At 50.0% G+C, this 71,228-nt stretch overlaps 1 protein-coding gene across 1 annotated transcript; it reads right to left on the reverse strand.

Annotated features, from left to right (window-relative positions):
* Window positions 1–2,385: 2,385 nt before the first annotated feature.
* LOC144266325 (integrin alpha-D-like) lies at window positions 2,386–29,026 on the reverse strand. Its single transcript, XM_077819775.1, has 28 exons — window positions 28,990–29,026; window positions 22,413–22,527; window positions 22,174–22,277; window positions 21,834–21,898; window positions 21,023–21,065; window positions 20,442–20,572; window positions 20,046–20,191; window positions 19,519–19,672; window positions 17,751–17,901; window positions 15,482–15,630; window positions 13,689–13,829; window positions 13,183–13,389; window positions 12,919–13,049; window positions 10,338–10,495; window positions 10,012–10,166; window positions 9,714–9,845; window positions 9,022–9,095; window positions 8,620–8,761; window positions 8,104–8,217; window positions 7,476–7,555; window positions 7,233–7,316; window positions 6,876–6,954; window positions 6,520–6,627; window positions 6,194–6,277; window positions 5,932–6,045; window positions 5,624–5,716; window positions 5,344–5,454; window positions 2,386–2,532 (listed from the first exon to the last, which is right to left on the reverse strand). The coding sequence occupies exons 1-28, from the start codon at window positions 29,024–29,026 to the stop codon at window positions 2,386–2,388; spliced, it is 3,249 nt and encodes a 1,082-aa protein (XP_077675901.1).
* Window positions 29,027–71,228: the final 42,202 nt, after the last annotated feature.

The raw sequence follows: 71,228 nt of genomic DNA on the forward strand, positions 1-71,228 counted from the left end.
CACGACTCCCTCTGAAGCCTAGATTTTTAAAACTCATGTGTGCCTGAAACACACCCTTTCCGAGACTGGTTTGTACTGCAATTTGAAAATGGATCGGCTGTGTGTGTAATGGTAACAGTGCCTCCCAGTGGACAGTCTGGTTAATTTCATATTAGATATTCCTATAGAAACAGCTCACACGTTAGACTGATGTTTTCCCTGCCACATTTTCTATACTTATCTGTAAAGAGGGAGCTGGCCTTCCCTCTACCAAGAAGGCACACATCACTTTATCAATACCTTCCTTGCAACGGGGAGCACAGGGCAAGCTCCATGCCGCTCATGCAGGTGCCAGAATGCTGTAGAGACAAAGCAAGATATCCCTGGCTTTATTATAATCTGTTGAATTATGACAAAATCCACGTGACAGATTAGTTCTGGAGAAGGTTAAAAGAATGAAGAGACTGAACAGCAATTTAGAACTATCTTAGCATAGAGAATTCAGGACACTAAGGCCAGATTCAGTTATGAAGGACAAGATTAAGATGTAGCCATGACTTGTGAGAGTGTTCGGAGGGTGGGGAGGGGTGAGCATTACAGGAGTGCATGTCAGTTAGATAAGGGAATGGTGGTTGTGATTACAACCTGAATACATTTCATTCAGACTGTAAAAGGAAACCCTGGGCTGAATAGGAAGTGAATAAAGACCAGGAGCTGAGAACATTGAAGGATTTTTCAGTGATGGTCATTTTCCCAAGGGGAATCAAATTTGTCCTCCTGCCCTGCCCCAACACACAATCATCTGGCTAGGCTGAAAGCATGAGAGCAGTTTGGGTGCTCTAAAGCCCATCCCATTGTCCTTTTGTACACTAAGTATTCCCTAAAATGTATCCCAAAAACCTCCAGCCCCAGACAGAACTTTGACTTAGGAAACTCATAAGGCTCTGTACTAGATGCACAAGGGAAGACTCATCAGCAGGTTGGGAAATGGGGGAGAGGGGCAGTTTCTAACACCCTTCTTGGGCTTCCTTTTTCAATCTACTAGTTCTAGAAAGAGAAGTCAAGAACAATCCCCTTGGACTAATACTAATGACCATTTACTATATGGAGCACTTTACGAATGCTTGTCACTGCCCTCCAAGGTCTTTGTTATGGTGCAAGGAGACCAGAGGCCAAGTGACCAGCTCAGCTTTACAGAGGGGGAAGCAGGGGTGTCGAGTGCGGCTGGAAGACTTGCTATTTAAAGAAACAAGAGCTGCTTTGAAAAAAATGTCTTGATATTTTATCATTAAGGAGGCACAAAATGAACCCACCAGCCCTCTAACAAGAGGATGGATGGGAATTTAGGAACTTTAATGAGATTAACTGGGAAACACACTTCTCTAGGACCTGAAAGCCCATAGTAGGCTTGAGGAATGACTGTGGGTGAGCATACACCATGGGCTGCTTAGATTAATTATGTCACGGCAGCGATGACATAGGCCTTATAGCACTGAAGTGCCTGAACTTCTTGTCTTTCCTGAGTGGCACAGACATTATGTCACACTGCTTAGTGGACACAGCATTCTGACAGCGGTCATGCCAGTGCCAAACACTGAGAGAATAGAACCCCTTTACTCCCACGTGAGAGTCCTGTTTACACATCTCTGGCATGCCAGGGTACAATCCAGGCTAATGAGCAGCTCTGTCACCCCCCAGCCCTGCAGCCTTGAGTGCCTTACAAAGTCTCGCCAAAATAATTCCCACCTGGGCCACTCACAAACAGCCTGAGAGCATGCAAGCCAGCCCTGAGTGTCAGTGTGTAACTGCAGCCTGCCAACCACACCTGGGTTACACTCTGGCTCTCACCAGCCTGGGTTATACAGCAGGGTGACCCCAACACACACCCAGTCTTAGATTTTCTCCCAGAAATCTATGTCCTGTACTGCCCAGCCCTCTCCTGGACACTACAAATTATATTAAGTCCATTATACCTGTAAGATTATTCCTGTGCACACTATTTACCACCCCAAAAGAGAGTTACCCAGATACTTCAATTCAAACACACTAGACTAGATAAAACAATAAAACAAGTTTATTAACTACAATGAGAGATTTTAAGTGAATCCAACTAATGAGGAATAAAAGTCAGAAATGGTTACAAAGAAAATAAAGATGAAACGTTTACTAGTGCCTAACTTAAATTATATCCTCTTCAAGCAAAGTTTCTCACCACATGCTTTCAGCTGCCTTCCAGATCAAACTGTGTACATCAGACCCTCTTCCTCAGCATCCAGTGAATACTTCCTTTCTCTCTTCAGGTGTAGTGAATGCCATGGGCAGGAAAGGAGGGGTTGTCCCTCCTTTTTATAGTTTCAGTCCCACTCTTGAAAAACATTTCCAGCTGCGGACTAGGACACACAGAGTTTATGTGGAAGCTGGCTCTTCCTCACACCTTTGAGCTTCCTTTGTTTCCCTTCTTCTTGAAGACGATTTACTGATTAAATGCAAATTCAGGGAGGCACATTCCTTTCTCGAGACCACACCTGGTTGCCATCTTCTGCGTGAGCAAGGCTGTGGAGTTGGGAACACGGGTCAGTAATATCATACAGGGAAATCTTATAAAACTTTACATACAATGTTGAGACACATATCTTATTAGGACAATCAACAACTTGTGAGTTTTCGAATTATACCTCACAAGGCATACTTTGTACAAAGATTATTACAATAGTACGTAGGGTGTGAATACAGGAACGTATTTGGTGCCAGCCTCATTACTACATGTGGCAGGGAGTTCCTCAGGCTAAACCTGCAGGACAGAGACATTTATTTTTTCCTTTTAAATCAGTTTTAAAAGTGATTTCATTTCCTTGTGTGGTGTGGAAGCTTGGACAGCACAGCCCCTTTCACTCCCACAAACACACAGTATTGAGAGATTGTTTGAAGTGACCTGAGACTTCAGACAAGGCAGGTGAATGACTCTGAGAGCTTGGTTTTATTGGAAGTAACCCAGTAGCACCTCAAGGCCCCGCTGAGATCAGGGCCCCCGTTGTGCCGAGCGTGGCTCAGATGCCAGCCGAGAGTGGGCCTCCTGCCCTAACCCACTAGACCCCACTCCCTTCCACAGCTCCTGGGATAGAATCCAGGAGTCCGGGCTCCCAGCCCTGCCAGGGATGCTCTGGGTGGGAGGTTTCAAGTTCAGCAAGGGGCATCAGGATATGGATCTGGAGCGTCCCACATAGTGTTGCCTCCTGCATGATTTTTAATTGGCCTGCCCGGTTTTTGTCCTGCCTTGCCTGTTGCCAGTGAAAAAAATTATCATATGGGGGTTTGATGTCCCTCTGCCAGACGTGAGTATGGACAGCCACCCGTGCAGTGAATTTGTATCTACCATGCAAGACATGTGGCTGGGAGCGCAGCTGGCCCTACTCAGCCTGCCGAACCATGGCAGCTCCCCTCAGTGCCAGGTAGTGAGCTTCACTCACAGCTCACCAACAGGGAGGGGTAGGTGCAGGGTGGGAGAGGCAGGGTCTTCTGGGAGGGGATGCTGGGGGGAAGGCTCCCTCCCGGGCTGTAGCTCCTGTGAGGCGCCGGGTATGGGGGCTCATGATGGGCAAGGCAAGGGCTCCCTGAGTTACGTGGCAGAAAGAACAGCTGTAGTCACAGCTGTGGGGAAAAGGGCCAGAGCCTTACCCCTGTTCACCACTGAACATCTCTTCTATTCCCCAAAGGGAAGCGCCGTTCATCCTTTATGTGTTTGTTAGTATCTCACCAGGGCAGGAGAATGCCACTCTGAGGATCTGTCATTCCCTAAGAGAGCATAGGAAAACCTATATAGAGGTTTGGGGGTTTTGGGGGTCATTTTTGTTGCCCGCTTACTCCACGTTTTAGCTTGGGACAATGAGATTTTTAGTGGTAATAGTCAGCAAATATCAGTTTTACCGCGCACCCCCCGAAACCAAGGGAGAAGGTTTCCGTCGATCACAATCAAAACATGCAGCTAGACAAAGAAAGAAAACTGTTCCTGGAGAACTTTCTAGTGTCCCACCTTATTGTGTAGAAAATGTGTGGCCATGTGGGTGTCACTGGGGCTGCTTTCAGGATAATTACATTGTACAATTTGACATGTGATGTTGACAATTTGTGTTTTTAAATGTTATAAATAGGCTTGGCAGAATTCTTTTTTAAAATAATTTCCATGGACAGTCCTGTTTATTTCTGAGCAATTTTTTTTAATTTTTATTCATTTAAATTTTTAGTTGTGGAAAATTACTGGGGGCGGGGGGGAATCAAACCCAAATTCTGTAAAGACAACAAATGTTGATTTTAAAAGGTCACATTTTATAACTATTCAAACACAAAATATTAACATCTTGTGTCAAAATATATAGCCTTAAATCAAACTCTGATATGTTCTCAAGTGGAAATTTTTGATTATTCGTGATAGAAATATTTTGTCAGCAGTTTGCCTGTGTGTGATGAATTCAACATTTACAAATAAAAATCCAGTCCTTTCAAGCATCGATATAAAGCTTTACCTTTCTGAATCTCAACCTCTACTGACATTAAATAACAGTCTGACCATCACATATGGCCTGACCCCCGACACACACAAATTCCCACAACCGGGATCATTTAAATTGATAAAAATGGGGGTGGGAAGCTTAAACCCACAATTTTCCACATCAAAATGTAAATCAATAGAATTCTAAAAAAAATGCCTGTGAACGTATCCTCAGTGTGCGCCACTAAAATGATAAAAAGGTTTATAGAATTCTGCTCAGCCTAATTTGAGTTACAATTAGCTCGAGTTGGCACTCGGACCTCTTTTGTTGGTTGGGGATGGGCAGTGGCCGGTCTTTCTGCGTCTTGGAGGTGGCAAACATAAGGGGGCGGGGTTGGGTCTGGAGCAACCCAGAGGGAGGCAAAGCTTGGGGGGGGGTGCTAACATTGGCAACTCTTGCCTGTGGGGGAGGGGGACAAGGAGGGGGGCAGAGTGAGGGTGCCCAGCTTCAGCAATTAAAATTTGGGGGTTCTGTGACCCACCTAGGGGAGCGCATGGGGGTCTATTGTTTTGGGGCATCGGAAGCAGGGGGGTTGCCAGCGGTTGCAATCTGGGTCAGGCGAGGCCCCTCGCCCTCCACAGCGTCCTCCATCATCTGCTTGTACTGGCGCTTGAAGAAGCCGAACTGGAAGGAGACAGCCGGGGGAAATGGTGAGAGCCAGACAGACACAGACCCATGGTCGAGGAGGAGGAGGGACAGGCTGTGGGAACCTCTGAAGGAAAGACCCTTGCCCCTTCTCCACCAGCTGGGAGAACCACAGGCCCCACCCCCAGGGTGATGGGCGGTGGGGGAGGGATCCAAACCCTGCCCCCCTCACCTTGTAGAGGGCTGCGGTGATGAGAGCCAGCAGGACCAGGCCCCCCACGCTGCTGCCCACAATGATGGGCAGGTAGTTATAGACCTCGGAGCGCTCCACCAACGTCTGCACCTGGGGGAGAGGAGGTGTGAGATGGGGTCCCAGGAGTCCTGGCATCATCACCCGCCCCTGCTCTAAATCCCCAGACCTCACTTCCTCCCAGAGCAGGGACAGGACCCAGGAGTCCTGGCTCCCCCACTAGCCGATGCTCTCTCTATCCCGGGTGAGGTCACTCTGGTACCTGGCGCTGGACGAATCCCTCCTTCTGGGTGTATTTCTTCTCCTCGTATTCAATCTGGGCCTCACTCACCAGACTCACTTTCTGCTGCTGAGTCTGGAACAGAGAAATTCACCGTCCCTGACCAGAAATGGCAGAAACCAGCCCGGAGCATTGTCCCAGGGGGACCCAGAGCAATTTACAGGCTGTTCACATCGGAGCAATCACTTGCCCGGCACAGAGATGCAGCCAGCTCTGGGGAGGGGCTCAGGGGCTGTTCACATGGGGGGGATCCCTCGCCTGTTGCTGAGAGGCAGAGGCACCTCTCGTACCTGGGAGACCCACTGGAAGCTGACGTTCCCTTTGATCATAAACTCCAGCGGTTGCCGCATTTCCAGGGAGGCGATTCTGCACCGGATCTTCTTACAGGTGGCCACGGAGCAGTCCTGGGGGCGGAAGGATATCGCCGGGTAGGGCAGGGCGTGTGCAGGGGCTCAGCATAGCCATGCGGGTCTGGGTCTATCTATAGCACTTGCTGTCTGAGCTAGTGCAGAGGGAGAAGAGTGGCTGGGATCCGCACCGGTCCATACTCACCAGCAGGGGGCGCTCGCTCATCTGCTTCACAAAGTCCTTCGAACCCGGCATTTCAGCCTCACTGGTGCACTGAGCCAGCTCGGGCTGGGGAGGGAGAGAGACACGGTGTTAATGGGGGTGGGAATGGGACATGGGGCCTTTCCCCTCTAGGGGGCACCAGCACCAATCTGGCACAAGGGCACAGGACTGGCTGGCTCAGGGGCTGGGGAAGACCCTGGGGAAGGTCGTTCTCCCCGAGGCAGCCTGTCCCAGCAGGGGACGCTGTAGGGCCGAGCAGGTGTCACTGGGCCCATCTCACACACACAAGGGCAGGGAGAGGCAGGTACCTTGGAGGGGACGACCTCAGAGGCGTCCCACACCCGGACCCCGCTCAGCTCCACGGGGAACTGGAACGTGACCGAGATGGGGACGCTTCGCTGCCGCAGGTTCTTGACCTGAAAGAAACAGACTCGCTACAGGGCACTGCAGGAAGAGAACCCAGGAGATCTGATCCCCAGCCCCCGCTCTGATCCTCAGACCCCACTCCCCTGCCAGAGCTGGGGGTAGAACCCAGGAGTCCTGGCTCCCTGCCCACCCCCACCTTCATCTCTCTGTGCTCTAAGCCACTAAATCTGACTCAGGCAGTTCCACTCCCTCCCTCTTGCCCCATCTCCCTCCTCGCACTCTGTGCCACTGGCCTCACCTCGTACCCATGTGTCACTGGCACACTTGTCCCTGCGTCCTCGACAGAGAAGTTGACGTACTTGGTCGACTCCTCGAGGCTGGGGGAGGAAAAGGACGGAAGGAAGGAGAGAGACGGGAGTGTGCTGGATGGGGCTGGAGAGTGGCGGTGGGGTGTCATGTCCAGAAGGGGGTGCTGTGCTGCAAGAAAGGACTCAGTAGGGGGCGCTCTCCCCTTGCAGTCAGCGCTGGCACCTATGACCCCGTGCGGCGCTAGGGACGCTGTGCTTCAGGGACGAGCTCAACAGGGGGCTCTGTGCTGCAGGGAACAGGGGGCCCAGCAGGGGGCGCTCTCCCCTCTGTCTCCGCACGGACCTACCTGGTGAGGATGATGAAGATGCCGTACTTGACCGGCAGCTCCGCCCGGTGAATCATGCGCTCGGTGATGGGGCCGCCATTGTCACTGTGGGGAGGGGAGGGCAAAGGGGAGAGATGTGAGGAGATGGAGCCAGTTAACTGTGCAGGGAGGCTGCACCACAGGCCTCTGCATCGTCCTGCTCCATGCACGGCCCATTCCCACTGCCCCCCCACCCCACCCCTGGCCCTGCACGGCCCCCCTCACCTGCTGGCAGTGGCCGTGATCTGCAGCCTGTCCCCCAGGTCGGCCTCAGAGGAGACAGCGAAAGTGGCGACAAAGATGGCCTGGAAAACACACCGGGGTGGGGAGGTGAGAGAGCCAGTGGACTCAGGGCCTGGGGAACTGCCAGAGACTGCGGGGGCGGGGCAGGCACGGAGGACGGTGGGGGGCTTTTGTATGAACTTAGAACAAATGGCCCCAGAGCAGCAAATGGTGTTAACATGACCCTGTCCCTGTCGAACATTAAACAACGTTAACCTGGTTTGGGGTCCAGAGATCTCAGCCGGCTCCATGCCATGGCAACACCCCATTCACCATCATTTTAAAGACCCCAAATGAGGAAGGCAACAGCCCCTCCATTTGTTTTTTTCTCCACCAGTGAAGCCTGATTTCCAGCCCCCCAAGTCTGGCCCTTGGCTTCCAGCCCCGGCAGGGCCGGACCCCAGCCCCGGAGTGATTTCAGGGCTCTATTTGCACTGATTCTCTGGGCTCCCCGGGGCACTTTCCCCAGCACATCGCTTGTCACGGGCTGGGCTGACTCCTGGGAACTGCCCCTCTCTGCTCCCAGCTGGGCTCACTCCTGGGGAGTCCACAGGCCAGGGCCCGTCCCTACCTCGGCCCCGCTCCAGAAGATGGGGAGGTTGATGTGGCAGGTGCTGTTCCTTTGAGATTGTTCCTCTGAGCCCTCTGCCAAGCTGCACTTAATGGCCAGGGCCCTCCTGTTAGACTGAGCACAGAGGACCAGCCAGTGAGACAGGGGGCCACAGACCCCTGTTGAGTCCCCCATCTCCTCCCTGGAGCACAGAACCCCGTGCTGAGCCCCCTACCCGCTCCCTGCGGCACAGCGCCCCCTGCTGACCCCCTGACCACTCCCTGCAGCACAGCGCCCGCTGCTGAGCCCCTTGCCCTCTCCTTGCATCACGACACCACCTGCCAAGCCCTCACCCACTCCCTGCAGCACGACACTCCAGACTGAGTTCCCAGCCCACTCCCTCCTGCACGGTGCCCCCTGCGGAGCCCCCCACCTGCTCCCTGCAGAGCAGCATCCCCTGCCAAGTCCCCTGCCCACTCTCTGCAGCACGGCTCCCCACTGCAGAGCCTGCCCCTCATGCCTGGTGTGTTGGGGTACCTGGAGCAGCAGGACCCGGCGGTAGGACAGCGCGGCCGGTTGGAGGAACCGCACCGTGGTGCTGTAGGAATTCTCCCCACGGTTCTCGATGGAGACGGTGATGTTGAGTTCAGGGCTGATGCCCACCACCAGGGTGCTCAAGCTAAGGGGGAGACAAAGGGGTGAGCTTCCTCAGGGCAGTGCCCTGGCTGCTCTGTGAACTTCCTCTAGCAGTGCCCAGCCAGGGACCCCAGTGCTGCGAGCTTCCTGAAACAGTGCCCAGCTAGGGACCCCAGTGCTGCAATCTTCGCCACAGCAGTGCCCCCCACCCAGGATCCATCAGCACTGGAAATCCAAACTGTGATCAAGCTGGACGGGTCCCCCCATGGCGGGTGTTTTTGTGGGGAGGATTCGGTGACTTACCCAGAGAAATTGAAGGAGACTCCTAACTGGTCATCACAGCGGCCATCCGTGCCGCAGTCTTTCTGAAACAGGAGCTGGGGGGAGGCCAGGAGGGCAGGGGTCAATGGGGAGAGGTCTGCAGCACCATCTGCCAGAGCGACACTGCAGGGACCCAGGGGCCCTCCAGTTACCCCAGCATCTCCCATTCCCCTGCACAGGGGACAGCTGAACCCATCATCAGCCCTGCCCTTGCCACCCACCCACTCACCCAAACCCCTCCTCCCCCTTCCCCTCCCGGCTCTGGCCAGAAAAAGTATCACAGTTCTAGGGGTGCCAGGGCAGGGGGCCTGCCTGGCTCATGGGGGGATGGGGAACAGAGCGTGGGGCCTTTCCCCTCTAAGGGGCTCTGGCCAAAATAAGTTTTGAAAAATTTTCAGCAAAAATCATGTTTTTAGCCAAAAATATTTTGGTTTTTGGACAGAAATTTTGGGAACTTTGAGGAGAAGTTGGAATGTTCCCACCCAGCGGAGACAGGTCTGTAGCCAAGGCAAACTCGGCCTCCGTCTCTGTCGCCCCCCAGTGCCTGCACTCTGGAAGGGGTTTAGGAAGCTGCTGCTGGCTCTGAACTTTGCAGTCTCTCGCTTTGGAATGCCAACGTCACTGGTTCGATCCCTGCAGCAGACCCACCGCGGGGCCCGGCTCTGGCACCTTACCAAGCCTGCAGACACCAGTGCAGAGTCCTCGCTCAGGATGGGTCTGAGGCGGCTGGCAGCAGTGATGGGATCCCCCTTCAGGGTGTAGTTGAGACGCAGGGTGATGGGGGTCAGGGTGTCCTCTGGGCAGAGCTGGGGAGACAGAGAGACATGTCGGGCCCCTGAAGGGTAATGGGGGGCTGGGCGCTGGGTGGGACCCGGAGAGAGGTTTGTTCTCTGGGTGATTTGGATGCGAGGGGCAGAGTTGGAGGGGCAGACACAGCGGGAGGGGAAGAAATTAGGACTCCCCCACACTCACAGGAAACATTATCCGGTACGTCTCACATCTCGTCTCGATGCCGAGCTGCAGCTCCCTGCTCAGGACAGGGCTGGTGAAGTCGAAGGTGACTCGGATATTAGTCCGCCCGGGGTCCAGGGCCAGGCTGTACTGGATGGTGCTGGAGATCCTGTCTCCTACGGGGGAGGGGAAATGAGGGACAGAGAGAGACAGAGTGGGAACCTAAAGGGGAAATGGGACACGGGGCCTTTCCCCTCTACGGGGCACTAGCTCCAGTCCAGTTCCAGGGCAGGGAACTGGCTGGCTCAGAGTGCAAGGGAACGGGGGGTGGGGGGGTATGGCCTGACCTAGGCTGTCCATGGTGCTCTTAGTGATGGTGAAGCAGACCTCTGCCCTGCTGGCCTCTGTGTTGAGCTGCTCCTGCCCCTGGCAGTCGAAGGCCGAGGTTGGGATCATGGGGGGCTGGAAGCTGATGGAGACCCTGACTCTGAGCACCGGCCGGGACCTGCCATGGGGGGAACAGAACCATCACCCAGCTGCTCTCTGCAATGGGGCCAGGACCCCTCCCTCTCCTGAGCCTCCCACCCAGCCTGGAGGTGCTCACAGCACCCCATGGAGACAAGTTATGGATATAGAGCTCTACTAGAGGAGATGCTGGGGGTCAGAGAAGGGAGCAGCCAAGCAGGGGCAGCAGGTTTGTATAATTTTTGGTGGTGCCCAGAACAGGTCCAAGTCCTGTCCTCCCCCACCCCCACCCCGCCACACACACGTACCTGCCTAAGGCTCTGGAAGGGAGTTTAGGTGCTGGGTGTGGGCTCTGGGCTGGGGCAGAGCGTATGGGTTCAGGAGGGGGTGCCAGTTCTGGGAGGGAGTTTGGGAGTAGGAGGGGGTTTGGGGTGCCTCACAGCCCCCCACCACCACACTCCCCGGACACGTGATGTCCGGCACCCTCATGCACAAATCCACAGTGCCCTGAACACCACCACCCCTGCACCAGCACTCCCCTGCCCTCAGCCCCACCTCAGCCACGAGGAGCAAGGGCGGGGGAGGAACCGGGGAGGTGTGTGGGGCCAGCGGTGGAACTCGGACCCAAACTTTAGTGGAGCCAGGCCCCCAGGCCCGGAATATTCCTGGAGCTCGAGCACCACAGGCTCATGCAACTCTCTGGCCCTGCAGCAAAGCGATCATTGTGCCTTTCTCCAGTACAGAGACACACACACACACACACACACACACACACAATGTATTGCTACTGTGTGCATCCTGGTCTACACTACAGATAACTGAGCCTAATGAAGCGTGGCAGATTACTGGTTCTCATTCTCAAAATGTTGCCTCAAAGCCTCCCTGTTTCGAATAGCCCTCATTGTGCCCCTCCAATAGCCATGGTATCTGGCTGCTCAAAATCAGCCGCCAGGTGATCTGGCTCAGCACTCCACCCCAGGCAAGCTTTTCACCCTTAGCCCCACAGGCAGCTCTGACCATTGGAATGGTTTTCCTCACTAAGATCTAACCTTTCCTGTAGGCATCGCCAGCCTGCTTTTAGTGTGCCAAAGGCACATTCCACAGTCATTCTGCATCTACTCAGTCTGCTGTTGAAGAGCTCCTTGCTGCGGTCCAGGTTTCCCATTTAAGGCTCCATGAGCCATGGGAGTAAGGGATACGTTGGGTCTAGCAGGATCACGATGGGCATTTCAACATCCCCCACTGGAATCTTTTGGTCTGGAAAGAAAGTCCCTGCTTGCAGCTTTCTGTGCAGGCCGGTGCTCCTGAAGATGCGCACGTCATGCACCTTCCCAGACCACTCCATATTGATGTCAGCAAAACACTCACAGTGATCTACAAGTGCCTGAAATAACATGGAGAAGTGCCCCTTTCTGTTGATGTATTCCATCACAAGATGGTCCAGGGCCAAAATTGGAATATGCGTTCCATCTATTACCCTTCTGCAGTTATGGAATCCCATTTCTACAAAGCCATTCACTATTTCACGTACATTGCCAAGAGTCGTGGTCCTTCATAGCAAGATTCAATTATGGCCCTGCGTACTTGCATTAACGCAGCCCCTGCAATCGACTTCACGACTTCAAACTGATTCACAGCCAACTGGTAGCAGTCCAGGGTCACCAGCTTCCACACTGCCATTGCCATGCACTTCTCCACCAAGAGGGCAGCTCTCACTTTGGTGTCCTTGCACTGCAGGGCTGGGGTGAGCTCCGTACACAGTCCCAGGAAGGTGGTTTTCTGCCTCCGAAAGTTCTGCACCCACTGCTCGTCATCTCAGAGCTGCATAACAAAGTGATCCCACCAATCAGTGCTTGTTTCCCAAGCTCAAAAGCGACAGTCCACTGTGTTCAGCTGCTCCATGAATGCCAAAAGTAATCTGTGTTGTTTCTTTCCATGGCACACAGCATGTCAGGCATCTCTAGTTCCTGTTCAGATTGGGAGCTCATGATATACTGCATGACCATCCACGATTTGTTTGCAGTAGTTATCACAACAGTACAGATCAGTGCAGGATCCATCTTTTCAGACGGAGATGGCAGGCTCACAGTAAACAAGAACCATTGAAAAATGCCACAGAATGCAGTCAAAAGCCCATAGACTGCTGTGACAGAAAGAACTGCATCATGGGACACTGATTCCATACCCATGATGCACTGCGATCCACTCCACCATCACACAACACCCAGCTGTGGCATGTGGCGAGTCGCACACTGAGATAGGTACCCGCAGTGCGCTGCTCTCACTCTCAGTGCGACTGTACCAAGTGTGGATGAGCTCTGCTGACACGAGGACCGCAGTGTGGACATGGAATGGGGATGAGATTGTCACACTTTCAGATCGCTGGAATAATTTATATCAAAAATATGCTTTAGTGTAGACAAGGCCTGAGATGGTCGTTTGGAGCAGTGCAACGTTATTTACCTCAGCAGCAGGACCTGCCCTTGTGCCCCCACCGCGATGTCCGGCAGTCCATCCCCCGTCAGATCTGTCCCACCACTGACGGCCTGGCCAAAGTAGTGCAGCCTGCTGGGAAACCGTGACCCCTCGATGCGCTGTAGGGCAGAGAGAGCAATGAGGGATGCAGAAGGGGTGAGTACACTGTATAATGGGCACTAAGGGGCTGTGGGCCCCATGGAGTCCCTTCAGGGCTGTGTACTGACCCGTCCCCGCAGGAGCTGGGCTCACCTGTCTGTACTGGGGACTGAGACCTCCCTTTTCCCCATGGAAGATGTACAAGGCCCCACGATTGTCATTCTCCATGGGAGCCCCAATGGCCACATCTGTGTGTCCGTCCCCGCTGATGTCCCCGATTTCAGACATGCTGGCCCCGAAGCGCCCAGACACTTCCCCCGTCTGCCCATGTAGTGTCTTGTTGCAGAACATCGTCGTCCCCTGCAGGCCCAATCCAAAAAGACACATGGAGAAAGGATCAGCACTTGCTGTCATCAGAGAGTGATCCCAGTCAAGCTCCTTTTCCTCTCTCTGCAGCACAGCGTGCCCCACCCCCAACTCTGGGGCACTGGGGCCAGAACTGACTGGGAGGGAAGAGCGCCCCCTACTGAGCCTCTACCCCGCTTTCTGGAGCACCATGCCCACCACTGCAATACTAATTGTCACAGCATCACGGCAGTCCAGGCAAACAAGAACCCCAGGCCACCCATCTTCCCCAGTGCTGCGTTCCTCTTTCTTACCAGCAAGTCGATCGGGCAGATATACACCCGTCCTCCATTCAGGGGTGTATGGTACATGGGGGCTCCAATTAGAACTAGGTCCGTGTTCCCATCTCTGTTGAGGTCCACAGTGCACAGTGTACACCCGAAATATGAGCCAATCTGGAAAGGCAGATAAGCCACCCCCTCAATTTAGTCAACTCCTGCTTCTTCTCCCACTGAGACCCTTCCCACCCTCTGGGGATAAGGATTCAGTCCCAATGTCCATTCCATCTTTAGCCTCACCCTCCCAAAGTGCAGCCGGTGGGGCTATCTCTGTAAGTGTTCTTGAACAGACAGGCAGCTAGATCTTGAAGGGATGGGGATGCTGAATGCTAATTGAGGTGCAATTCTTTTTAGAGGCTGGGCTATCACAAGTCAAGTTCATCACTGACTGAGCCACTGTTGTAAGTTTTGTTTAGGTGGCATGAATAGGCAATTGGATTTTAGAGAAATTCACTTTGTTAGTGTAGTGTGATCTTTTTCAGACACTGTTAATGTCACTAGTAATGTTATTTCCTTGCCTGAGTCTCTCTAGCCTAGATCCACAAAGGTACGTATGTGCTTAACCCCCCGGACTTAACTGCCTCTGTGAGCCGCAAAACCTCTGCCTGGCTGCTGCTGACCCCTGTAGGTGCCTAAACTGACTCGGTGCCTACATTTTTGCAGCAGAAGCTCCTTTGTTGCTGTCCCAAAGGCAAGGCTTGTGCCTTACTGTCTTATTCTAAACATGCAGGTTTCAGAGTAGCAGCCGTGTTTGTCTGTATTCGCAAAAAGAAAAGGAGGACTTGTGGCACCTTAGAGACTAACAAATTTATTTGAGCATAAGCTTTCATGAAGTGCACTGTAGCTCACGAAAGCTTATGCTCAAATAAATTTGTTAGTCTCTAAGGTGCCACAAGTACTCCTTTTCTTTTTTCTAAACATGCAGTTGCCCGGTGCCCATTTCCCCCTCCCCCGGCCATCCCAGCATGGTCCACAAACTCGGGGAAGACAAGTGCTCCTCCATCTAACTCCTCCTCTGGTAGGTGTCATCAGAGGAGAAGGAATTGAATAGGACCCTGCTGTTTCTCAGATCAGTTCTCAGTTCAGTGCTCTAACCCCTAAGCTGTGGGATATTCTGATGTGGACTCCTTCAGTCTCCCCTGTTAATTGAGTAATTAAGTATCAGTTGGACCACAGAACATATGCAAATCACATCCACCCTACAGCCTGAGAGAGGACAGCTACATGGTTAAATCCTTCTTCTTAATCAGGCAAAGCAGGGATTTGAACCATGGGTCACCCGTGTCCTAGGTGAGGACTCGAACCCCCAGGCTATAAGGGAAACCTCTCTTTGTCTCCTCCAGCTGGTTTGTGAATATCTTGGCAGCTCTGAGCATGCCTATTGGATGAGACCCAACATGTGGGGTAGGTGAAGAGGGCCCGTGTCTCTCTCTCCCCTCCCCCCATTCATCGATCACGGGCAGAGGCAGGTGCCTCCATGCAGCATCACAATGCCTAAGTCCCTTGGTGGGTCTGGGCCACCTTATGAGTTCCGTCTAAACTGTAAGTGAAGGTAACAGAAGTGGATTATTGGAGAGATGCTGAATGTCAGCTGTGGTGCAGTTCTCTAAACCAGTCAAGTTTATCCCTTCCTGAGGCTCTCTGACCGAATCATTCCTGAAGGTGAAGCCAAACACAGATATTTCACGATGTCAAAAGCTTACAGGCTTCCTCCAGCACTGTCCTTCTTTCACACCCACAATCCACATTACCTGTAACACTCCCCATACCTGCTCTCCCAACAGCTCTGATCTGGGTGTCCATTCCCCACCCTTGGTATCTTGGCTGAACAGGATGACTTTGCCGGTGCGTTGGCAGTGAGGGATCCCGACCATGTAGGTGCTCTGCCCATTGGCTGTGATGACCTGAGATGAATAACCTCAAATAAAAAGAGAGACATGGGGAGGTGACATGGGAAACAGCCATACAATAGTGTGATGGGTTGGACCACCCCGTCTGGGATGCCACTTGATGTACTGGGTTTTCATTGAGCCTCTCCTGCTCCACCAGCCTGGATTCCCTCTCCCTGTTTTGCTGAATTAGGCTCTCTGGTCTCGTGCAGCACACACACACACAGATAGGGCCACACCAAGCTGCAGACACAGACTGAAGTCAGCTCTATGTGAGAGGACTCACCTGGAACTCACGTACACACCCTTTTGGGCAATAAACTTGAAACAATACTGTCTTACACTGTACAGAGAGATGTGCACAGTGCAAGCTCCTAAAAATTCACCCTCTCCCTCAATGTGGAGAGAGATTCTTTCATCCCCCCCCGTCCCCGCCCCCCGGTATGAATTGCACAAACTGGGTTATACTATAAACAAGAAATAACTTTATTAACTACAAAAGGTTAATTGTAAGTGATTATAAGGGAAAGCAAACAGAACAAAGCAGATTACCTTAATAAATAAATAAAATTTGCAAACTGATCATAACACACTAGATAGGTAGGATACAAATAAGTAGATTCTCACCCTAAGTGATAAACAGGCAGCACATTCTTAAGGCACAAGTTGCATTGGCTTTCCCAGGTTTTCATATTCAGGCTAAAAATTCCTCTACCTTGGGACCATCACTTCCCACAGTTCAATCCTTGCCCCTCAGACATTTCCAGGTGTATTGTTGTAGGGAGAGTGATGTCCCCCATGATATCATGGTTCACTTTTTATATCTTCTTCCCACTCACTGGAAAGCTCTTTTTCTGTGACCTGGGACAAACAGTTCCCATTGTGTAGTGCTATCTCTGAGAGGTTTGTATTGTACCCAGTTCCTGGGGTAATCCATGTGCTTATGTGCATTTCCTCAGTAAGCCATTAACACTCTTTGGCCTTCTTACTGTTGTACCTGAAAGGCTGCTTGTGGGTGTTGTGAACCTCGCCACATGTTTCAGTAGCACATATGTAGCCAAACTTCATAACTTCACATAGAACGATAACACATACAATCCAATGAGATTAATCTTTAGCAGATCAAGACTTTTAGAATAATCCCTCACAAGACGTACTTTGTACAAAAAATATCCTAATTACATGACAGTGGTGAATATTGGGGTGTCAGGGTGTCATAAACAGTGCTACACAGAGATCCCTTTCCCAGAACAAAGAGGCAGCCACCTCTGGGGTGAGGAGCAGGGGCTGTTTAAATAGGTAAGGGGAAATCTTTGGGTTTGTTCTTACCGAGGGAAGCATCATTCATGTCCCCAGAGGTTCTGGGTATTTTGATGAAACTCAGCTTCCCACTGCTCCCGTATAAGTATATCCCATCGCACTACTCATAGGCTCTCACCACTCCCAGCTCTGGATTCCCAGCAGCTCCCCGTCCCACAGAATCATAGAAGATTAGGGTTGGAAGAGACCTCAGGAGGTCATCTAGTCCAACCCCCTGCTCAAAGCAGGACCAATCCCCAACTAAATCATCCCAGCCAGGGATTTTTCAAGCCGGGCCTTACAAACCTCTAAGCATGGAGATTCCACCACCTCCCTAGGTAACCCATTCCAGTGCTTCACCACGCTCCTAGTGAAAGAGTGCTTCCTAATATCCAACCTAGACCTCCTGCACTGCAACTTGAGACCATTGCTCCTTGTTCTGTCATCTGCCACCACTGAGAACAGCCGAGCTCCATCCTCTTTGGAACCCCCCTTCAGGTAGTTGAAGGCTGCTATCAAATCCCCCCTCACTCTTCTCTTCTGCAGACTAAATAACCCCAGTCCCCTCAGCCTCTCCTCATAAGTCATGTGCCCCAGCCCCCTAACCATTTTTGTTGACCTCCGCTGGACTCTTTCCAATTTGCCCACGTCCTTTCTGTAGTGGGGGGCCCAAAATTGGATGCAATACTCCAGATGTGGCCTCACCAGTGCCAAATAGAGGGGAATAATTAGTTCCCTCGATCTGCTGCCAATGCTCCTACTAATGCAGCCCAATATGCCGGCCATCTCGACCTTGAAAACCCATTCTCAAGCCCCAGGGCCCCTGTGGCCCCTGCCCCACCTCTGTTACCTTTGCAGGTGAAGATCTTCTCCTGCAGCTGGCTCTGGATGCTCTGGAGGGTGTCGAAATTGTCCACCCGGAAGACATGCTCGTTGGTGGGCTCAGAGGCGATCTCCTGGAGCTCCTGTTGTGTAGTATTACTGGAGAAGGCCTCGCCGACCTTCACGGAGTAGAGGGAGGTACAGGGGAGACCAGGGCATTGGCATCAGTCACAGCCGGGAGCCCTGGACCAATACCCACCCGCCCCGAGCTCTGCTGGGCCTTCTAGAGGCACGGCTCAGCCAGCGCCATGTGCTCCTCCGGTGAGTGGGGGGCCACTGGAGCCTGGAGTTATGGGCCCTGCCTCATTTCAGCACCGAGTTGTGTCGGTTGTATCAGCAGCAGGGCACAGGGGTCTCCTTGCCATGGGGATTGTCAGCACTCTGGGGACCTGCATGGCTCAATCTCCAGGGCGTAGTGAGGGGTGAGTGCGGGCAATGTCTCCGGGGGACACCTCAGGGCAAGGGGTGAAGGGCTGGGACCACCACACTAGTCCGGGTGGGTTGTGTGCAGTCGGTTCAGCGGTGGAGTCAGACACCTCCCCGTCGCTGGGCCCGACGTAAACAGCAGACAAAGGTCGAACAAGATCCAATGGCTGGAAGTGGAATTTACACCCATTCCTTTTGGAAAGAAGGTGTCAGGTTTAACCATGAGGGGAATGAACCATTGGAGCAGCTCACCACAGGCCGGGGTGGATTCTCCATCCCTAGCAATTTTTATCTCAAGACTGGCTGGTTTTCTAAAAGATTTGCTCTGGTTCCAACAAGGATTATTGGGGTCAGTTCTCTGGCCTGTGCTACACTGCAGCTCAGACTAGATCATCGCAAAAGTCCCTTCTGGCCTGGGAATCTATGACTCTAAACCCGAGTTTGTTGATGTAGGACTTACGTCAACCTAACTCTGTAAGTGGCTACACTAAAATGTAGCTCCCACCCGTGAAACTCGCCCGCTACACCAACTTCATAACTCCAATTCCACAAGAGGCGTTGTTTTAGGTCAATGTAGTTAGGTTGATGCAGTGTCCATATAGGCACTGTGTGGCTTACATAGCCTGAGGCTTCAGCTGTTGGCCCCAGGCGGTGGGGCTTAAGCCCCACAATGTCCCGCACTGACAGTTAAATCAGTAAAAAGTCCCCGGTGAAGATGCACACCACTGACAGGAGAGTAATGTGGACATGAAAAAACGATTTAATTACTGCGGTGGCTGTGTGACGACGTAACTTAATTCGACTTAAGTGTATCATGTAAACTTGCCCTTCTCCTTGCTGCTGATGCCCATTTCAATCTCTTGGCTCAGCAGTTTAACAGAGAGAAATGTCAAGTGACTGAGATCAGTTTGGGGAGGATCAGAGCTGTTGTTTGAGTCCCAGGCGGGTGCAAAAAAGACTTTATAAGAACCGAGTGACTTTGCTGTTTAACGGGGGGGAGGGGGGGCTATATCTCAGAAGCCCCTTGTTCAAATGATCCCAAATTTAGACCACTAATCTTAACCTGCATCCCCATGAGGCAAACCAAATTTTATGACAATCTGAGTCAGCACGTGTATCGTAGGGCAGTCAGAAAATCCAACCTTTAACTAGAAAGCTTTGCTCAACCTGAACAACAGGGAGGCTCCAGCTCTCCTATAATGTCACACATTGACCCAGTTACAACCCAGGGTCAGTTCTTCTCCCTTATCTGGTGGGAACCTGAACATGGGCTCAGATCCCTACTAGTTCTCCGCACAGCCACGGCTCACCCCAATGGCGTAGCGGATGATTCCAGCTCTCTCAGCCTCAGGTATGACATCTGAATAAGAAAGCGGGTCTCCAGATTTCTCCCCATCTGTGATCACAATGAGAACCTTGGTGACCTCATCGCGAGCGCCTTTCCCAGAGGTGAACAGCTCCCGCCTGGAAAAGTGGGGTGGGGAATGCATGGGAGGGTTATTGATATGTAATAACATGTAGCGCTCGTCCACTGCTTTGGCATTGCAGATCTCAAAGTCATTTACAAGGAGGTCACCGTCATGTCCCTATTTTACTGATGGGGAAACTGAAGCATAGGGCAGGGACGTGACTTGCTTAAAGTCACAACACAACAGAGGCACAGAGTTGGCAATCGAACCCCAAAGTCCTGGCTCCCAGCATCCCCATCCCACTTTAACCTACTAGTCCCCAGTCCCCTCCCACAGCTGGGGATAGAACCCAGGGGATATCCCTTAGCTTGCATGTCCTTGTAGCCCATTCCCTGTGGAGTCAGCATGGGGAGGAAGGCAATACCTACACGACTTTCCGGATGGCTGTGGCCGTGTACGTCGTTCCATGAAGCTGCTCAATCGTCCAGACGAGGTGATCGGGGTCATGACTTCTCCTGTACTCCATGAAGTCGAAGTGCAATTGAAATTTATTGGAGTACTGCATGAGGGCGAACTGCAAGGGGAGGCGGGGGAGAAGAGAGAAAAACAACCCCAGGGGTGGAGGGTAAGAAAAGCAGGCGTCAGACTCAGTTAAGGGCTGAGGCAGTCGGGACGTAGTGGTTCTGTTGGAATTTTTTCCTGATTTTGGATGCAAAATTCTTTACCGCTCCCCCTGCAGCACAGCGCCCCCTAGCACCGCACCGGGGTCAGCACTGACTGCGAGGGGCAGGGCACATAGTCAGGGTTCAGCTTCTGCCCATTACCTGCGTGTCGGTGCTGCGGAAACGCTTCATGATTTCAGCAAGAAAAGTCTTCATTTTTCCAAAGTCCTCAGGTACGATGCTGCCCGAGCTGTCGACGAGGAGCGCTATGTCTGTGACATGTCTGGGGCACTCTGAGAGGGACAGGAATGAAGTACGTCCTGACTCAACTCCACAAACATGGGAAACCCACCAGAAAGAGCTAGATCAGACCAATGGGTGCATCTAACCAGATATCCCGTCCCCTGCTGGCCACCCCGATCAGACCCCTCTGCCCCACTATCACAATACCATCCCGTCCCTGCCATGGAGGGGTCCTGAGAGTAGACCATGACATGCACTGGGATGAAAAAAATATACCCCTCCCCCTCCCAGAGCTGGGACAGAACCCAGGAGTCCTGACTCCCAGCTCCTACGGACATCCTGAATCAAACCAATGGGCCCACCTAGCCTGGTATCCCAACCCACATCAGACCCTGGGCCCCTCTAGACCCATCTCCCCTCCACCTCCCCACGGCCCTTGTACCCACCCGGGAACCCAGGGTGTAAGTCCCCCCAATACACACCCCCGGGTCACCCCTTACCTGGCTGGGTGTCCAGGATGCGCTGGAGTTGCCAGAAGCTCTGCTGCAGAGGGAAGCAGCAGTGACTGACGTACATGTTCTCCCCGCAGGCCCAGTGCACCACGGGGCACGAAAAGGCAGCGGGTCAGTAGGTTCCCCTCTCAACAGAGCAGTGAGGGTGGGGAAGAGAGCCTGGGGCCTGATCCCTTCCCCTCCGCCCCCGGGATATGCAGGGAAAGGCCCTGCCAGGGCAGGGCCCCCTTGGGGCAGACAGGACGTCGGGACCTAACTCCGAGAGGAGACAGGGGAGACTCACGGGGGCATCATCTGCTTACCACACTCCCTGCTATAGCAGTGTCCAGTCACTGTTGCCATGGCAATGTCAACCACTTGCCATGCTCCCTGCTATGTCCAAGTACAGTCACTGTCACCATGACAGCAACCCGGTTACAACGTTTCCTGATACCTCAGCACACAGTCACTGTCACCATGGCAACATCAGCCAGTTGCCTCCATCCCTCATAACATCACCTCACAATCACTGTAGCCAAAGGGAGGATACCTGGCTACCACCATTCCCCACTGCATCGTTGTACCACCCCTCCAGTTACAGGAATTACCAACAGCCCTCACACAGTTATCATGTAGTCATGGGGGTGTCACCCAATTGTCACCTCTGCACCGTTGCTGCAGTCACGCTGACACCGCCCAGTTACTACCATCCATGAGCAGTGGGGTTTCGGGGTGGGGGGGAACCTGTCCCCTGGAATGATGAGGGAGAAAATGTCGGACCCCACTCCCACCACCCATTTCCCCTAGGTGTGGTACCTACCAGGAACTGGGAGCCTTGGATGGCCAGAGACAAACTGAGGGACATGTTCATGGCATCCGGGGACCCTGACAGGAGAGAGATGCACACCAGGCTGAGCAAATAAACTCCATTCCTGTCCCAGAACGGAGGAAAGAACCGAGAATTCCTGACTCTCAGCTCTAACCACTAGACCCCCCCCACATTTGGGGATAGAACCCAGGAGTCCTAGCTCCCAGCCCCCCTTTCCCCCCGCTTTAACCCACTAGACCCCCCTTCCCTCTCAGAGCTGGTGACAGAACCAAAGAGTCCTGGCTTCCACCCCAATCCTATTTCTGCACCCCACAACACAGGGTGCCCCTACTCTGGATGGGGATCTCCTGGCAGCGTCCGGATCCAGGGTTGCACTTGTAGACTTTGCCGGTTTCGTTCACGTTTCCTGTCTGCAGCAGGCCCCCAACAATCAGCCTGCAGGGAAAAGGTATGGGGGGTCAGGGGATGCCCCACACACCCAGGGGACTGAGGCCCAGGGGAGGCAGCCCAGCCGGACATGCCCCGCACTGTTGGGCACAAGTCACGTGGGGTCCCATGTCCAGCCCTTACCCCCCGGCACTGGCATTCCCGAACTGCACCACGCTCTGCCCAAACCCCTCAGCTGCCTCCTGGAAGGTGATGGGTCCCTCCACGTCCACGCTGAATCCATGGCTCGGGGCCAGCACTGCAGGGGTTAAACAGTCTCCAGTTAGAGCTTCCCGGATGGAGACCAGGCCAGTGCCTGGGGCTTTCTGGCTGTGGGACTGAATTCTAGCCCGCTACTCTAACCCACCAAATCCCACTCCTCTCCCAAAGCCAGGGATAGAACCCAGGCCTCCTGACTCCCAGCTCCTCACCACCTGCTCCCGGCTGTCTAGCCCTCAAGGGCTATTTTATGCAAATCATTCCCCACATTCATTGCATAGTGCCAGACACTCCCATTTAAATATAAATTTCATTAGTAGAGCGCTACCAAATTCAGAGTCCATTTTGGTCAATTTCATGGTCACAGGATTTTAAAAATCATAAATCTCATGATTTCAGTTCTTTAAATCTGAAATTTCACAGTGTTGTAATTGGAGGGGTCCTCACGCAAAAGGAGCTGTGGGAGTGGGGGATCAAAAGGTTATGGGGGGGGGCTATGGCACTGTACCCTTACTCCTGCTCTGCTGCCGGCGGGGCACTGCGTTCAGAGCTGGGTGCTTGGCCAACAGCCGTTCCTCTCTGGCCGCCCAGCTCTGAAGGCAGCACAGAAGTAAGGGTGGCACTACTGTGACCCCCCTAAAATAACCCTGTGACTCCCCTGCAACACCCTTTTGGGCCAGGACCCCCAGTCTGAGAAATATTGGTCTCCCCTGTGAAATCTGTATAGGATTAGGTAAAAGCACATAAAAGACCAGATTTCACAGTCTGTGATATGTTTTTCACGACGGTGAATTTGGCAGGGCCCTAATCATGAGTGGATTCAGCGCTGGCGAAGGAAGTCCTAGATTTATCTCCATCCACTTTCCTGATGCTGATCCATAGCAGATGCACTTCCTGTAGGGACAGAAGGGACAGATCAGTCTTCATAGATTGATAGACTATATGGCCATGTAGCCAGTGGTTTTAGTTATTATTCATTTATTGTATGACATTGTGATTATGTTATATCATAGATATATTCATTAACTAGAGTTAATTTGTAGGATTATAAAAGTATAATTCCTCTAAATACCGAACCAAGTACTAGCGATGACTAAGACAAGCTGAAATGTAAGAACCTGTAGGTTAAAGCCTGAAAGACTTTAGTTTAGCTAGTTTAGGCCCTGGAGACAAGAAATGATGACATGAGTGACTGAAAAATAATCCAGTGCCATAAGATTATGGGAAAAGAGGCACCAAGTGACAGTATTGTGCAAAATTACCCAGAAGATTAATATTAGATCATAAAAATACCATAAAGGCGCATCTGTCTCAGACATGTGTCTTAACCATGGGATACAGCTTGTGCGCTAATGCTAATGAGAATAAAGGGAACTTACCCAGCCTATAGAAAATTGGGGTTCATTAAGTTTCCAGGGGAGACAGACCAATAAGGGAAAAGAGGGTGGACACTTTTATGGACACACGCAGAATGTAGGTGTAGACAGAATCACAGTATAAAAAGGGGATGCCCAGAATGAGAAAACTGAGCTCCCTCTGGGAGACTCCAGCAGGAACCATCCCTCTACTGATGATCAAACCATGAGAGACCCATCAGACCCTAACACTATTGTCAAGGATGTGAGTATAACTATATTTGTAAATTTTGCGTAGGTCTGTATAGAATTTCTATATGCGTGGGTAATCATAACTAACTTTAATAAAACTTAAAAGTAGACTAGACCTTGTACTGGTGAATTATACATGGTCATTACCTTCGGTCTCTATGTGTTCCTAGAGGCTCTCAGTTTGAAGCAAGTAACAGAGGTGACTGTCACTCTGCTAAGCTTAAAACTGTAGCCACCAGACCCTCCAGATTTGCAGGAGGAGCAAATATGGGGCAAGGTCGGGTGCAGAATTGTCGGGCTGGTGGGTGGGGTTGGAAAATTGTGGGGCTGGCTGGACAAAAGGGGGTGCTGGGAGAGTGGGGGCAGGCTCCCCCAATTTCCCCTTCTTAGGCCTTGTCTCCCAGTGTGCCTCAAAACCCCAAGTCTGTCATCCTTATTCTCAATCACCACAAAGTCTGCCCTCCCCCATGCCCTGCGAGGTCCCAGCCTCACAGACAGAGCTGACGTGACTTTGAAGCAGGAGGAACCTCTGGTGACCTTATAGCAGGACCGTGCCAACCACGTCCACTTCCTGCCCACCAACCCCATCCCTGGCCCACATCCTACCAAGCACACATGCTGCATGGAGAGGGAGAGTCATACACACCCCAATGCCCTCCCAAAGAGACCCAACAAATGGCCACATCTCAGTGCCAGGTGAGCGAATCACTGTACAAACAGCTCCTATGCCCCACCCCAGAAGTGACTGTATTTTCTAATAAACAACCTCCAGTGAATGAGAATTATAATCCAGTGTCAAAACATAGTCTTCACCTGTGTATGCAAATAGATCCACACCAACTTTAGACCATGTCCTGAACTGGTCATCGCTTATCAATATAGCCTCTTTTACTCCGTTTAGGTTGGCACTGGGGGCCTGTTTCACACATTTTAACAATTTCTCTCTCTCATTGTTCATTTCTGGCTAGTACCGTATCTCTCCGGCTCTGCACTTACATTTCCCCATGTCCAAGTGTCCTTCATGTCCTCTTGTGAGCATGTCAGCTTGGAACATCTTGATATGTAATGTCTTGGCCATCCAACGTTAATAGCCTCGAATACCCTCTGTAAACTCCCGTAATTAGCTGTAGCCTCAGCAAATTTACTCCAAAACCTTTCTGAGACTGAGCACCAGACTCCACATCCCTCTCAGAGCTGGGGATAGAGCCCAGGAGTCTTGACTCCCAGATCCTTCAAGCTTCCCTTTTCTCTAGTCCTTGAGGGCCATTTTACGTGCATCATACCATGCATTCATTTGCATAGCAGCAGAAACTCCCAAGTGAAGACTAACTATCATGAACGGATTTAGCACTGGTGAATGAAGCCCTTGATTTATCTCTTGCTGACCCAGATTCATAAGAGGAGGCGGGGAACACTTTCTGTAGGGTAGCAGGGGCAGAACAGCCTTCATAGAATTACAGACCATAACTCCAGAAGGAACTGCTTTGAGCATCTAGTCTGACTTCCTATGTAACACAAGCCAGAGAGTGTCTCTGAATGAATGTCTGTTTGAACCAGACTGGAACATTTAGGGAAAGATCCAGTCTTGATTTAAAATTTCCAGTTCAGGGTGTTAGACCCTCAGCAGGGGCCTTTTTACAGGATGGGGGAGCAGGCAGATATTGGACACAGTGTTGCTATATATGAATACTTTTTATGCCTTACAAAATGGATCTTGTGGCACCTTAGAGACTAACCAATTTATTTGAGCATAACCTTTCATGAGCTACAGCTCACTTCATCGGTTAGTCTCTAAGGTGCCACAAGTACTCCTTTTCTTTTTGCGAATACAGACTAACACGGCTGTTACTCTGAAACCTGTCAAAATGGATCTTATTTACTTGACATTTATACCCCAAACATACTATACCATAGCCCAGTAGTTAGACATTTTGATGGTTAGTTGGGGTTTAGTTTAGTTACAAGGTGCGAGGAGTTTACAAGTACCACACCATATATAAACTGGGCTTTGGATTATTGAAATACTATAAATTGCAGATGTGTAAAGCTTTTATTTATAATTTACTTTGTGACATTATTAGATTTTTGTTTTTGTTGTTTTGGGCCTTTACCCTTTGTTTTAAAGGGACAATTTTGGGCAGGCTGACACAATCCAAGGCATTTATACATTTTTATAGCAGTTCCACTGGTGTTATTTCCTTATCTGCTGATTCTTCATTTTTTTCCAAGGACATAACAAAGTTGTTTGGTATCATAGAATCTCAGGGTTGGAAGGGACCTCAGGAGGTCATCTAGTCCAACCCCCTGCTCAAAGCAGGACTAATCCCCAATTTTTGCCCCAGATCCCTAAATAGCCCCCTTGAGGATTGAACTCACAACCCTGGGTTTAGCAGGCCAATGCTCAAACCACTGAGCTATCCCTCCCCCTCAAATAGGTTTTGACCGCTTGACCTTTAAGTTCTTGCTTTGGTTGCCAAAATGCAGGACATGCACTCCGGTTTCAAACACACGACAGTCACACTCGGCCCCATAGCATATATCATCTTAGATATTATATCCCAACAAGGGAATCCACCACAAACCTTGGTAAATTGTTGCAGTGGTTAATTACTCTCGCTGTTAAAAATGTTACGTCTTATTTCCAGTCTGAATTTGTCAAGCTTCAACTTCCAAGGCATTGGATTGTGTTAGTCCTTTGTCTGCTAGACCAGGGGTTCTCAACCTTTTTCTCTCTGAGGCCCCCCTCGACATGCTATAAAAATTGCAGGGCCCAGGGGGACAAAGGGGCCTTGGGCATAGGTGTAGTTTGACTTCTATTGGGGGGGGGGGACAGTGGGGTTCAAGCCCCACATAGCAGTTTCCAGGAAGGGAGTGATACCTCTACCTTCTGACTCACCTCAGCAGGCCACCCAGTCTGTCTGGGTTGGGGGGGCAACCAAAAATTATAACTCAAAGCTGGGGGGCTTAGCTCAAAAAGTTTGAAAACAGCTTAGGGTGCAGGGAGAGGGTAAGTAGGGTCCGTATGTGGGCAGGGGGGTGGGTAGCTCAGGGTGAAGGGAGGGGGTAGCTGGGGCTGTGTGTGGGCAGTGGGGGTAGCTCAGGATTCAGGGAGGACATGGCTCAGGGTGTAAGGAGAGGGGTATTAGGGACTGTGTTGGGAGGACTCCCCTGTGGTCCCTGTTCCCGGAGGGGTCCGCCAGCCACGGAGCTGGGGGGCTCTTACTGGCTGCCACTGCGGGAGCAGAGGAGGCTGGGAGCTTCAATCTAGGGCACCAGCAGGAGAGGCAGGACAGCTGCTGCTGCCTGCTCCATGCACCAGCCAGAGCAGCAGTTATCCCACATTGCCGGGCTCTGGCTTCCCGCCTCTGACCTGGCCAGGCGGCGGGGACTGGGGAGGGATTGCGCCTCCCCCAGCTTCAGCCCCACAGTGGGGCACCGGGGATTGGGGCTTCTGCCGCAGGGCCCAGCAGCCTCCTTGAAAGGGCTCGCGGACACCCTGTGGGCCGTGGACCCCTAGTTGAGAACCGCTGGGCTACACTGAAGAGTCCATCATCAAACATTTTTCCCCAGGTAGGTATTTATAGACGGAGATAAGCACTCCTTAGTCTTCACTTCGTTAATCTAAATAGTGATAGATTGAGCTCCTTGAGTCTATCGGGCAGGTTTTCTAATGTTTCAGTCATTCTCATGGCTGTTCTCTGAACCCTCTCGAATTTATCAACATCCTTCTTGAAGTGTGGGCTCCAGAACTGGCCACAGGAGTCCAGCAGTGGTCGCACCAGGACCAAATACAGAGGGAAAATAACCTCTCTAGTCCTTCCTGAGATTCCCCTGCTTATGTATCCAAGGATTGGCCACAGCATTGCACCGGTAGCAACTTGGCCCAGGCAGATCTTGGTCTCTTCCGAGTCTGTCAGTTAGTGCAGGGTGGCCTGGCAAGCTTGTGCCATGGGAGCCACAGCTGAGACCCACCAAACTCATGTCACACAAGAAACACCAAACAGCCAATCAGTGGCAAAAGTGAATCCCTAACGCACAGCGTAGCCAACTCCCCTAATGCAGAGCTCTCCTCCCTTCTGCCCTCACCCTCCCTGCAAGGCCAGGCCTGGGAAGGAGAATCCCCTTGGAGTTGCCCCCTCCAGGCCTGGGAGGTGGTAAAGGCCCTCCAACGCTATAGGAGGAGCAGATATGGGGCAAAATGGGGCTGGGTGGGTGGGGTCTGGGGGCAAAGGAGCTGAGGGTGGGGGAGGAGCTGAGGTGGCCTCCCCCATTCTTCCCTTCCTCCCTTTTCAAGCCCTATCTCCCAGTCTTTCCCCACTTCCCAACCCATCCCCCTCATCCTCAGCCACCCCAAAGTCTGCCCCCCTCCATTCCCTGATGGGTCCAGGCCTCACAGACAGCAGAGATGTGACCTTGAAGTGGGGGGAAGCGACTGTGGTTTTACACAAGTACTGAGCCATTGCAAACACTGCATCCACTACAGACCTGCTGGACTCTCCCCAAACCCGCCCCCCCCCCACACCCCCAACATCCTACCGAGCACACACGTCCCACAGAGAAAGGGAGTGGCACCTGTGACCCACTCCCATCCCAGAGAGTCTGGGGGGAACAGAACAGAGAGGGAAGTGAATCCAGGAGTCCTGATTACCAGCCCTCCCCCACACAAGTCACGAGAGCCCCATTCCCCTCCCAGAGCTGAGGAGAGAACCCAGGAGTCCTGATGCACAGGCCTCCTGCTGTAACCCACCAACCCCACTCCTCTCCCAGAGCCAGCCAGGGATAGGACCCAGGAGTCCCGACCGTCCAGCTGCTCCCATCCCCCTGCCAGAGGGGTACTCGCTGGGCACCCATGTGGAGGAGCCCAGCATTTCCCAGTCCCTCTGGCTGGCACTTACCTGTGCACAGGTAGAGGAGCAGAGCCAAGGGGTCCATCCTGTGCTGGGTGAGGGCTGTCTATGGAACGGGGATGCTCCTGTAGGAGGTGTGAGGTTCAAGGGCGGTGTCTGGAGAGGAGGCAGCAGAATGCAGAGGAAAGAGAAGTGCTCGCTGAAAAGAGAGAAAAACTGTCAGGGTGGAGGGGGGACTCAGGGTGTTATAGGGAGGGAGCAAAATGGAGAAGACAGGGAAAAAAGTCAGCGACACTGGTACACTCAGCTCGTCAGACACACAGACAGCTGTATGGAGGCAGATGTAAAACAAATAAAATGGCCAAACTCCGCCCCCCTGAACTCTTCCCTCCTGCTTCCCCTCCATGCTAGTAGTCAGCTAATCATTTTCCACCCTCCCCTCCCCCTCCGCCCTTTGTAAATTCAAACCCCCCTAGTTTCAAAACTTGGGGAAAACACTGCACACACACACCTATCCTGAAACAAACACACATGCAACCAGACAGACAGACAACTGGTCAGACACACACAGCTACACTGAGACAGAAAACAGATACACAATTAGAAAAACAACTGCAGTGAGACATTCACACAGCTAAACAGACACACTCACAAACTCAGGGCCGTCCTTGGGCACACACAGAATATTCAGCTGTATAGGGCGGAGCACCTGAAAATTTGGAGCACCCCGGGTCTTAATATCCACCCATCCGCCTCCTCCTATGCCTGTTTTATGGATGCTGCAGCCTGGTGAGTTTTCCTCTGGAGGGGATCTAGGTCTTGTCCACACTAGCAAGTTGGAGCTCATTAAATCATCCCCGGGCGCCATAACGCCTGAGGTATCCACACTGGCAAGGCACGTAGCGCGCTCACACCCCGCGGCTGGAGCGCCCTGGGAATCCACCTGCCCAAGAGGCATAGAGCTTGCTGCACCCGGGCTGGAGCACTGCGGTGCCAGTGTGGACGCCCTGGTCTATTACTGCGCTCTGATTGACCTCCGGGAGACGTCCCACAATGCCTGTTCTAGCCACTCTGGTCATCACTTTGAACTCTACTGCCCTGGCCTCAGGTGACCAACCAGCTCTGGGAAATTTGAAAGTCCCCTTCCGTGGAGTGCTCTCAGCGAATCTTTCCAGGTGACCATGTCTCCACCTGCCAGGCGATTCCTGGCATGGAGCGATGCCGAGGCGCTGGACCTCATCAGCATTTGGGGAGAGGAGGCTGTCCAGTCCCAGCTGTGCTCCAGCCACAGGAATTACGTTACCTATGGGCAGATATCAAGGGCCATGACCGAAAGGGGCCATGACCGGGACGCAGTGCAGTGCAGGGTTAAAGTGAAGGAGCTGCGGAACGCCTACCACAAGGTGCAGGAGGCAATGAGCCAGGATGAGGAGGAAAGTGGGAGCGAGGGTGCTGAGGAAGAGAGGTGCCCAGAGCCAGAGGACGACTCACCGTCCCTAGATGCATGCAGCCAGGAGCTGTTTTCAAGCCAGGAGGAAGGTAGCCAGTGGCAGCATCCAGTGCTTGGGGAAGAGGAAACAGCAGAGGAGGTGCCCGGTAAGCAGCTTTGATTTTGTGAAGGGAGTTGTTGGGTGTGGGTTGTTGGCGCAGAGGCTTGGCTGTGTGCATGCCTAGATGTGGAATAGGGCATGGATGTACTCTCTCACATCGCGGTAATCGGCCTCAGTGACTTCATCGAAGGTCTCATGCAGAAGCTGGGCAATCCATTTACACAGGTTCCTTGGCAGAGTTACTTGTGCTCCTTGTCCCAGTAAGGGTAACATACCCATGCCACTGTGCCATGAGGGGTGGGGGGACCATTTCCGCACACAGGCAAGCCACATAAGGGCCAGGGTGGAAGCCGCATTGTAGCAGAAGACCCTCCCTTGCTTCCCAGGTCACCCTCAACAGCAAGATATCTTCCGGGATGAACCAAGCCTGTGGAAAATTTGGGGACAGTGTTGGGTATAGGGGCCCCCTGCACCTGTTGGCTCTCCCCAAGACAAAGGACCCCAGAGGACAGTATTGCCTGGAACAATCAGTTTCCCCTGCCCTTGTGGTTACTCACCATTTTGGGGCTCTTGTGGGTTATGTGCGCTCATCTTGGGACAGGCAGTTTGTGCTATTGTGTGAACTGTGCTTGTCTTTAAGATCAGCCAAATTATTGCCCTGTCTAGTGTGAACAATGCTGCCTCTGTAAAATGTCGCATTTTGGCCTCACAGATGCAACCTTGAGATCCCAGGCCATCCTTGTTATCAATGGCCAAATGGCTACACAGCCTCAGGAAATGGCTACGAAGAAGCAAGGAGGACCTTCTGCATGAAGTCATGCCGCAGTCCCTTGCTGAACATCAAAAATTCCAGGAGTGGCGGGAGAGCGAAAGGAGGCTCCGCCAGGAGAATGCAGACCGCCGGCAAGAAACCACGGAGCGGCTCCTAAGCATTATGGAGCGCCAAGCAGACTCGATGCAGGCGTTCATAGCGCTGCAGACAGAGCAGATCTGTGCCCACTCACCCTGCGGTCCTTGTCCCAAAACTCTTTCCCTTGCGCCCCCATGTCACCGCCAACTTGCTTTACCCAACTTCCAGTTTCTTATTGCCACCAGCTGCCTCCATCACCTTTACCTTCATCGTCCACCCCTGCAAACTCCAACCCCTACCCACTGCACTCAACCCCCATCCCCATGCAGTTTAGCCAGCCTGAAGTGCAGCACCCATTGCAGGGCACTCCAGACAGGAAGGCTGAATACAATACCAGGACATACGCAAATCTTTTCTTTAGTGGGGGGACCAAAACTGGATTCAATACTCTCGGTGTGGCCTCAGAGAAGGGAAATTTTGCCAAAGAGAGGGGAATAATCAATTCCCTCCATCTGCTGGCAATGCTCCTGCTAATACAGCCCAATATGCTGTTGGCCTTCTTGGCAACAAGAGCACACTGCTGACTCATGTCCAGCTTCTCATCCACTATAATCCCCAGGTCCTTTTCTGCAGAAAAATATCTCAGTCTGTTTGGAAAGAGCCCAGCACACACCAGCGATCACTGCTGCTGATACTGTTCTTAAGGCTGTTAACAAGTTCTGCTATCTTGGAAGTGTACTCTCCTCCAGTATAAACACTGATGACGTTGTAACGGCTCGACTAGCCAAAGCCAGCAATGCCTCTGGAAGATTGACTAAACGCCTATGGAATGATCCTGGTGTTAAACTTCATAGGAAGGTCATTTGTCAGGCAGTTGGACAGTCAGCAGTTGTCCTGACTGTCCTGTTGTATGGATCGGAGTCATGGACCATATATCGCTGCCACGTTTCGAAATTTGATCAGCTTCGTGTGCGCTGCCTCAGGAAGATCGCCCATGTGAACTGGTGGGACAGAATTCCAAACATGGAGGCCCTTACGCTGTGTGGTATCATGGGCACGGAAGCAATGCTTAGGAACAAACAGTTTCGTTGGATTGGTCATGTTATGAAAATGGATGACACGTGGATACCGAAGATGGTCTTCTCCTGCCGGGTTGTTTGTGGAAAACGCTCCATTGGCGGTCAGTATAAGCGCTGTAAAGATGTCTTAAAGGCCACCGTGAAGTCATGCAGCATATTTCCCAATGATCTGGAAATGATAGCTCGGGACAGATGGTTCTGGCAGCAAACTATTACATAGGCTTTCAAACACTTCTATAGTCAGTGTATCCAGACATTACAAGAAAAGCGTAGGGTTCCAAAAGGGTGCATGGCACCCACAGGAGGCGGGTTTTTATGTGACATCTGCGATCGGATTTGCCAATCGAGGATTGGCCTAGTCGCTCACCAGCAGTGTCATAGAAGATGGCTCCGTCCATATATAAACAGCCACCACCCCCTGCTACAGAGCCAGCTGATGCCCATTCACTCTGGTCCAGAGGAAAGCAGACAGGAGAGTTGGTCAGTTCAGAAAAAAAGGGGGAATTAGAGATGCTGCTACTATCTCCAATTCTTGTCTGCGGGGCCAGCCTTGTGGTTGGATCTGGGGATGGGAGGGAAGGTGCGTCATGGCTGTGCCTGGCCTGCAGCTCCTCTAGGCAGGTGCGGCATACTCAGGGCTTCAGCCAGCCCAGGGCTCCTCCGGCTGATGGGAGGTCACTCAGGGCATGTCTGGGTGGGGGGATTCTGGCTCTGGCCATGGGCAGGGGGAGGGGTCTCTGGGTTCTGGTCGTGGTGGGGGGAGGTGGATGGGGCAGAGACAGGGGCTAACCTCCCCAAAGGGGGGCTCCACCCACCATCCATGGTGTTATCCCTTTTGTATTGAGTGGTTAGTCAGTATTCAAGGTCATGGGTTTTTTTTCTGTTAGAAGGCTAAATTGATGATGGAGTCAGGTATTTCTTTGACACTATCCTGTTTGTTTACAACAAACATGGAAAGTCCTGTTTCCCTGAACACAGCAAGAATCAAATAGCCAGAGGCGGCAGGTTTCTACAGTTTTTGGTGGTGCCCAGAATGGGTCCAAGTCCTGCCCCCAAGACACACACACACCTGCTTTGTAAGGGTTGGGGGTGAGGACTCTGGCTTTGGTGTGGGGCTGGGGATGAGGGGTTTGGGATGTGGAGGGGCTCAGGGCTGGGACAGAGGGTTGGGGTGCGGGCTCTGCTGGGGATGCGGGCTCTGCAGTGGGGCAGAGCAGGGGATACGTTGGTCGGTTGTGCATGTGTATGGAGATCCTTCCTTGTAGAGTAATTAAGAACCTGTGAATGTCCCCAGGTGGGAGGTGAAATGACTTGGCCCCAGGGGAGCAAGCGGCAAATGCCACTGCAGCACCCAGATCGGTTTCAACTGGCAGGAAAACACATTGGAAAGCCCTGGTTTGGTTGCCCCTTGCCTCTCTATTCTCTCTCTATTCCCGCGCAGGTCTCATCTCTGCTGGCAAGCAGCTCCCCGGGGGCGATTGCTGTGTGTATGTGAGAGGGCTGATGAGGACAATGGGGTCCCCTCGGCCGAGGGAATGCACCGCAGAGCAAGCAGCGGGCAGGGGAGATCTGAGGAGCTGCTGGGGAAGCGCTGTGCGTTAATACCAATGGGCGCAGCTCTAAGTTTAGAACAACATGAGGTTTTAAAAATAGACTGACAGACGCTGTCAACTGCGCCAGCGATTTATAAACGAGGCATTAAATGGTCAACTCCAATCTTGTCACAGTGACAGGAGCTCAAACTTTGTACAGTTTGACTTGAGCAGCAGGCAGGCTGCCCTGGGGCTGGGGCCAGAGAGGAGGACTCCCGCTCTCCCTGCTAGCTCTCAGCCAAGCCAAGAGTCCACTCCGAGTCGCCTGCCGGGTGTGGGGCTGCCCTGCTCCTCCCCTCCCAGACACAGCGGTGAGCCGGCCCTGCTCTCTTACAGCCAGGCTGCAGCAGCCGGCGACAACAATTATCCCGTAAAAGTGGGGATAGGGGACATGCTGAATCAGAGTATCTTTGGATGGCAGCTTGGAAGTGCTGCTCAAACCAGCAAAATGAGTCCAGGGACATATAAGGGGTCAGCTTGGGAGTGTTGATCAACGCGGTCCTCTCAGATGCGTTCTGTTAATGTGTGTGTGTGTGCTCATCTGATTCTGGGGCGGGAAGAACCCAGCCCTGGGGAACCTAAGTCCTGCAGGACAGCTCCAATGGGAGGGGACTTGCAGCAGGGAGAAGTAGAGCTCCGAATGAGAACACAAGTGACACCACCAGTATATTGATAGAATTACCAAACCCTAATAAATGAGCATACCCCAAAGTAATGGGCAAATCCGGTAACATTGGAGCAGAAGCTCCTATGGTTTCCACTAGCCATTGCATAAAGGAGCTTGATGGTTTGTTTCTGACATGTATCCTGAACAAAGAGCAGGTTGAATTAGGGTTTATCCAACCTGTAACAAAACCCTCCCCTCTCAGAAAGGAAATAATTTAACAAATTACCATTGATACAGTCTTCGGTATCTACATATTGACATAGCACCTTTCTGTCAGGATGGTTTTCACACCAACTCCAATTTGATCTTACAAAACATTGCGTAGGAGATGGGAGTTTTCCGGCCATGAGCAGAAAGCATCCCCTCCCCATACTACAGTAAAAGCTGTCTTTCAAGGTGGCTGTGTTTGCCAATGATTTTCCAGTCATACCCTATGCTGATATCTAGGTCTGCTATTTGGGAAGCTTTTTGTTGTTCTGGAGTCCACTCCTGCAAACCCCCCATTCACTGATCCAACAGATGAGCCAGGAACATTTGCATTTCTGCAAGTTATGGGGAGACAGAGGAGACAGCCATTTCCTTCCTAATCACACCTGTTCCCCTTCGACACCAATTCCTTGCTCTCTGCTTGGGGCAGTGTTTGCCGATCACATCTCAACAAGGCCATCTAGCCATGGCCTGCGCGGGATTGTGCTGGGATAAGCATGTGAAGGGGCATGGATACAGGAGGGCTAATGGGAGGTGGTTGATTACAGCAGGGAAACCACACTTGGGCAAATATCTCAGTTTTGATTGAGAGAAATGCAGTTTATTTGGTGTGATCAGTGGAGGGGTGTTTGATATTGAAAAGGTACAAAGGCAAGCGTGAGGTATGCTTACTATAGGGGACATGTGGATTTTAAATCTCAATACAAGCCCGTGGGTATTCTGAAGGAAAGGTTTGTTACTGTGTGGTTACTTTGTACAAATGAACCCTGCATAGCCCTGATGACTCAGAGCCCACAGAAAACACCCTGAGCATCACAGGAAGCATAACCTTGGGCTGGATAATTGCATTTGTGGACCTCTGCCCTTGGGGCTGTGTCTAATACATCTAATACTCTTTACAAGCAAGTCCAAAAGTCTGTGTTTGTTTTTGGTGGCACTGTTCTGATGAACAGCTCTTAATTCCTGGAAACCCTGCCCCAACCAGGAAGTAAAATGAAACTTAACACTTCCTTCCATTTTTCTCTTTTTCTATTCGTAGATTAGATCTCCCTCTCCACGGGGGAGCCAACCAGAGCTGCATCAAGAAAAAAGCAGCTGGCTCTAGTCAATCACAGTTGCCTGTAGCCCTGTTGCAATTAGGTTTTTTTCAATGACCTTTTATTCTCTAGGCCACTTTAGCAAGATCATGGCAAAGCTCCTCAGAAACCAATAGGGTTTTTGCCTGAATATGGAGTGTAGAATTTGTCTCTAAGTGAGAAAGACTTGGCAGGGACAACAGTCACGTTCAAAACTGATTGTCTTACTTTTATTTGTAGGGGCTTAGGGCACCGGTTTCTAAAGACTGACGGGCAGCTGGGACAGCAGAGGATGGAAAGACACCTGAGCCTCAGGCTATTGCACTGAGAATATTATAGCAAGAGGTGCCTAGAAGAGTGTCACTTTGGGCCCAGCTTCCAGTATCTAATCACCTGGAACGTTAGACACTCCCCCACTGCCTTGGGTAAGTAAAGACTTAACCCAGATTAAGGTGCAAAACAAACCATGATTTATGAAGGGAAGTGTACAGAAAGTAGGGAAACCCCGGGGAAAAGATAAACAGACAACAAACACCTCAGTGGTTTAACCATACAGGCATGAAGCCTGGCTCCCAACTATCCTTGGCGACACTGTGGGTTTTATACTTGCAGGTCCTGATGGCAGAGGCAAGCAGAAGATGGACAGCAGCTGATGACAACTGGAACCAATCACCAGGCAATCCATGGGCCCCACTTCTACTGTCCCAAAGTAGCTTGAGCAGGAGGAACACGGAACCAGAGCAGATGTTGTCGCTCAGGAGCACTCTTCAGTCTTCTCCAGGCAAGTGGTGAGGGTGATGACGGTCCTCGACTTTGTCAATGAAGGGCTGCTAGTGTGGATGCGCTCTGCCGACACAAGGAGCACAGTGTGGACATGCAACGGTGGTATAATTAAAGCGGCATAACTTCTGTCAACAAAACTCTGTAGCGTAGACATAGCCTCAGCCTGTTCCTGCCTTTCCCCAGGGAGAAAAATTCATTGGCTTGAACATTGTTCCGATGCTGGCGTTTTCCTTTTTGTAGCTTTCCCACAGACCCTGTTGCATATACATATGTCCCTACATAGACACATCTCCTTACCCTTTTCCTTACTGAACATTATATCAGAGAAGCCGCAGTAGATATCTCCTGTCACTCAGGCCCTCTCTATGCTGTATCCTCTTGCCCTAAACTATTTCCACCCTTTATACCATGGGTCACAGCCAGTGAGAGGAGTATCTCTGAGAGCTCTAGAGTGGACAAAGTTCCAGGGACTCCAGGCGTTGTTACCACCACATTATCTGAATCAGCTCACAGCAGGATCAAGCTCAGCTACCTTTTCCACCAGAGCTGCTGTTGTGGCAGCCACCCCAGGGCTAGATCAATTCTCAGTCCAGGCACTGGGACCCCTTTTGAGTGTGGGCCTGGTGCTACGGTGCCAATTGAAACCCAATATTGGTGGCAGTTCAATCATGGGAAGTTCCCCACCAATTGCCAGGGTAGGTGCTGCAGACAGGAGCTCTCAGATCACTCCCTACTAATTCTGATGACAAGTTTAGCTCTTTACTTACTCAGCCACTTTTACTGAAAATTTCGACACCGACATCTTGGTGTGTCATCATGTGGTGTTCCAGCAAATGGGCAGGGGTCAGTGAATTCATTACCTGCGCTGATTTGCGTTACACAATGCTTGCAGAGCATGCTGGAAAGATTTTTTTTAAAAGCAATCAGTTGACCAGATTTTAAGCTATAGCTATTAACAGTTCTGTCTGTTAGATGCAGAAGTGATCATTCCCACTAGAAAGCTAGGCCAAAATGCTCACTGTGGGCAGATTCTACCACCTCTCTACCCTCACATTCTGTAGTTCTCTTCCTCTGCAGGTAGATCCATTGGAATGATTTTTTTTCTTTTCTTTTTTATTTATTTTATTTTATTTTATTTATTATTTATTTTTTTATTTTTTATTTTTAATCTGACAGGATTTCATTAAATGTTTTGTTTGTCATGGGTGCACAGGCTTGGTGCTCTGGAATGGCTCTGAATGAAGTTCAGACAGGACCCTCTTGCAGCATGACAACTCCTCAGGGCACACTCTCACTTGTCTTCAGCACCTCCTTGGATCTCTTCCAACCTTGGAGCATTCAGCACCCCTGTTTGTGCCATGAGCTTCCCACACTGGGGAAGTCTTACATGCCCCAGAAAACTTCACCAACTTCACAGTCAGCAATGACTCTCGGCCAGCTAGGTAAAACAGAAGGGTTTATAGTCGTCTGGAACACAGCGTAGAACAGATCTTGTTAGCACAGAAAGCAGGAAGGTTCAGCAAAGTCCATCCATTAAATCGTCAGCTTCAGACTTGTCATAGCCACAGGAGCTCAAACTTTGTACAGTTTGACTTGTGCAGCAGGCAGGCTGCCCTGGGGTTCTGGCCAGAGAGAAGGACTCCCCCACCCGGCACTCACCCAAGCCCAGACTCCACTCATCCCACCTGCAGAACCAGATTGCAGTATCCAGCCTGACTCATAAAAGACCACCCCCGTCAGCCTCTGGTTGAACCAAAGCCCATCAGAAGAAAGACTTACAAAAAGCAATAAAATGGCAGTAGGAGGCAAACCTAAGCCCCTCCAGACAAGGTTGACAGGATTAAGGAAAGTCCCCTAACCTCATTTGCATCAAAGATGGGACAGGGAGGCATCTCCGTTAGCATACAGCATGGAGAACAGAGATTCCAAGGCAAGAACCGCAGTGAACTCTGGGACCAGGAAAGCAGGGAAGCACTGCAACCTGGGGATCTCTGCTCCAGATGTGAATGAATCCATGCCTGCACACACCTGCTTATCAGACCAATTCAAGCAATAAATCCTCTATTGGTATCCAAAATACTGAAGCTGCCTAATTGCATTATGAGCTCCCTGGAAGGAGCACCACCAACAGCCTGGAACAATCAGTTCCTATTGTCTAGCCTGAACAAAACAACTTTGGTATACTCCCTTGAATCATCAGTTTACCCAGACAAATCTAGTGTTATTTCCCTGCAAAAACCCAGACTCACTCTCAAGTATGGGCTCTGATGCCTGGATCCAAATTTTGTATCAGTTCCATTCGGACCTCATCTTCTCCTGACTGGTTGTGCTGGGGGCTCTGCCTGTCTCCAGCACTCCGGACACCACCTGGGAACCCTGATTGAGTCACGCTTCACGGAATGGTGAGAACCCACCCCTCTCTTTCTCTCGGTACAGCCTTCTGACCATGACTTGTGGGATCAGTTATAGTTTGCTAAACCTAACTTTCCGGATCAAATTTAAGTTAGATTCAATATTATAACTGTTTTGTTTGGCTCCCCTTGTATGGTTACTATGCAGTAGTAGGATTTTATGTTTATATTTTGTATAATGAAGGATAATAAATGTAGTATGTATTAAAGTATAGTATGATTTGATTGTATTCTGCCAGCCACCCTTTCTGAAAGCAGAAAGGAATGGCCTCTGAGCCATTGGTAAAGATGCATCAGCCAGAATCTTGTGTCTGAAGCAGATTTCAAGGCAGTAATAGACTTTTAGGGTCTCCACTTGTTAAAGAATGCAAGAATTCTTTTCTCCTGCATTTCAATTAGATGTTCCTGTACAATTATTCAAATATGCTGTCTTGTTTTGTGGCTGAATGAGGAATGTGTGTGTAGGAAAATAAGTGTGAAAGCCATCACCAAACTAGATGGTCTAGGGAGGAACCGAGGACAGACTAAAGGCACTAGGAGATTGCAACACGCCCCTATTGAAATGTCAGAGGAGGGCAGATTGAGGACTTTAAAGATGAGGCAGGCACCTATCAATCGGGACAAGATAGCGGTGATCAAAACCAGCATGGGGTAACTCCCCAAGAGACTGATGAAAGAACAAGATAAAGGATGAAAACAACAACTTGAGAAAAGAAACACTGATTAAAGCATGACGATGCAAAACTCATTGGTCCCAATTAAGGAAAATCACTATATAAATCGGGTGCTTTGCCATTGAAATTTGGCTTCATCCTGCCAAGACTTCCCCCAGAGCATTGTGTCGCAACCAACAGAACCCGGCTCCTCCCTGCCAGAGATCAATGTAGCTGGCCACTAGATTGCTTCAGACCCTGGACTGGTAACTATAACATCGACTGGCAGGACTGTGTGCATGTGTCTGTGTGATTGAATGCATATGCTAACGGTTGTATTTTTAATAAACGCAGCATATTGCCTTTTCCCCTGAAAAAGATCCCATGTGCTTCTTAGAAGTATAACAACTACCCAGAAATAACTAATTTTCATGGTTAAGTTGGTTGCTTCCCCCCCTCCCCCGTAGTGAAACGGTGAGTCACCGGTGAGGCATCTCCTGCTGGTTGTCTGGAAATTAGCTCTTTTCCAGCATTGGAGTGCCCTCTGCAGGCCGATGTCTTGCTTGCCTCAGGCCCCGTGTTCCTCCCAGACCCTGGTGCCCTTTACCCTGGGGTTCTGCCCCCAGCAGTAACCCACAGTCTGGGTCTCCCTTCCCAGGGGAACCCTCAACCCTAAACCCACCTTGCCTCAGTGGCTACTGCCAGTCATCATCTAGCCCCCACTCACTGGGGCAGACTGCAGTCTAATGGCCACTCATCATTGGCAAGGAGGTTGGACCAGCTGCCTCTGCCTAACCCCAGGCTGTACCTCTGCAAACCCAGTACCTGTGTAGGCCTTCACCAAGGCCTGCAGCCTGGGGTTTACCAGGCTAGAGCTCTCCAGCTGCCTTGCCCTATTCCCCAGCACTGCTCCCATCCAGGTACCTTGCTCCCAGGCAGCTAGCCCTTCCCACTCCAGGGCTAGAGTGAGAATCCCCAGCTCCTGGCCCCCAGCCCTCTTATAAGGGCCAGCTGGGCGCTGATTGAGCTGGCCACAGATGTGGCTGCTGCTCCAGTCAGCCTAGCTTGGCTGTTTTAACTCCTTTTCCCCAGCTGCAGCCCTCTCCAGGGCTGCTTTAACCCCTTCAGGGCCAGAGCGGGGCGACCACCCCACCGCACACACACCCCTCTCCCTTGTGGGTGTTTTTGGCTTCCCCATTCACTCTGCAGCAACACTCCTCATACCTGAGCTAAAGATACCTGCAGTGCCCCAAAAAAATCCCGTGGGGTTTGCCCCTCAAGAGGGTTACTACCAGAACAATTGTAACATGAAAGTGGGGGTAGGGACGTGCTGAATCAGAGCATCTGAGGGTGGCAGCTTGGAAGTGCTGCTCGACCTAGCCTGCTGAGTCCAGGGACATAGAAGGGGTCAGCTTGGGAGCGCTGATCAACGCGGTCCTCTCAGATGCGTTCTGTTAATGCGTGTGTGTGTGCTCATCTGATTCTGGGGCGGGAAGAACCCAGCCCTGGGGAACCTAGGTCCTGCAGGACAGCTCCATTGGGAGGGGACTGGCAGAAAAGGGAGAAGTAGAGCTCCCTATGAGAACACAAGTGACACAACCAGGACATTGATAGAATTTCCAAACACCCCGGCCCCCTCAGAAGAGTAACCCTAATAAATGAGCATACCGAAAAGTAACGGGCAAATCTGGTAACATTTGAGCAGCAGCTTCTATTAGGGTGACCAGACGTCCCAATTTTATAGGGACAGTCCCAATATTTGGGGCTTTTTCTTATATAGACTTCTATTACCCCCGACCCTCTGTCCCGATTTTTCACACTTCCTATATGGTCACTCTAGCTTCTATGGTTTCCGCTAGCCATTGCATAAAGGAGCTTGATGGTTTGCTTCTGTATCCTGAACAAAGGGCAGGTTGAATTAGGGTTTATCCAACCTGTAACAAAACCCTCCCCTCTCAGAAAGGAAATAATTTAACAAATTACCATTGATACAGTCTTCAGTATCTACATATTGACATAGCACCTTTCTGTCAGGATGGTTTTCACACCAACTACAATTTGATCTTACAAAACATTGCCTAGGAGATGGAGTTTTCCGGCCATGAGCAGACAGCATCCCCTCCCCATACTACAGTAAAAGCTGTCTTCCAAGATGGCTGTGTTTGCCAATGATTTTCCAGTCATACCCTATGCTGATATCTAGGTCTGCTATTTGGGAAGCTTTTTGTTGTTCTGGAGTCCACTCCTGCAAACCCCCCATTCACTGATCCAACAGATGAGCCAGGAACATTTGCATTTCTGCAAGTTATGGGGAGACAGAGGAGACAGCCATTTCTTCCTAATCACACCTGTTCCCCTTCGACACCAATTCCTTGCTCTCGGCTTGGGGCAGCGTTTGCTGATCACATCTCAACAAGGCCATCTAGCCATGGACTGCGCGGATTTGTGCTGAGATAAGCATATGAAGGAGTGAAGGGGCATGGATACAGGAGGGCTAATGGGAGGTAGTTGATTACAGCAGGGAAACCACACTTGGGCAAATATCTCAGTTTTGACTGAGAGAAATGCAGTTTATTTGGTATGATCAGTGGAGGGGTGTTTGATATTGAAAAGGTACAAAGGCAAGTGTGAGGTATGCTTACTATAGGGGACATGTGGATTTTAAATCTCAATACAAGCCCGTGGGTATTCTGAAGGAAAGGTTTGTTTCTGTGTGGTTACTTTGTACAAATGAACCCTGCGTAGCCCTGATGACTCAGAGCCCACAGAAAACACCCTAAGCATCCCAGGAAGCATAACCTTGGGCTGGATAATTGCATTTGTGGACCTCTGCCCTTGGGGCTGTGTCTAATACATCCAGGGGGACTCCAGATTTTGTCCTAACTCTTTACAAGCAAGTCCAAAAATCTGTGTTTGTTTTTGGTGGCACTGTTCTGATGAACAGCTCTTAATTCCTGGAAACCCTGCCCCAACCAGGAAGTAAAATGAAACTTAACACTTCCTTCCATTTTTCTCTTTTTCTATTCGTAGATTAGATCTCCCTCTCCACGGGGGAGCCAACCAGAGCTGCATCAAGAAAAAAGCAGCTGGCTCTAGTCAATCACAGTTGCCTGTAGCCCTGTTGCAATTAGGTTTTTTTCAATGACCTTTTATTCTCTAGGCCACTTTAGCAAGATCATGGCAAAGCTCCTCGGAAACCAATAGGGTTTTTGCCTAAATACGGAGTGTCGGATTTGTCCCTGAGTGGGAAAGACTTGGCAGGGACAATAGTCACATTCAAAACTGATTGTCTTACTTTTATTTGTAGGGGCTTAGGGCACCGGTTTCTAAAGACTGATGGGCAGCTGGGACAGCAGAGGATGGAAAGACACCCAAGTCTCAGGCTATTGCACTAAGAATATTATAGCAACAGGTGCCTAGAAGATTGTCACTTTGGGCCCAGCTTCCAGTATCTAATCACCTGGAAAGTTAGACACTCCCCCACTGCCTTGGGTAAGTAAAGACTTAACCCAGATTAAGGTGCAAAACAAACCATGATTTATGAAGGGAAGTGTACAGAAAGTAGGGAAACCCAGGGGAAAAGATAAACAGACAACAAACACCTCAGTGGTTTAACCATACAGGCATGAAGCCTGGCTCCCAACTATCCTTGGCGACACTGTGGGTTTTATACTTGCAGGTCCTGATGGCAGAGGCAAGCAGAAGTTGGACAGCAGCTGATGACAACTGGAACCAGTCACCAGGCAATCCATGGGCCCCACTTCTACTGTCCCAAAGTAGCTTGAGCAGGAGGAACACAGAACCAGAGCAGATGTCGCTCAGGAGCACTCTTCAATCTTCTCCAGGCAAGTGATGCGGGTGTTGACAATCCTTGACTTTGTGAATGAAGGGCTGCTAGTGTGGATGCGCTCTGCCGACACAAGGAGCACAGTGTGGACATGCAAAGGTGGTTTAATTAAAGCGGCATAACTTCTGTCAACAAAACTCTGTAGCGTAGACATAGCCTCAGCCTGTTCCTGCCTTTCCCCAGGGAGAAAAATTCATTGGCTTGAAAGTTGTTCCGATGCTGGAGTTTTCCTTTTTGTAGCTTTTCCACAGACCCTGTTGCATATACGTATGTCCCTACACAGACACATCTCCTTACCCTTTTCCTTTCATTTATTTTTCAATTCCACATTTAGTCAGACTGCTAGGGCCAGATTTTCATAGAACTCAAGCACATTACTACAATTACACAGCCTTAAGAACAAATGCCACCGCAGCACCCAGATCGGTTTCAACTGGTGGAAAAACACATTGCAAAGCCCCAGTTTGGTTGCCCCTTGCCTCTTTATTCTCTCTCTATTCCCGCGCAGGTGTCATCTCTGCTGGCAAGCAGCTCCCTGGGGGCAATCACTGTGTGTATGTGTCAAGGTTCCTTCCCCACTCTGAACTCTAGGGTACAGATGTGGGGACCTGCATGAAAACCTCCTAGGCTGACTTTTACCAGCTTAGGTTAAAACTTCCCCAAGGTACAAACTATTTTACCCTTTGCCCTTGGACTTTCACTGCCACCACCAAACGTCTAACCGGGTTCATTATTGGGAAAGAGCCATTTGGAAATGTCTTTCCCGCCAAAATCCTCACCCAAAACCTTGCACCCACCTTCCTGGGGAAGGTTTGATAAAATCCTCACCAATTTGCATAGGAGATCTAAGACTCCATTCCTGTTCTGCCCCTGGAAAAGCATCACATAGACAGACACAGACCCTTGGTTTCTCCCTCCCTCTAGCTTTGCAAGTATCTTGTCTCCTCATTGGTCATTTTGGTCAGGTGCCAGGGAGTTTATCCTAGCTTCTTAACCCTTTACAGGTGAAAGGGTTTTTCCTCTGGCCAGGAGGGATTTTAAAGGTGTTTACCCTTCCCTTTACATTTATGACACGCCCCGCAAATCACAGTTAGGGTGAAACGCTGGCTGGGATTTCTTCCTGGAGCTCTAGGAAAAAACAGAGTTAATAAGACACATGCACCTCTAAATATACTACCAAGTACATAAAGACTAACAATATTTTCCACATCTCAAGGACGATTTTAACCGGTTGATTCTGGGAAACTTTCACGGGAGAGTGCATCAGCCATTTTGTTAGAAGCTCCTGAGATGTGTTGGATGTCGAAATCAAAATCTTGGAGAGCTAAACTCCACCTAATAAGTTTTTTGCTATTTCCCGTGGTGGTATGAAGCCACCGTAGCGCAGCATGGTCGGTTTGCAGGTGGAAACGCCGTCCCCACACATATGGGCGTAGCTTTTCCAGAGCGTAGACAATGGCGTAACATTCTTTTTCACTGACTGACCAGTTGCTTTCCCTCTCAGACAGTTTTTTGCTGAGAAACACTACAGGGTGGAATTCTTGATCCGGTCCTTCCTTCATTAAAACTGCTCCCACACCACGCTCGGACGCATCTGTGGTTACTAGGAACGGTTTGTCAAAGTCTGGGGCCTTTAGTACAGGGTCAGACATGAGTGTCACTTTAAGCTGGTTAAAGGCCTTCTGACACTCTTCGGTCCACTGAACGGCATTTGGCTGTTTCTTTTTGGTTAGGTCTGTCAGTGGGGTGGTGATTTGGCTGTATCGCGGTACAGATCGTCTGTAATAACCGGCCAAGCCTAAGAAGGATTGAACCTGTTTCTTTGACTTTGGGACAGGCCACTTTTGGATAGCATCCACTTTGGCCTGTAGGGAGTTGATAGTTCCTTGACCCACCTGGTATCCAAGGGAAGTCACTCTGTTTAGGCCTATTTGACACTTCTTAGCCTTAACAGTTAGTCCTGCCTCCCTTATGCACTCAAAGACTTTTTGTAGATGTTCCAGGTGTTCTGCCCAGGAATCCAAAAATATGGCCACATTGTCAAGGAAGGCGACTGCATATTCTCCTAATCCCGCTAGGAGACCATCGACAAGTCTTTGGAAGGTGGTGGGTGCATTCCGCAGCCTGAAAGGCAGTACATTAAATTCATACAGCCCGACATGTGTGGTGAAGGCTGACCTTTCCTTGGCGGATTCATCTAGCGGTACCTGCCAGTACCCCTTGGTTAAGTCCAATGTAGAGATGAACAGGGCCCGTCCCAGTTTCTCTAATAGTTCATCTGTGCGTGGCATTGGATAGTTGTTGGGGCGAGTTACAGCATTTAGCTTACGGTAGTCCACGCAAAAACATATCTCCCCATCTGGTTTGGGAACTAGAACCACTTGAGATGCCCATGAACTTCCAGAGGGGCGGATTACACCCATCTGTAACATATCCTGGATCTCCCGTTCTATAGCAGTTTTAGCTTGAGGAGACACCCGGTAAGGTTGGACTTTAATTGGGTGAGCATTACCTGTGTCAATGGAGTGATATGCCCGTTCAGTCAGTCCTGGGGTGGCTGAGAACGTCGGCACGTAGCTAGTGCACAGCTCCTTGATCTGCTGTCGCTGCATACGCCCAAGAGTCATGGAGAGGTTCACCTCTTCCACACCACCAGCACTTTTCCCTTCGCAGTAGACACCTTCAGGCCACTCAGCGTCATCTCTTCCCTGGGCTGTAAACTGACAAACCTTTAATTCTCTGGAATAAAAGGGCTTTAGAGAATTAATATGGTACACCTTAGGCTTTCGGTTGGAGGTGGGGAATGCAATGAGATAATTAACAGCTCCCAGGCACTCCTGGACCGTGAATGGCCCTTCCCACGATGCTTTCATTTTATGGGCCTGGAGCGCCTTTAAGACCATGATGTGGTCCCCTACTTTGAAGGAACGCTTTCTGGCATGTTTATCATACCAGGCTTTTTGCTCTTTTTGAGCATCCTGTAGGTTTTCCTTAGCAATGGCTACAGAGGTTTGGAGGGTGTTTTGTAGGTTGGTTACAAAGTCCAGAATGTTAGTTCCTGGAAAAGGTGTAAATCCCTCCCATTGCTGCTTCACCAACTGTAACGGCCCCATAACCTCGTGGCCATATACAAGTTCAAATGGTGAAAACCCTAAACGGGGATGTGGTACAGCTCTGTAGGCAAAGAGCAACTGCTGCATCACTAGGTCCCAATCATTGGAGTTCTCATTTATGAATTTACGTATCATGGCCCCCAAAGTTCCATTAAACTTCTCCACCAGGCCATTTGTTTGATGGTGGTAAGGAGTGGCAACCAAGTGATTTACCCCATAAGCTTTCCAAAGGCATTCCATAGTTCCTGCCAGGAAATTAGTCCCTGTATCTGTGAGGATGTCGGAGGGCCAACCTACCCTGGCAAAAATGTCTGCTAGTGCCTGGCACACACTTTTAGCCCTGGTGTTGCTTAGAGCTACAGCTTGTTTAGCCTGGCTGCGGATGACCATTCCCACCCTCTTGGCTCACTTCACATGATTGGCCAAGTCTTCCCCCAACAGCATGGGGATGGCATAATCATCATAGACTGCAAAAGTCCACATTCCTGACCAGCCCTTGTACTGGACAGGCAACTTGGTTGTAGGCAAATTGAAAGAGTTTGACCTGAAGGGTTGAATCATCACTTGGATCTCTGGGTTGATTAAATTGGGGTCCACTAAGGAAGCTTCGCAAGGTAGATCGTGCCAAACCAACCTGGTCTCCTTCTTTGAGAAAGTAACAGATTTTTTAGACAAAGGAAACACAGTGGATCTAATTTACCTAGATTTCAGTAAGGCGTTTGATACCATGCCACATGGGGAATTATTAGTTAAATTGGATAAGATGGGGATCAATAGGAAAATTGAAAGGTGGATAAGGAATTGGTTAAAGGGGAGACTACAGCGGGTCCTACTGAAAGGAGAACTGTCAGGCTGGAGGGAGGTTACCAGTGGACTTCCTCAAGGATCGGTTTTGGGACCCATCTTATTTAATCTTTTTATTACTGAACTCGGCACAAAAAGTGGGAATGTGCTAATAAAGTTTGCGGATGATACAAAGCTAGGAGGTATTGCCAATTTAGAGAAGGACAGGGATATCCTACAGGAGGATCTGGATGACCTTGTAAACTGGAGTAATAATAATAGGATGAAATTTAATAGTGAGAAGTGTAAGGTCATGCATTTAGGGATTAATAACAAGAATTTTAGTTATAAGCTGGGGACACATCAATTAGAAGTAACGGAGGAGGAGAAGGATCTTGGAGTATTGGTTGATCATAGAATGACTATGAGCCGCCAATGTGATGTGGCCGTGAAAAAAGTTAATGCGGTCTTGGGATGCATCAGGAGAGGTATTTCCAGTAGGGATAAAGAGGTTTTAGTACTGTTATACAAGGCACTGGTGAGACCTCACCTGGAATACTGTGTGCAGTTCTGGTCTCCCATGTTTAAGAAGGATGAATTCAAACTGGAACAAGTACAGAGAAGGGCTACTAGGATGATCCGAGGAATGGAAAACCTGTCTTATGAAAGGAGACTCAAGGAGTTTGGCTTGTTTAGCCTAAGTAAAAGAAGGTTGAGGGGAGATATGATTGCTCTCTATAAATATATCAGAGGGATAAATACCGGAGAGGGAGAGGAATTATTTAAGCTCAGTACCAAAGTGGACACAAGAACAAATGGTTATAAACTGGCCACCAGGAAATTTAGACTAGAAATTAGACAAAGGTTTCTAACCATCAGAGGAGTGAAGTTTTGGAACAGCCTTCCAAGGGAAGCAGTGGGGGCAAAAGATCTATCTGGCTTTAAGATTAAACTCGATAAGTTTATGGAGGAGATGGTATGATGGGATAACATGGTTTTGGTAATTAAATATTCATGGTAAATAGGCCCAATGGCCTGTGATGGGATATTAGATGGGGTGGGATCTTAGTTACCCAGGAAAGAATTTTCTGTAGTATCTGGCTGATGAATCTTGCCCATATGCTCAGGGTTTAGCTGATCACCATATTTGGGGTCGGGAAGGAATTTTCCTCCAGGGCAGATTGGAAGAGGCCCTGGAGGTTTTTCGCCTTCCTCTGTAGCATGGGGCACGGGTCACTTGCTGGAGGATTCTCTGCTCCTTGAAGTCTTTAAACCACAATTTGAGGACTTCAATAGCACAGACATAGGTGAGAGGTTTTTTGCAGGAGTGGTGGGTAAAATTCTGTGGCCTGTATTGTGCAGGAGGTCAGACTAGATGATCATAATGGTCCCTTCTTCCCTAAATATCTATGAATCTATGAAGCATAGATAGCTGACACTTGTGCTCCAGTGTCCCTCCACACGGTGACCTTCTTCCCGCCCACACTCACAGTTTCCCTCTGCTCCGAGGGTATCTGGGAGGTATCTGGGCCTGAGGACCTCTGGGGTGATTCTGATGCAATGAACTGTAATCTGTTGGGGTTCTTGGGGCAGTTGGCCTTTACATGCCCCAGCTCATTACATTTAAAACATCGTCTAGCTGTCGGGTCACTGGGGCGAGGTGGGTTGCTAGAGAAGGGTGTGGCTGGATGATAAGGTGTCTGGAGGGTTCCCTGGGGGGTAGGTGGGGCCTTGGGCTGCCCCCGGTAGTAGTGTGTGGTCTGAGGTTGCCCCTTCTGGTATCCGCTCCAACTGCAACCAGTTTTTTTCTTCTCCGCCACCTCCACCCATTTGGCTTCAATCTCCCCCGGCCTCGATTACAGTTTTGGGCTTCCCATCTAGGATGTATCTTTCTATTTCTGCAGGAACACCCTCTAAGAACTGTTCCATTTGCATTAAGAAGGGCAAATCTGCTGGAGATTTAACACTTGCTCCTGATATCCAGGCATCCCAAAGTTTCACAATATGGTAGGCATGTCGGGTAAATGACACGTCTGGTTTCCACCTTAGGGCTCTGAAATTGCCAATGGGAATGCTCGGGTGTTAGCCCCATTCTGACTCTCGCCTTGGTTTTAAACAGTTCATACTGGTTCATGTGTTCCTTCGGCATTTCAGCCACCACCTCAGCTAAGGGTCCACTGAGCTGCGGCCTCAGCTCTACCATATATTGGTCTGTAGAGATGCTGTACCCAAGGCAGGCCCTTTTGAAGTTTTCTAAGAAGGCCTCGATATTATCGCCTGCCTTGTAGATGGGGAACTTTCTGGGATAGAAAGTGGTACCTGGAGAAGGATTGCTAGGGTTTGTTGGTATAATCTACTGAGCCTTTCCCTTCTCCATCTCCAGTGTGTGCTTCCTCTTTTTCCTTCTCCTCCATTTCTTTTTCCTTTGCCTCCATTGCTCTCCTGTTGGCAGCCTCTTGGTTTTTTTCTACCTCCATAGCTCTCCTGTGAGCAGCTTCTTGGTATTGTTCTGCCTCTTTCGCTGCCTCCCTTTCTTTGTCCTTTGCCTCTATTTCTCTCCTGTGGGCAGCTTCTAGGGCTTTTTCTGCCTCTTTCACTGCCTCCAGTCTGGCTAACTCCAATTTGTGTTGTGTCTTGGTTTCTGTCATCTTTTTCTCTCTGTTTTTAACTAACTTTACACCCTAGAGTTAAAAATAAAACAAACAAACAAAAACTTGGCTTGTAAAATTTTGCTGTGCTGTAATATGATGCCTATATTCTCTGATAGTGATAGTCAGCCTACAGAAAAATCCAAAAAAGAAAACCAACAACAACAACAAAATCCAAAAAAACCCAAAACCCTAACACCTTTGTCTCCAGGCAAATAGACAGAAAACCCCTCCAGTTGCTCTTCGGTTAAAAAAAAAATCTTCTTCAGGTCTGTGAAGACTGGTGAATTTCCCTGCAGGAGGTTAACTACCCTGCCTTTAGGTAGAGAAAACTCCAGCTCACCAAAGACAATTCCCTTTTGTCTCTGCTCTGGCCCCAAAGCAGAAAAAAAACCTAACTGCTTTCAGCCAAAACGCTGCTTTACAGCAGCCCAAAGGAAAAAAAATCCCTTTTAAAATCTGTGTTTCTGGTTCAAAAAAATCTCAAATTGATCTCAAAATTATTTCAAATTAATCCCACCGCTCTGCCACCATGTCAAGGTTCCTTCCCCACTCTGAACTCTAGGGTACAGATGTGGGGACCTGCATGAAAACCTCTTAAGCTTACTTTTACCAGCTTAGGTTAAAACTTCCCCAAGGTACAAAATTATTTTACCCTTGGATTTCCACTTGTCAAGGTTCCTTCCCCACTCTGAACTCTAGGGTACAGATGTGGGGACCTGCATGAAAACCTCCTAAGCTTACTTTTACCAGCTTAGGTTGAAACTTCCCCAAGGTACAAAATTATTTTACCCTTGGATTTCCACTGCCACCTCCAAACTTGATCTGGGTTTACTGAGAAAATGTAGTTTGGACACGTCTTTCCCCACAAAATCCTCCCAACCCTTGTACCCCACCTCCTGGGGAAGGTTTGGTAAAAACCCTCACCAATTTGCATAGGTGACCACAGACCCAAACCCTTGGATCTTAGAACAATGAAAAAGCATTCAGTTTTCTTACAAGAAGACTTTTAATAGAAGTAAAGGAATCACCTTTGTAAAATCAGGATGGTAGAAACCTTGAAGGGTAATTAGATTCAAAACATAGAGAATCCCTTTAGGCAAAACCTTGAGTTACAAAAAAGACACACAGACAGGAATAGTCATTCTATTCAGCACAGCTCTTTTCTCAGCCATTTAAAGAAATCATAATCTAACGCACACCTAGCTAGATTACTTCCTAAAAGTTCTAAGACTCCATTCCTGTTCTGTCCCCGGCAAAAGCAGGATACAGACAGACACAGACCCTTTGTTTTTCTCCCTCCTCCCAGCTTTTGAAAGTATCTTGTCTCCTCATTGGTCATTTTGGTCAGGTGCCAGCGAGGTTACCGTTAGCTTCTTAACCCTTTACAGGTGAGAGGATTATTCCTCTGGCCAGGAGCGATTTTAAAGGGGTTTACCCTTCCCTGTATATTTATGACAACTATTCATTGAAAGAAATAAATAAATTAGTAGTCCTTACATATCCTGCTTTCTTTGTATGTGTCCGTCTTCCTTAGATCATAAGGTCTTTGTATTGTTAAGGAAAAGTTAGCACACGTGACTCCATTTTGGTTTGGGGCCCACCATTGTCTAAAAGCAAGCACATCATGCACCAGGAGGAGTGTTCCTTAGACACTGCATCCCTGTGAAAATCCTCCTCCTTGTCTCCAGCCTGCCTTGACTCCCAGTATCTGATTTTGTCAGTCTCTAACTCCCTATCTCCTGGCCTGTGATGTGAGGCCTCCCATCCTGATAAGAAAAGTTACTGATGCATGGCTTTAGGACCATGCTGTGTAATTAACATACTGGTCTAGCACGAGGAATGCACCAAGCAGAGATAGGTGGTAGATAAGAAAAAGGTTTGTATATTGGCTAAGGTTTCCGATGCAGGAGGGCAATATGCTTTGCTAAAAAGTATATAACCTTTATATAATCTGTATTCGGGGTCCCCTCCTGGCTAGCAGGGGGACACCACGCTCGAGCCTAATAAACTTGGTGTTTTGTGGGAACTATGCAGTTGTGGACTTTGTTTATGTGCCTCAGCCTAGATTCGAACTGTGCATGACCTATCAGGAATAATTCTCAACAGCATTTGTGTGCGTGTCCTACCAGGTGTAATTCGCAGCATTTGTGTGCGTGTCCTACCAGGTGTAATTCGTAGCATTTGTGTGCGTGTCCTACCATGTGTAATTTGCAGCAGTTGTGTGCGTGTCCTATCAGGTATAATTCGTAACAGTTTTAGGGATTGTCCTTACTCTTTCTGTTTTGTAAAGCACAGACGATTGGTACTGAACAGATAAATAATGAATACATCACCAAAAAACAAACAAAAAACAAAAGAAAACCCACCTTTGTCATAAAGGTTGGTCTCCTCAGTAAAGTAAGCCATAAAAATTAGGACAAAGGCTACAAAGTCCAGTACTCTCAAGTTAGGAAATACCAGAATGAGTATTGCCCATGAAACATTAACTCTGCAATAAATGAGGCAGGGATCCTGCAGACAACAGACTCCTTCAATACACAGCCCCAGAGCAGAGAATTCTGTGCACTGAATAAGGCAGGGGTCGCGAGGGAAAAAAATAACATGGATCATGTAACTAACGTCTGTATCATCGGGCAAAGGCACAAAAGGACTGAATTAAGGGTGCCACGGCAACACTTATTTGGACATTTGCTAACCTGAAAATGCTAAACTTTTTAACCTTTTAATCCTTTTTAAAACCTTGACTTAGTATTTCCTAATTATTTGATGGTTTAATTTATTGATGAAAGCTAACCTAAGAAGCGTTAAATGAAGGGTTTTTGGTTTCTTAATTTCCTTCGTTTTTTAATAGAAAGAACATCTATTATATATGTGCTGTTTAAACAATGAAGCTCTTACTCATCTATTGTTTTCAGTATATATTTTATTGCCATTCTTATCTTTGTGAAGGTCCCTTTTCACCACTCAGTGCTGTGTTGATCAGAGTATAGAAAGTAATTAAATTAAACTGTATTAAAATAAAACTCATTTTATGCAACTTCAGTATCAGTAAAAGTTCTAAGCTCTAATCCTCAATTTGTAAGAAGCAGATAAACAATATCCAAGTAAAAGAGCAGGAATTTTGCCTCTTATTTTCACTGAGCCTTTACTAAGGAAAGGAGCAAACAATTGCTCTTTGAAAAGAAACACTGTACAGTACCACAGTACAAACCCAAATGAGCCCAGCAGGAGACTGTCCTGCTTATCCAAATCTGGTCCTGTTTCATTACAAACTTCCTTTCTGTGATGATGTTCTGGTAAGAAGGGGGCAATCAGTTGTCACAGGTAGCTGTTGCCATGGCAGCCAGGGGCTAGTCATTCTCCCCAGGTGTGACAAGGAGCTGGAGGCAGGGAGCGCTGAGTGGTGGATTATCTCTGATGTCACAATGCTACTGCTCAGGCAGCACCATTGGGCAGCAAATGTGCACTGTGTGTGTGTGTGTGGGGGGGGGGGAATAGGCCTTCCCAGTGCTCTCGTTTCCCCAGATTTCCAAAAGAAACCTACAACATAACACCGAATGCACACTAGTGATTGTTCCACACACATGCTAATTAGTAGCTGAAATTTGATTCAAAGTCCCGATGGCATGTTTAGAAACCAGTGTTCCAAAACAAGGAGAGACCTTGTAAAACAGAAAATTTGGATGCTCTGGTGTATTTGTGGTTGTGTTAAAATTGAATACTGTGACTTTAAATTTTGGGCACGGTTCCTGGACCTACTTGCATGCTAAGCAGCTCAGTGGGGGTGTAGCAGCAGTCAGTCAGCAGGTACCCAGTGAATTGTGCCTCTCTGTTATAGGCAGAAGCTTACATTCTCTCCTTCTGATTTTGGGGTTCTTATGTGTTTTTTTTCTGGTCTTAAGAAACAAATTAGCGAGACATTGCAAACTTCCAGCAAGAATCATTTATGTTTTTCCTCTAACTTCTCTGCTTGTGTGCCAGAAAATCTAAAAGACACAATCTCATAAAAAAATGAAATAAAATTCTGCAGCCAAAAGTCCTAACTTCCCCCATACTAATTTCCCCCTATTCTTACTGAAACCTTCTGGTCAACTGTTTGAAATGGGCCACCCTCATTGCCACGACAAAAGTGATTTTTCCTCCTCTGGTATCCTACTCTTAATTGAATTGTCTCGTTGGAACATGTCCATCTCAATGATATTTCATTTGCTGGGAGTCCCAACCAAAATGGGATAGTGGAGGAGTTCAGAGGTTGTTGTAGGGGGGTTACAGCATTGCCACGCTCACTTCCTTGCTGCCTTCAGACCTGGGCTCTGAGGGCAGCTGCCAAGAATCTTTCTGAAGTGAGAGGAGGTTCTAAGATGTGCGGATGGGTCCCTGCTGCTGAGAGCACCTCAGCTGGGGGCTCCTACCTACTAGTCCCCTGGCAAATTAATGCAAGGACCAATTTGGGGGCATCCTTAAAAATGAACCCCTGAGCCCCAGAAGGAACTGCAAGGGATGCCCTGAGCCCCAGCTGCAGATGCCGGGCAGACACCCAGAGTTCCGAGAGCAGTGGGGAGGGGCATGAAAGTCCTGAGCTCAGCACCCCAGCCTTGGCTGCAGCCACGGGGGTCAGAATCCCCGAGCCCAGACACCTAGAGACGTGGCTGGAGCAGAAGTTGCCAAGGCCAAACCCCTGAGCCCAACGCCGGGCTGATGCAGTGCACTCACTTCTGCATGCCTCTGGTGCATCTGATATCCCCAGCCCAGCAGACAAACAGCTAGGAGGCCCCTACTGGGTTCTCCTGGCTGGAGGGATCCCAGCAGGACAGGGAGATCGGATTTCATGGGGCAGGGCTAATTCGATCTCGCCAAGAAAGGCACAACAAAAACCAACAGCTGTCAGTTGAAGCCAGAGAAATTCAAATGAGAAGTAAGGCACACATTTTTGACAGTGAGGGAGACTAACCACTGGAACAAACAGAAAAGGAGGACTTGTGGCAGCTTAGAGGCTAACACATTTATTTGAGCATAAGCTTTCGTGAGCTACAGCTCACTTCATTGGATGCATTCAGTGGAAAATACTTTGGGGAGATTTATATGCAGAGAGAACATGAAACAATGGGTGTTACCATATGCACTGTAAGGAGAGTGATCAGGTAAGGTGATCTATTACCAGCAGGAGAGCAGGGGAGAAAAAACCTTTTGTAGTGATAATCAAGGTGGGCCATTTCCAGCAGTTGACAAGACCGTCTGAGGAACAGCGGGTGGGGGGGATAAACATGGGGAAATAGTTTTACTTTGTGTAATGACCCATCCACTCCCAGTCTATATTCAAGCCTAAACTAATTATATCCAGTTTGCAAATTAATTCCAATTCAGCAGTCTCTCTTTGGAGTCTGTTTTTGAAGTTTTTTTGTTGAAGACTTGCCACTTTTAGGTCTGTGATCGAGTGACCAAAGAGATTAAAGTGTTCTCCAACCAGTTTTTGAATGTTATAATTCTTGACATCTGATTTGTGTCCATTTATTCTTTTACATAGAGACTGTCCAGTTTGGCCAATGTACATGGCAGAGGGGCATTGCTGGCACATGATGGCAGATATCACATTGGTGGATGTGCAGGTGAACGAGCCTCTGATAGTGTGGCTGATGTGATTAGGCCCTGTGATGGTGTCCCCTGGATAGATATGTGGACACAGTTGGCAACGGGCTTTGTTGCAAGGATAGGTTCCTGGGTTAGTGGTTCTGTGGTGTGGTGTGTGGTTGCTGGTGAGTATTTGCTTCAGGTTGGGGGGCTGTCTGTAGGCAAGGACTGGCCTGTCTCCCAAGATCTGTGAGACTGTTGGGTCGTCCTTCAGGATAGGTTGTAGATCCCTGATGATGTGCTGGAGAGGTTTTAGTTGGGGGCTGAAGGTGACGGCTAGTGGCGTTCTGTTATTTTTTTTGTTGGGCCTGTCCTGTAGTAGGTGACTTCTGGGAACTCTTCTGGCTCTGTCCATCTGTTTCTTCACTTCAGCAGGTGGGTACTGTAGTTGTAAGAACACTTGATAGAGATCTTGTAGGTGTTTGTCTCTGTCTGAGGGGTTGGAGCAAATGCGGTTGTATCGTAGAGCTTGGCTGTAGACAACGGATCATGTGGTGTGGTCTTGGTGAAAGCTGGAGGCATGTAGGTAGGAATAGCGGTCAGTAGGTTTCCGGTATAGGGTGGTGTTTATGTGACCATCCCTTCTTAGCACCGTAGTGTCCAGGAAGTAGATCCATTGTGTGGACTGGTCCAGGCTGAGGTTGATGGTGGGATGGAAATTGTTGAAATCCTGGTGGAATTCCTCAAGGGCTTCTTTTCCATGGGTCCAGATGTTGAAGATGTCATCAATGTAGCGAAAGTAGAGTAGGGGCATTAGGGGACGAGAGCTGAGGAAGCGTTGTTCTAAGTCAGCCGTAAAAATGTTGGCATACTGTCGGGCCATGCGGATACCCATGGCAGTGCCGCTGATTTGAAGGTATACATTGTCCCCAAACGTGAAATAGTTATAGGTGAGGACAAAGTCACAAAGTTCAGCCACCAGGTTTGCCATGACATTATCGGTGATACTGTTCCTGACGGCTTGTAGTCCATCTTTGTGTGGAATGTTGGTGTAGAGGGCTTCTACATCCATGGTGGCCAGGATGGCCTTTTCTGGAAGATCACCGATGGATTGTAGTTTACCCAGGATGTCGGTGGTGTCTCGAAGATAGCTGGGAGTGCTGGTGGCGTAGGGCCTGGGGAAGAGGTGGATTATCTGTTTCCTGGTATCCTCACATCACAACTGGTTATCATTCTGGAAGGTGCCATGGCACCTTTTTGTGAATTACAAGCAATTGGGCTTAATATGGTGGTAAGCATGTGAAATGTCATATCCAGTGAAATAGAGGCCGGATTAGGAGATCAAATAGTTTCACAACCGATGCCTCTATGAAAAACTCAGTGTGGGGTGAGGCATAGACTCTGCTGTTTTACTGGGTGGCCTGCTTGCTCCCCAGAATCAATAATGAGCAAGTGGGGTGATGCAGGGTGCAGCTGAAACATCCAGCCGGGCTGGCCAGGGGCAGACATCAGGCCTGCAAGGGAAAGGTGAGTGTGGCAGTGACTTCACAAAGGCCTTTGGCAGGAACTCAGCCTATTGGGCAAAGATGATGAGGCGGGTGTGACCCTACAGAGCTCCCTTGACAACAGCCCGGCAGGACAGGGGTGCGGGGCAGGGGGGAACCTCGGAGACCCCTGTAGCCTTGCTGCAGCAAGCCTCCATCTCGCGGTCTCTCAGTGGGGACCAAGAGACGGTTGGTGTGGAGGAGATTCTCGGGATTATTTTTATTACTGTATTGATTGTGTGGAAAGAAATCGTCATCTGTGTAGAAGGTAAGAAAAAATATAGGCTCTAAGTAGAAGATGGGGGACTCTATCCTAGCAGATTCAAAGGCATCCCCACCCTCCCAGTGAAAAAGTTTTTCCTAATATCCAAGCCTTCCACACTGCAACTTGAGATCATTGCTCCTTGTTCTGTCGTCTGCTAGCTCTATGAATTTCATGAGAATCGATCTTTCATTAGGAAAATAATTCAAAAATACATAGACAAAAAACGTGAAGTGAAATCAATCCATCCTGATCTTCAGTGTCTGGGGGGTGTGGGCCTCGGAGGCCAGACTTAGACCCTCATTAGCTAGGGACACCCAGGAAGCCAGTAAAAAAATTCCAGTCCTCTTTGCAACCAAGCCTCCATAATCCAAGGAACACCTGAGGGCTGCGGGAGATAGAGGAGTGCTGAGAATGTCTAACTCATGATTGAAAATACAGAGATGTGTTATTGGCTTTGGATGGGGGACAAGTATCAAATCCGTTGGGGTTCTTGCCCCAAACAACAATCACCCATTGTCCTTTAGAGCACAAGGGCTCTAACACTCCTGACGTGCTCAAATCTCTTGCCTGCTAGGACTTAGAGAATTTTCTCCATCTCCATGATAGAGAGGGAAAGAGAAAAGAAGTGACCTCTCTTTGGTCACAAACCACGGTCATGCTGGAGCTAGAAAGAGAAGCATAAGAAAAAGGTTGTATGAAAATGTTTTGCATTTAAAACTGATTTCTTAAAGAAAGGAAATTTGAAGTGTGGTTAGTGAACTAAAATGATACGTTCTGGTTTTCACGTGTTTCTAGATTTATGAACTAGTATATCCATCCCCTCACACCTAGTTTTTATCCATAGATTGAGGGAGGAAAAGAAGTTTGCCTGTTTTGTGAACTCTCAATGGCTTTCTTGAATTTCAACGAACGAGTCATTGAACTGAAATCTTTGAATAAACTGAAAAGAAGACAATAGTTTCTGCACCTTCCAAGGAAGCTATTGCTGTCCAAAGCTGGGTTAGCATTTCAGCTAACTTTGCTTCCAGGGCTTTAGCTATCATGTCAGTGGTGTGACTCTCTCAAAAACTTGGCAGTGAACATGTTCGATTTCATGTTATTTTTTCCTCTTCTATTTAAATGATTGAAGAGATTTTCATAAATTTTGCCCTTAATTTAAAATAGATGATTTTTTTTCTCAAGCTGGGCCTTACAAATCTCTAAGGATGAAGATTCCACCACCTCCATAGGTCACACTCAGGGCCAGGGAGGCTGGGAATAGAAGAAAATCACCAGTGAAAGCCAGGAGTCCAGATTCCCACCCCCCTGCCTCAGTCACAACAACAAGTCACACTCAGAGCCAGGGAGACTGGGAATCGAGTCCCGCTGGCACTTCCCAGCTCTGGAAGGGACTGTTCCTCTAGTGTTTAGTGCGGGAGCCTGGACAAAGGCTCCATCCCCGGCTCTATCCCTGACTCCCTCGGCAACCCTGAGGCAGTGGCTTCTCCTGCCCAGGCCTCTGTTTCCCTCACTGGGGCTGGGGACACTCCCCTACAGCCCTTGGGTCATCACGCTTCAGGAATGTGCTTGAGGTACGAGGAGACCTGGAGATGGGAGGTGTGCTGCTGGCCATAGGTCAGTGTTGTAAACCCCCGGTTGCTAGGCTGAGTTTATCCATCCCCTGACAATAAAACGTCATCTTGTTTTCACAGCCACTCTCGATCTGCAGGCTTCTACTCCCTGCTCTGCTGGCAGGGCATTGGGCAGCACCCTTTCCAGCCCACCTTGGTGCAGGAGATCAAGGAGGAGGGCAAGAGACTAGGCCTCTGTGAGTATCCGCCACCCAGCGCTTTCCCATCTAGAGCAAGTGAGTGGAGTTCTCCAGAGCCATCCCCAGTGTGGTGGGAATGGGCCAGCAAGAGGGCTCCCAGCCCTTCCCTTGCAGGAGATTGTTCCCCACGTCGAGAGTCTTTGGGGAGGGCATAACCTGCCAGGTGCTGAACACCCACAACCGCAATCAGTGAAATCAGTGGGAACTGAGGACGACTCCTCCCTCCCAGCATTGGCACCTTGTGAACTTTCGCTGGGGACTGTCCGGGTGCTGCTCTTTCCCTGGCCTGGGAGGGAGCGGAGCCTTCTGGGGTGGAGGGAGCTGCTTGTCCAAACTAACAGAGAGCCCCACTGCTCTGAAAGGACGAGACTCCCCTGGTATCGCAGGGCCCCAGGGGTGAGGGAGAACGTTGGGAGCAGCCTGTGCTGTGAGCTGCTGCCAGTGGGTGTGGACGGCAGCCCCCATTCCCTGAGGTGGGGTGTGTGGTGAGGAGGAATTGCCTCAGCGGAGGGGAGGTGGACGGAGGAACAGGCAGGCACATTAATGAGAGGCTGCCTTGAACCCAGACTCATGGCTGCTCCCCACTCATTCCCAGGATGCAGCGGCTGAGGCGGATGCTGAGGAGGAAGGCCGGGCTGGTGGCTCCAGAGCCAGTAGGGAGCAGCGTCCGTCTTTCCCAGGAGGAGAGCGGCCCCTCTGTCCCCGCGGGCGGGGAAGAGGCCAGTGGCCAGGCGAGGAGGAGGAGCTCCCTGGCTTTCTGGAGGAGGAGGAAGACACCAGCTCCCTTAGCATGCCCTGAGGCCCCTTCTGGTCCCAAATGGAGGTGGCCCAGGGTGATGCTATGTAGGAGGGACCCAAGAGAGGGTGGGAGCCTGGGAAGGTGGCTCTGCAGCTTCCTTTACAGGAAGCAGAGGAGCCAGGAGCCGCTCCCCAGTGCCCAAGCGGAGCCATCCACCAGCCTGGCCACTGAGGAGCCCCCAGCCAGCCCAGAGCAGGAGCTGGGCGACTCTGGCATGGGGACCAGCAGCTCCTCCTTCTCCCGAGGGGCCAGCAGCCCCTCCGTGGGGTCTGAGAGCCCTGAGGCTGAAGGCTCCCTCTCCGCAGGTGAGGGGAGACCCACGGGACAGAGGGGAGGGCAGGAGCCGTGGGGGACTAGTAACACCCTGTCAAGGTTTCTTCCCTACTCTGAACTTTACGGTACAGAGGTAGGGACCTGCATGAAAGACCCCTAAGCGTATTTTTACCAGCTTAGGTTAAAAAAAAACTTTCCCAAGGTATAAACTTTGCCTTGTCCTTGAACAGTCTGCTGCCACCACGAAGCGTTTTAAACAAAGAACAGGGAAAGAGACCACTTGGAGATGTTTTCCCCCAAAATATTTCCCCCAGCCCTACACCCCCTTTCCTGGGGAAGGCTTCATAATAATTTTTACCAATTGGTAGAGGTGAACACAGACCCAAAGCCTTGGATTTTAAGAACAATGAAAAATTAATTAGGTTTTCAAAAGAAGAATTTTAATTAAAGAAAAGGTAAAAGAATCACCTTTGTAAAATTAGGATGGTAAATACCTTACAGGGTAATTAGATTTAAAACAGGAGAATTTCTTGAGGCAAAACCTTAAGTTACAAAAAGACACAAAAACAGGAATATACATTTCCTTCAAAATTAATAACAGCCCGTTTGTTGAGCCATTTATGAAACAGATTTGTTATTTGGTTTACATAAGCCACATTAGCTCAGGCCTTTTTTTAAGGGTTTGAAATTTTACTTTGTAAGTTTTAGGTGTAACTTGAAATTGGCGATTTGGCTGTATTGCACTACCAATAGCGTGTAATATCTGGCCAAGCCTAAGAAGGATTGGACCACTTTTTTTTTTTTTTTTTTACTTTGGGACAGACTACTTTTGGATAGCATTCACTTTGGCCTGTAGGGGGTTGATAGTTTCTTGACCCACCTGATGTTCAAGGTAAGCTACTCTGTTTAGGCCTATTTGACACTTTTTAGTCTTAACAGTTAGTTTTGCCTCCCTTATGCGCTTGAAGACTTTTTGTAGATGTTCCAGGTGTTTTACCCAGGATTCCAAAAATATGGCCACATTGTCCAGGTCTGCGACTGCACATTTTTCCAATTCCGCTAGAAGACCATCGACAAGTTTTTGGAAGGTGGTGGGCGCATTCTGCAGCCTGAAAGAGAGCACATTAAATTCACACAGCCCGACATGTGTGATGAAGGCTGACCTTTTCTTGGCGGATTTATTTAGCAGTACCTGCCAGTACCCCCTGGTTAAGTCCAAGATAGGCATGAACTGGGCCCGTCCCAGTTTCTTCAATAGTTTATTTGTTCGTGGCATTGGATAGTTGTTTGGGAACGTTACAGCATTTAGCTGATGGTAGTCCATGCAAAAACGTATTTCCCCATTTGGGTTGGGAACTAGAACCACTGGAGATGCCCATGCACTGCCAGAGGGGTGGATTACACCCATTTGTAGCATATCCTGGATCTTCCGTTCTATAGCAGTTTTAGCTTGAGGAGACACCCGGTAAGGTTGGGCTCTAATTGGGTGAGCATTACCTGTGTCAATGGAGTGGTATGCCCGTTCAGTCAGTCCTGGTGTAGCTGAGAACGTCGGCGCGTAGCTAGTGCACAGCTCCTTGATTTGCTGTCGCTGCATATGCCCAAGGGTCATGGAGAGGTTTACCTTTTCCACACCACCAGCACTTTTTCCTTTGTAGTAGACACCTTTAGGCCACTCAGCGTTATCTCCTCCCTGGGCTGTAAACTGAAAAATCTTTAATTCTTTGGAATAAAAGGGCTTTAGAGAATTAATATGGTACACCTTAGGCTTTTGGTTGGAGGTGGGGAATGCTTTGAGATAATTAATAGCTCCCAGGAGCTCTTGGACCATTAATGGCCCTTCCCACAACACTTTTATTCTGTGGGCCTAGAGTGCCTTCAAGACCATGACCTGGTCCCCTACATTGAAGGAATGCTTTCTGGCATGTTTATCATACCAGGCTTTTGGCTCTTTTTGAGCATCCTGTAGGTTTTCTTTAGCAAGGGCTAAAGAGGTTCGGCAGGTGTTTTGTAGGTTGGTTACAAAGTTCAGAATGTTAGTTCCTGGAGAAGGTGTAAACCCCTCCCATTGCTGCTTTACCAACTGTAATGGCCCCTTAACCTCATGGCCATATACAAGTTCAAATGGTGAAAACCCTAAGCTGGGATGTGGTACAGCTTTGTAGTCAAAGAGCAACTGCTGCAACACTAGGTCCCAATTATTGGAGTGCTTATTTACAAATGTACATATTATGGCTTCCGAAGTTTCATTAAACTTCTCCACCATGGCATTTGTTTGATGGTGGTAAGGAGTGGCAACCAAGTGGTTCACCCCATGTGCTTCCCAAAGGCATTCCATAGTTCCTGCCAGGAAATTAGTTCCTACATCTGTAAGGATGTCGGAGGGCCAACTTACCCTGGCCAAAATGTCTGCTGGTGCCTGGCACACACTTTTAGCTCTGGTGTTGCTTAGAGCTACTGCTTCTGGCCATCGGGTGGCAAAATCCATGAAAGTCAGTATGTAGTGCTTTCCTCTGGGTGTCTTTTTTGGAAAAGGAGCCAGAATATTTACAGCTACTTGCTGAAATGGAACCTCAATGATGGGGAGTGGCTGGAGAGGGGCTTTGACCTGGTCTTGGGGTTTTCCCACTCTGTAGCACACCTCACAAGACTGGACATAGGTAGAAACATTCTTGCCCATTCTCTCCCAGTGGAACGACTTTCCCAAATGGTTTTTGGTTCTGTTCACCCCAACATGGCCACTAGGATGATTGTGGGCTAAGCTTAATAGCATTACCTGGTACTTAGTTGGAACTACCAACTGTCTCTGAGGATGCCAGTTTTCTTCGTATCCACCAGAAAGAGTTTCCTTGTATAAAAGTCCTTTTTTCACAACAAACCTGGATTGATTCGAAGAGCTGAGAGACGGTGGGTTGTTCCGTGCTGCCGTCCAAGCTCTCTGGAGGCTTTGATCTGCTTTCTGTTCGGTCTGGAACTGTTCCCTTGATGCTGGAGACATCAGTTCCTCATTGGATTGTGGACCTGGGCTTGGTCCCTCTGGAAGCGATGCAAGTGATGGGGCTGTTTTAGTTGACTGTGAACCGCTCTTGGCTGGTGCACTATGTTGGGGTTCAGGCTCTGGCTGAGCCTCTTGTGTAGGGTTATCTGCTGCTGCCAGGGCAGGTTGGGTGGGGCCCTGTGGTGTTGGGGTTGCAAGTACTGGATTCAGTGCTGGCAATGGTTCTGGTGCTGTTTTTTTTGCCGGTTCCAGTTCTGGGACTGGCTCTGTCTGGGTCTCTGTGACTGGATTCACTACTGCTGTTGCAGACGTTGGTATGGGGTCCGGTTCCAACATCTTTGAGTGGGTCCTGGTAGAAGTCTCCAGAACAGAGCTAGGTGTGACAGCTTGCTTAGCCTGTCTGCGGGTGACCATTCCCACCTTCTTGACTAGCTTCACATGATTGGCCAAGTCTTCCCTCAACAGCATGGGGATGGGATAATTATCGTAGACTGCAAATGTGCACGTTCCTGACCAGCCCTTGACCAAACAGACAACTTGGCTGTAGGCAAGTCAAAAGAGTTGGACTTGAAGGGTTGAATCATTACTTGGACCTCTGGGTCGATTAAATTGGGGTCCACTAAGGAAGCATGGATAGCCAACACTCCGGTGTCCCTCCATTTTGTGACCTTCTTCCTGCCCACACTCACAGTTTCCCTCTGCTCTGAGGATATCTGGGAGACATCTGGGCCTGAGGACCTCTGGTGTGATTTCTGTGCAATGAACTGTAATTTCCAGGGGTTCTTGGGGCAGTTGGCCTTTACATGTCCCGGCTTGTTACATTTAAAACTTTGCCCAGCTAACTGGTTACTGGGGCGAGGTGGGTTGCTGGAGAACGGTGTAGTGGGACAACAAGGTGTCTGGAGTGTTCCTTGGAGTATAGTTGTGGCCTTGGGCTGCCCCTGGTAGCAGGGTGTGGTCTGAGGGTGTCCCTTCTGGTATCCGCTCCAACTGTGACCAGGGTTGTTCCTCTCTCCTCCCTCCACCCGTTTTGTTCCGGTTTGCCCCACCTCTCTGGCAGTCTGGGACTGCTTGTATTGATCCACATAAAAAGCAAGACTTCCTGCTGAGTCCATTTTTTTATCCCATAAACACTGCTTTCTATCATCCTTGGACATATTCAGGAATTCCTCCTGTATTATCAAATCCCGTATTCCTCCAAAGCTAGTTACATCCTGTCCATTGAGCCATTTCTCAAACAGATCTGTTCTCTGGTTTACATAAGCCACATTACTTAGTCCAGGTCCTCTCTTAAGGGCTTTCACTTTTACTCTGTAAGTTTCAGATGTAACTTGAAATTGTTTTAAAACCAAACCCTTGGATTTATTATAGTTCGAAGCCTCCTCAATCACCATCTTCTTGAATATGTCCAGAGCTCTTCCAGGCAATTTTGCGGCCGACCTGGTCATCTTGTGAGCTTCAGGGATTTGATGGAGTGTGCACAGTCTCTCAAAGGTGAGAAAATAATCAGCAATATCACTGGATTCATTATACTGTGGACATAGTGTAATGGATTGTTGGGGAAGGATTGTTAGGGTTATTTGGTATATTCTGCCGAGCCTTTGCCTTCTCCATCTCCAGTGTATGCTTCCTCTCTTTTTCCTTCTCCTCCTCTGCATGCTTCCTTTCTTTTTTCCTCTCCTCCATTTCTTTTTCCTTTGCCTCCATTTCTTTTTCTTTTGCCTTCATTTTCTCTGTCTGAGTTCGACCCATCTTTTATGTTCCTTTTGTTTTTCCTCAGCCTCAAATCTGGCTAATTGCAGCTTCTGTTGAACATGGCATTCTGTCCTCCTAACCTCTCTGTTTTTAACTCACTTTACACCCAAGAGTTAGAAATAAAGCAAAAAACCCAAAAACCCTGACTTGTAAAATTTTGCTGTGCTGTAACCTGATATCTTTCTTCTTTGATAGCTGTTCTCAGCCTACAGAAAACTCCTTTTGTTATGCCTGCTGCTCTGTCCCCCAGACAGAGAGACAGAATCTACAGCTGCAATCACCTTTTACAAAACCTTTTAAAATCCTGCTGTGCTTCTGGTTCAAAATGATCCCACCACTGCCACCATGTCAAGGTTCCTTCCCCACTCTGAACTTTAGGGTACAGATGTGGGGACCTGCATGAAAGACCCCCTAAGCTTGTTTTTACCAGTTTAAGTTAGAAACTTCCCCAAGGTACAAACTTTGCCTTGTCCTTGAACAGGATGCTGCCACCTCCAAGCATTTTAAACAAAGAACAGGGAAAGAGACCACTTGGAGACATCTTCCCTCAAAATATCCCCCAAGGCTCTACACCCCCTTTCCTGCGAAGGCTTAATAATAATCCTCACCAATTGGTACAGGTGAACCGAGACCCAAGCCCTTGGTTCTTAGAACAATGAAAAAATAATTAGGTTTTTAAAAGAAGAATTTTAATGAAAGTAAAGGTAAAAGAATTACCTCTGTAAAATCAGGATGGTAAATACCTTACAGGGTAATCAGATTTAAAACATAGAGAATCCTTCTAGGCAAAACCTTAAGTTACAAAAAGACACAAAAACGGGAATATACATTCCCTCCAACACAGCTTATTTTACCAGCCATTAAACAAAAGAAAATCTAACACAATTGCTAGTTAGATTACTTACTAACTTAACAGGAGTTGGAAGGCTTGCATTTCTGATTTCTCCCCGGCAAAAGCATTACACAGACAGACAGAACCCTTTATTAGCCCCCCGCCCCCCTCCAGATTTGAAAGTATTTTGTTCCCTCATTGGTCATTTTGGGTCAGGTGCCAGCGAGGCTATCTTAGCTTCTTAACCCTTTAGAGGTGAAAGGGTTTTGCCTCTGGCCAGGAGGGATTTTATAGCACTGTATACACAAAGGTGGTTACCCTTCCCTTGATATTTATGACACACCCTGTGCCCATTGGCTCACCAAGGCGCCAGGACTGAGACACGGGAGCCCCACTGACACCAGTGGGAGTGGCCCAGCTACACTCCATGGCAGGAGATGCTGGGCAGAGTTGGGGGAGCTCCAGCCTCCCCTGATAATGTTGGACGGGGGCTGATGGCCACGGGGCCCTGAGGCTGATGGGGCTGAGGTCATCTCTGGGAAGGGCAGGGTGGGGACCTCGATGCCATGGGGTTCCTTGTTGAGGATGGGGGACATTGAGCCATTTCTCTACCCTGCATTCTCACAGCAGTAGCATAAATGATGCTTTTCTCCTTCTCTCCCTGGTGCAGAGACCCTCAGTGCCCAGCTGGAGGAGGAGGAGGAGGAGGAGGATGTGTCCCCTGAACAAGACACCATCAGGGTCATCCAGCAGCACCTCCAGGGCAGAGTTGAGGTACAAAAATCTTCCAGCTGCACTGCCCCCAAGTCTGTCCTGCCCCTTGTTCCATCCCCACCCACATTCGGGGTCTTGTCCCAGAGAATCCATCACCCGCAATGGGGGGCACTTCTCCCCTGTTACCTGGCACCCCAAAGTGGGGGTGTTCATCTCATGCAGGCCAAGGTGTCCGCTCCCCGCAGACACTGCCCCAGTTACAACCCCAGTCTGTGCAGGGTGACACTGGTTTTGGGAAGAGGGGCGTCTTTCCCTGTCCAACTCCAGGGAGGTCCTGAGACCTGGAGCTTTTGTCGGTGGGGTGGGGAGGTCCCTACCTGACCATCTCTCTCTCTCTCTCCCCCAACCCCACTCTTAGTGGGTGGAGGACAGGGCCAAACAGCTCCGCTTCCTCCACGCTGTCCCACGTCTGTGCTTGTCGGCACAGCAGCAGGGGTGGGACACTCTGGAGCCGCACTTCTCCAAAGCGGCCCTTGTGGAGAGCATTGCGGTGAGTGGGACCCCGTGCCCGGCTCCTGGGGTGAGGAAGCCCAACATGGGAGGAAGAGTTAGTGGGGCTGGAGGGGGAAGCAGAGGACAGGGCTTCCTGGGGCTGAGGGCTGGGGAGCAGGGAAAGAGGAAATTCTGACACTGATGGGGAACTGGCAGTGGGGAAATTGTAAGGCCGGAGGGGTAGCTGAGGCTGAGGAGAGGGAAGAATTGGGTGGGAGAGGGGGAAGGAAAGAGTAAGTTTGATGGATGGGAGGAATGGGGAGGCCAGCTGGTTGGGGGTGGGGGTGACACTGACTGTTTCTGCAGAGCACTTTGGCCTCCTCCCTGGGAAGCGCCTGTGGGTCTACAGGGCCTGAATCTCACATGCAATTTTATCTTCTTGGGGTCTCTCAGGAGCTGATTGAAGATCTGCCCATGGTGTCTGAGCCGAGCTCCATCGTCTCCAGCTCCATGGCCGCGGTTTGCAGCCTCAGGTACCAGGACCCTCCCATCCAGCTGCCCTAACCCTGGTGCAGATCCTCTCGGGCCTAGATTAAGCCCAGCCGTGGCTGTTTGCATCCCCCAGCAGAGGAGCTGGGAACATCCCCTCTTTCCTGGCTGGGGGTGATTTCACTCCCGTAACGTGACAGTGGCCATAGGGAGGGATCATTGCAGGGGAGGAGGGTCATGTGCATGACACTGCCAGCGCCACTCCGGTGCTGCCAAGCATAACACGGGCTCCTCTCTCCCCCCAGCAAACTGAAGCCACCACTTGCCCTGGAGCTGGAGTCACGCCTCCTGCGGGCTCTACTCTACACCATTTTCACCATGGGCACGGGGCAGGACACCACCCACTTCCGGGTAGGTCATGATCCTACTTCTCTGTCCCAGGAGCGACCTCTTGTCCCTGCTCCCTCGGTTTGATGGAGCTGCTGAGAATAGGAGAGGGGTGAGCAGAGCGGGGGGCAAGCCCGGGCAGGGCGTCTGGGGTGGGGGGGATGACACAAACTGCAAGGGAGGGCTCCTTCCCGCCAGTGAGGATTGTGTTACCCCTCTGTGGCTGATCCCAGCCTTCCCTCTTCTCCTCTTTCTGTGCTCTACTACCTGGACTTTCCCAGGGATCCTACCTCCCACCCATTGCTGTTTGGCTTTTCCATATTCTGCTCGGTACAAGGCCCTGCGCAGAGAACTGGTAAGGGCAAGGATTGAAGAGCCAGCAGGCATCCAGCCATGAACTCTTGCTAAGTGTCCCTGCAGTGATGTGAATGGCAGAGGCCAGGATGTACCTTTTGGGTCTGGCCAGGGCTCCCCAGAGACCCCTCCTGGTCCCCTGAGAGGGGTAGCCCCATGTCCCATGACTGACGGGTGCTCCCTCTTCTTGCAGGCTGCCAAGGTTCCTTCCCCACTCTGAACTCTAGGGTACAGTTGTGGGGACCTGCATGAAAACCTCCTAAGCTTACTTTTACCAGCTTAGGTTAAAACTTCCCCAAGGTAAAAACTATTTTACCCTTTGCCCTTGGATTTCCACTTCCACCACCAAACTTTATCTGGGTTTACTGGGAAAAAGTAGTTTGGACATGCCTTTCCCCCCAAAATCCTCCCAACCCTTGCACCCCACTTCCTGGGGAAGGTTTGGGAAAAATCCTCACCAATGTGCATAGGTGACCACAGACCCAAGCCCTTGGATCTTAGAAGAATGAAAAAAGCATTCAGTTTCCTTACAAGAAGACTTTTAATAGAAGTAAAAAGAAAAGAATTACCTCTGTAAAATCAGGATGGTAAATATCTTACAGGGTAATTAGATTCAAAACATAGAGAATCCCTCTAGGTAAAACCTTAAGTTACAAAAAAGACACACAGACAGGAATAGTCATTCTATTCAGCACAGCTCTTTTCTCAGCTATTTCCAGAAATCATAAACTAACACATACATAGCTAGATTACTTACTAAGTTCTAAGACTCCATTCCTGTTCTGTCCCCGGCAAAAGCAGCATACAGACAGACACAGACCCTTTGTTTTTCTCCCTCCTCCCAGCTTTTGAAAGTATCTTGTCTCCTCATTGGTCGTTTTGGTCAGGTGCCAGCGAGGTTACCTTTAGCTTCTGAACCCTTTCCAGGTGAGAGGATTTTTCCTCTGGCCAGGAGGGATTTTAAAGGGGTTTACCCTTGCCTTTATATTTATGACACAGGCTCTGCACAACACCTACTTAGAGAGCCTGGACACCATGCTCGGGGGCCTGCTGGCAGAGACCCCCACCATGAACAAGCTGCAGCACCTCTTGGAGGTGAGCAGAATGGGAGGGTCTGGGGGGGAATTTACCATGAACCCCGTGGGAGGGCTGCAAAGGAGAGACTAGACGAACCATGTTTCCATTGTGTCCTCCCAGCTTGGACCCAGATGGCCACACTTTCCCAGAGCCATCAGTGCAGTTGAATGTTGGGACCCTTCTGCCATCCGGGGTAGCGGTGGCGGGGAAGGGGCGGGGGCAGAGGGAAGGAGCTGGGACTGTCAGCCAGAGCTCTGCATGGTTCCATTGAGCACTAACACTGAGCACCAGGCCTGGCTGGGGACTGACAGACTGAAACCCCTGTGCGATCTGGGACACAGGCCTCTGAGAAAAGTTACTGGCTCCTTTCTGGGGAGACCCTGAGATACAGGAGAAGACTCAGGGAATCAGCTCTTCTGTCCTAGGGACACGGCAGTTCCTGGAGCAATTGTCCCCACGGCCCCTCCATCCATCCTACCAAGGCCTCCTAGAGATGGATGGGAGCAGAGCTCGAGCCCAGGGGAGCTGGGGAGCTGAAGGCAGAATGTTGATGGATTCCCCCCTTCTCCTCCTCCACCAGACCTCCTCCGATTTCCCCAAGGCGGGCAACTTTGTGCTGCGGCTGGGTCTCTACCTCTCTGACCCAGCCGATGACATCAGCCGGCAAGCCAGGGATGGGATCTATTGGCTGCAGAGGCTCCTGCTGCAGAGGAGGGGTAAGAAACCCAGCTGAGCAATGGGACCCCATAGAAATGAGTCCCTTGGAGACTAGCTCCAGCTGGCCATTGGGACACCAATAGAACTAAGGCCTCTGCTCTTAGACCAACTGCAGCAGGGCAGAGGGAGCCCAATGGAAAGAAGGCCCCTGTTTTGGGCCCCCCACTTACTGGCCAAGGGATCCTACAGAAAGAAGCTCCCTCCTCTGAGACTGACCCCAGCTTAGATGATGACTCACACTCATTTCCCTAATTCAGGGAGAGAGGAAGGGGAGGAAGATGCCAGGGAAATTGGCTGCTTTACCTCATAGCCTGGCTCTGTCCCCCAGTCCAGAGAAATCAGCCCCCCCAGGGGGCTGCCAGCTGGTGAGGGGACAGGAACGGACCTATTGAGACCCATGGAGGGAAAGAGCCCATCATGAAGGCGGGGCAGGGACCACAGGGGATGGACACAAAGCTTGTAGAATGTCACCAGTTGTGTAGCTAGGGCCAGATCCTGACGTCAGTGGCTGTGGGGGGTTTTCAGCATTAGCAGCCACCATTAACAGGCACCCATGCCCAGAGCACAATGACCGTAAGGATCACCTGATTACTGTGATGAATGAGACAAATCCCCCTTCAGGTACTAAACCACCTGGTGGGGAGCCTGCGAGTCCATTGGGCCGTGGATGCCATGAGAACACCAGCCAGTGTTCACCCAGCAAAGGGAACAGAAGGAAACAGGCATTAAAGCCAGATGCCAAACCTCCCCAATGGGTGTGTCTTTCTCCCCCAGGGCTGAACATCAGAGAGGAGAGCGATCTGTGGTGTCGGGACGGGCTCCAAGACACCGAGCACCTGGCGTACAGGAACATGGCCAGGGTGGGGGAGGTAAGGACTCTCCGCCAGGGCATTGCAGTAGCTCAGGTGTGGAGCTGTCTCCCCCTGCAGTGAGTGTGTTCTGTGGGGGGAG

The sequence above is a fragment of the Eretmochelys imbricata genome, chromosome 6 (genome assembly GCF_965152235.1).
Source record: "Eretmochelys imbricata isolate rEreImb1 chromosome 6, rEreImb1.hap1, whole genome shotgun sequence".
In the NCBI taxonomy this organism is placed as follows: domain Eukaryota; kingdom Metazoa; phylum Chordata; order Testudines; family Cheloniidae; genus Eretmochelys; species Eretmochelys imbricata.

Coding starts and splice junctions, on each gene's coding strand:
- LOC144266325 (XM_077819775.1), bottom strand. CDS start 29,026: ATGGACCCCTTGGCTCTGCTCCTCTACCTGTGCACAG. Junction 21,899..22,173: donor CCAGGAGATCCCCATCCAGA/GTAGGGGCACCC, acceptor CTCTCCTGTCAG/GGTCCCCGGATGCCATGAAC. Junction 13,050..13,182: donor TCAGTCCCCAGTACAGACAG/GTGAGCCCAGCT, acceptor TCTGCCCTACAG/CGCATCGAGGGGTCACGGTT.